Below are 72089 nucleotides of genomic sequence, written 5' to 3' on the forward strand. Positions count from 1 at the left end.
GTGATTGATACAAAGTCCTGGACATTTACTTCAGCATCTGTCTCAGATTCACTTGTTTGAACAAGCTTTCTATTCACTTCAAAATTAACTAGGGCAACTTGCTCATTCTTCATGTGTGTTGGAAACTCAGTCACTAACATATCACACATGTTGCCTGGCACATCCTGGTTGGCATATTCATTACCATCTTTGATGACATCTTTGATCATTTGGTTACTCCACAACAGCTGAGTGCAACTGCTTCTAGCATATATACTTTGGGAATCAAAGGTGTGGTCTTTTATTTGCTTCACTTGAAAATCGTGAAAGTAGGTAACATCTCCTACCATGCTCAACTAAATTTCAGACTGCATTTATTGAACAAAATGCTCTAGCATCTTAACTCACATACTACACAATGCAGTGTCTTCAACATAAATCATATTCCCATTGCCTTCCATATTGACACCCTTCATCTTGTTGGCATCCATATTGACTTCCACATAACCATCCTTCTCAATAACATTATCCATGTCAATGTCAACATATCCTGATTGACTTTCACAATCAAGTACCTATTGAGGAAGACACTTTTCACATTCATCTGATAAAGTGTGAACTTCATAGTACATGAGAGTCTTAGTATCAATCTTATGGCTCCGAGATAGGCAATAGGATCAAAAGTTTCAGCATCATAAAAATTTGGGTAAAATATACAACACCCCCCTGCAATGTAAGCGAGATTCACTTTAGCCCCCTCTAAAAGTTTTTTGTATTCCCCCTTCGTAATATAAGTATTCCCTCTATAACGCCCCCGTGTGCACTATTTCAACCCAAATTCCCTTATTTTTCCAGTGTGGCATATATGTTAATGTCAGGTGGATTAAATTTTCATTTTATTGGTGCACATGGAATTTCATTAGCCAAGTGAATTAAATTTTATTTTTTTCACATTTTGAAAGTGTGTTATTTAATCCCCCTGTAAATGTTAGGGTTTCAGAAAAATCTCAAATCAGGAAACTTGTGTTAGTTGAAGACACAGACAAATACGAAGGTTGATTGAAGGTGAAGACGAAGACGAAACTGGACGGTTGAAGACAAAGACGAACATTGTCTATGGATTATTGAAGACGAGATTGAAGCTTATCATTTTTTAGGTAAGTTTTTTGATATTTCTTCTCTTTTAATGTCTTAGATTCTTTTGGTTGAAGACGATATTGAGCTTTAAATGTTGTTTTGAATCCATTTCATAGGATATGCAACATTTTAATGTGATTTTTCACCATGGGGGTGAATTTATATTGGTTAAGCAGAATGACATCATTTATAGAGGGGGTGTTGACATGCATGTTTCTAGGCAACACATAGGCAAATGGATAATATGAAGCATTCGTAAGTTGGTGAATAGGTGGGGTTATAAAGAAAGAACTTATAGGTTGTGAACAAAAATTCTAGAAGATGAAAATTTCTTTCAGATAGTGAAGAATGGTGATGCATATCATTTTGCTGCATATGCTTGTGCAACTTAAGTTGATGGAGATATAAATGGTAGAGAAATTACATTTGTAAAAAATGAGGGTTATATGGTAAGGGTAGAATGCAAGGCTAAATGTGGTCTTTTAGTCTTATGTTCTAAAGTGGGCCACAAACATACATATGATATTAAAACATTGGTGGATACCCACACCTGTGCTGGGGTTTTTAATAATATATTTGCAAGCTCAAAGTGGGTGTCCAAGGTTGTAGTCAAGAGAATGTAAACATTTGAAACTGTGAGAATCCATGATAATATGCAAGATATCAGACAAAATTTCTCTGTAGGTATCAGTGTTGCTATAACATAGAGGGAAAAGTTGATAGCACAGAAAATTATTTAAGAGGATGCTGACAAGCAATATGCAAATCTATGGAGGCATGTTGTTGAGTTAATAAGGGTTAACAAAAAGGTATGGCATTAACATCATATGTTTTATTCATTTCATCACCTATATTTGTTGGTAAACTCATTTATATGCTAGTAAAGTAATGCTAATATGATGCTCATGTTCTGAATATGTTTTATGGATTAATGGATATTTTTAAAGAGGTGTTTGACAGGAATGAGCATAGATTGTGTCTCAGACACTTGTGTGCAAATTCTAAGAAAAGGATTTGTGGTGGAACCCTTATAAGGGATTTGATGATGGGAGCTGCTAAGGCCACTTACTATCAAGGTTGGATCCAAAAGATGAATGAACTAAAGAAAGTAGATGTCAAGGCTTGTACTTGGTTAATGGCGGTTCCTACCAAATGTTGGTGTAAGCAAGCATTTAGTTTTTACCCTAAATATGATGTTTTAATGAATAATATATCTGATTCATTTAATGTCGTTATTTTAGTTGCTAGGGACAAACCTATTTTAACCATGTGTGAGTGGATTAGAAAGTACCTTATGAATAGATTAACAACATTGGCCACCGGACTTGATAAGTGGCAACATAAAGTTATGCGATTTTTTTTAAATAACCACCATTTTCAAAATTAATTCCAAAATAACATTTTTTTCAAAACAAATTCCAAAATAACCACCTTTAAAAAAAGATGCGCCAGATGAACTGACGCATCCGTCTTGCATCAAGAGGAGACGCCAAGGCCTTAGGCGCCTGCATTGGAAGCCTCGTGAGGAGGCGCCAATGTATATGGTGCCTGCATTGTACCTCATGAGGAGGCGTCAATCCCTATGGCGCCTACATGTCTTGACATGTTAGGCGCCTACCCTCTTGGCACATGCATTTTATATCTCCTCACTATAAATACCTCGCCCTGTATGCAATATTTTTCATAGAAAATCTTCCCATACAACCATATTTTCTTTCATTCAACTCCACTCTCCTTCAAGTTTTTGAGTTTTAACCATTTCTGAATACATTCACAAGTGAAAATCCGATTTAATATTTTCCACCGTTGCGTCTCTGATAAAGATTCGACTTTGGAATATAGATTCGTTTGAACGTCTTAACCGGACGTTGAACAATTGGTTAGATGGAGAAATTGGAGATGGTGAAAGGATTAGAAGAATCCAATGGCTTGTGTCCACGTTCAACCAAAATGGATAAGTGCATGAATGTTTGGATATCTAGACTGACCGAGACGTTCATAGGATGATGCATTACATGGTCAAAATTGTTTTGATGGTTGTAATCGCATAGTTATTGTATTGTAGTTGTTTTAATTGTTTGCGTTCTTGTTTATGTAATGGTATTTTCCTCACAAACTTATAATATGAAATAAATTTAGTTTTTCATATATTGCAACAGAGGTACATGTGAATTTATTTGGTTGTGCTCGTTCAAACACTAGGACAGTTAGTATGATTGTGACCTAGCTAACGGCATGAACTACATAATTTAACCATTTTGTTTGCCATATCCATTTCGGTTAGAATGCGGGTGTTGTTTGGGCGACCCTTTTTTTTCCTTCGCATAACTTCGTTGTGCCAGATGATGTTCCTTTGATATTATGGCCAGTAATCCTCTTTTGCTACTACGGAAAAACTAATTTTATAAACATTTGATATGCTGGTGACTTTGTAAATGTCAGGCAGCAAGTAGGATGAATTCCTTCAACCCTTTGAACATGCTGCAATGACATGGGATCAGGGCATACGAAAGGTTTGGAACTTTCCACAGTCGCATCAACCTCTATCTAGTTCGACTCTGTATTGTCCCTTCGGTATGCCATCATTGTGATCCATGGACTCGACAACACTATACCGACCTTTAGTGCGATCAAACACCGTGACCACATGTGTATTTGCTTTGGCAGCTTCATGTCTAATGAATTTCATTGAAGCATCACTGAATAACTGCCCATATTGGAACACTGAACTCCATTTGGAACATCTGGTCTCAAACAGCGCCCTTATCCTGGAATATGTTGTCTGCACCAAAGCGGTTATAGGTATGTTACAGATGCCTTTCAAGACAGAGTTCATTGATTCCACAAGATTTGTTGCCCTAGTCCACTTCTCCAATGGAATACTATTGATCCACCGTACTGCATATGTGTTTGACAATCTTATTTCTTTGCGGCAGTGTTTAAAAGAAGGTTCTGATAATGTGTAACCTGCGTTGACAACCTTCTTCCGCAACATCTTGTCTTTGATTTCCCGCATGAAATTTTGAGTAATATGTCTAATACATAAGACATGCATCGAAGTAGGATCTTGTCAGCGATTATCAATGTTATTATATGCACTGATGATTGAAGGGTGTCTGTCGGAGATAAAACATAAGTTAGGCTGTGGTGCAACGTGCAATCAGAGATTTCTTAGGGAAAAACTCCATCCATCAGCTGTCTCCCTTTCAACAAGGGCAAAGGCTATTAGAAAAATGTTGTAGTTGCCATCTTGTGCTACTGCCATCAGTAATGTTCCTTTGTATTTCCCGTATAACCATGTACCATCAATTTGTATAATAGGTTTATAGAAAGAAAAACCTATGATGCATGGTTGATACACTTAGAAGAGACGGTGGAATATTCCATTTCCAATATCACATGTCCCGTCTTTTTTATACGCGGGCAACGTTTCCAACTTGACAATAGTCCCTAGAGCATACTGTTTTAGAGCCAACATGTATTTTGGAAGTTATTTGTAAAACTCCTCCCAATTGCCAAACACTTTTTCAACAACCTTAGTCCTAGCTATCCATGATTTCCTATATGATGGAGTGTACTGGTACTTTGCCCTAATATGCGAGATTATTATACTAACCTTTAACGACGGATTGTCGCCAATGACAAACAATATTTCATTGCATATTAGCTGAGAGCTTAGTTTCCGATGATGTTGTATTGGGTTTGTCAGCATGTATGTGTGAACTGGACCCATGGATCCAATCTCCCAAGAATCGATCCTCTTCTGGTACGAAGTTGACAACCTGAAAAAGCAGTGCTCATTCGAACAATAAATTTTGTATCTTAATGCATTAGTTCTATCAACTCTAAAATCAGCTGATAGTTGCATGTGAAATTTTTTGATGGCTTTTACACAATCTTCTTCTATGTGAAATGTGTCTCCTTGTTTCAAAGATCCTTGCATTTGCACATAAGGATTGTACCATATATCTGATGAAGGTTCATCGAAACCCAAACTCAACCTTGTCATGTGTTGAGGTGGACAGTATACATGACTAGCTGGTAATGGCTCCTCTTCCTCATCAACGTTCACCATTGAATCAACCAAGATCTCAACTTCTTCCTCTTCGTCATCTGCAACATTCACCTCAGCTTGTTCGTCATCAGTGTCATAAAACACTTGTGACTGATCAATGAACTGAGACACTTGTTGTTGTTGTGGTGATATATACAACTTTATATCGTTGTACCCAGATTGTTCGTGGCTGAGAAACATATGTTGAACATCTTCATCATCTCGAATCTTCTTCTAATAAAACTTCACCTGGTTTTCTGCAAACCAAACCGGATTTTTATAGATGATTTGGCCAACAGGACTGCACTGCAATTTCTTTTCTATTATTTGTTTCATATGTGAAAAATATGATTGTCGATTTATTGTAAACCGAGTTACCTCTGTGTTGTGAAAACAAAAATCGAATAGTTGATGCTCAAATATTTCACCTTCGATACGGGCACTGATCATGTAATATTGTGAAGAAGACATTTTTTAAAATCTAACTTTATTTTCTATACTGAAATTGAATGCATTGATATGTTATTCAAATGAACTTAAATAGAGTAAACGTTGAATGTATTGATCACGTTATTCATCTGCACAGACTTGATCATGCAATGACAAGAACACACAATGAATGCATACAGTGACAAGAACACACAATGCATGCGCCCAAGGAATCTCTGCACACAAGGAATCTCACAATAGAATCTATGCACTAATAATCCAAACAGGCACTCATTCCCTAGGCGCATAAAGCAACCTAGGCGCCAAGACCAATGGCGCCCCTTCATGACAAAGGCTCCTAGGCGCCAAGAGCAATGACGCCTCTTCATTGTATGTGAATATTCACATGCAGGCGTCAAGACCATGGACGCCTCTTCCTTGCATGTGAATATCACATTTTTTGTGCCTAAGGCTATGGCTACTTTACTTTTCCATGCATGCAACTAATCACATGATGCATAGGTTGCAAACCTATTAAGACTCTCTCATCTATAAATAGGCTTCAAATCATAACATAAAATCATCTACAACACTCAAGCTCTACAACATCAAATTATGTCTCTGTTGATTATGGGTGATGATCATAGAGGAACGCTCGAGAATATCTCGACATTTGTATGTTATCACTCTCTTTTTACTTATTCCATATTTAATTCGTATACCTTTATTATCTGTGTTTGTATTATATATTACTTCTTCTTATTGTATTTCTTACTTATGTGTTATTAGGACCCAAAGCGTTTCGATGTCGTGTACATGAATATGTACCCCACGATCCTTTGATAGAACCATATACTAGAGGATGAGAATTTTAAGCCTAAGTCATTTCCCATGCATTAGGAAAGGTTATGCAATGAATGTATGGATACTTGAGTATCTAAGACTTTAGTGAAGGTAAATATTCTCATTATACCTTCTTGAAATGAATAATTAACTTCTTGAATCAAGATGCTTTATCATTAAGTAACATTTTTGCCTTCTTGTTACTTGGATCTTTTTCTTCATCAAAATACATTCTTCATAGAGAAGCTTGACTTCACAATTTAAAGACTTAACGAAATTCCACGTCATGAAAAATAAAATGAAAATTTAATCTACCTGGCATTTACATATATGCCACGCTGGAAAAATAAGGGAATTTGTGTTGAAATAGTGTGCATGGGGGCCTTACAGAGGGAATCTTGGTATTACGATGGGGGGATTAAAAGAAATCTTTTAAAGGGGGCTAAAGTGAATCTCGCTTACATTGCAGGGGTGTTGTATATTTAACCCTAAAAAATTTCATCTTCTTCAGTAAACATCACAATATTTCCTGTTTTGTCAGCAACACACATGCTTCATATCAAGATCAATGAGATCAAAATCTTCACATTCATGGGGAGCTATTTTAGTTTGAACTTTATATATAGGTTGTGTGCTATTATTAAATAATCTATATACCTTTCTATTAATAACACACCCTAAAATATGCTTTCATCATTATTCACCATATTTTCACATAATGTCTCAACATCTTTCTCCACATCTTTTACTGCATGATCCTTCTTTTCTTTAATGCAAATTTTATTTTCTCATTATGGTTATTAGAAACACCATCATGATTGTATTCAAGTGTAAGAGAAGATAAACATTGTTATACTTTGGAATTAAAGACAAGTTATAAAGATTATTCAAACTTGTATTCATAATTTGTATTGGTCACAAAGTGTGTGGTCACATTTGTTTGTAATAGAAAGTGGCATGCTTTCTAAGTATTGTAAATAAAAAGTGGAGTGCTTTCTTGTTTTATGATAATCATCATAGTGTTGGTGATTATTGGAGAAAGGTCATTTTAATTAGGTTGATTCAAAGTCCACCATATGTTTGATGCTTGTGAAACCAAGAAAGTGATGTGCTTCTTTGTTATGTTAGAAGATTGTAGGATAGGTCTTGGTGTAAGGCTCGTACAAATATCTAACATATTGGAAAATATCCCATAAGGTGTGAGGAGACTAGATAAATGTACCCTTGGTTGGAAAGGGGAACTATAATATATCATCATGTTCTTTACATTTTTGCATTTATATTTATGCATTTTACTTCACATAAGTTCATGGAAATATTTTCAGAAAAATAAGAATATAAGAACCATTACTTAAAAACGATAAAAAGTCTCAAAACCTAACTTACCCCCCCCCCCCCCCCCCCCCCTCCACCACCACCTATCATCCCACCCACTCTTAGGTTGCACACTCATTTTTACAATTGGCATCAGAGCAAGTTAAGGTAACTTGGTCTCGATCCTAAAAGATGTCTTCTGCTAATCCGACTTTTAGAGATGGTGTCAGTAACAATAAACCTCCATGTTTTGTTTGTGAATACTATGATTTTTGGAAGATTTGCATGCAAGAGTGTCTAGAAGCACAAGGAGATGAAATACGAAATGTTGTTGAAAATGGTTCATGCGTTCCTAAGATGGTCATCAATAATGTAGAACAATAAAAAGTAAAAGGCTCTTGGAATTAAGATGACAAAAAGAAAATGATATATGACAAAAAGGCAAAGAACATTCTTCAGTCAACACTAGGTATGGATGACTTATTTTGTATATCTCATTATAAAACAACAAAATATATTTGGGATGCATTAGAAGTCATGCATAAAGGCTCGATAGAGGTGAAAAGATATAAACTAAATATTTTATCATAAGAATATAAAATGTTTATAATGCAGCCTCGTGAATCAATTATTGATTTGCAAAAAAGATTCGCTCACTTAACAAATCACTTGATGGCTCTTGGAAAATCTTTTACTAATGATGAATTGAATTTCAAGGTCCTTAGATATTTACCAAAGGCATGGAAACCTAAGGTGATAACAATATCAGAAAAAAAGAGTCTTTCTAAAATGTCTTTTGCATCATTGTTTGGTAAATTACTAGAACATGAATTAGAACTTGAAAGATTGGAGAAGAACGAGGAGAATGAAAAAAACTCCAAAACGTTTTCCCTAAAGACTAAAATCAAAAGTTATGAGAGTAATCAAGATGATGAATTTCAATCAACTAGTGATGAATATGATTCTCTAGTCAAGAACTTTGAAAAGCTCTTAAAGAATGAAGGATAAAAGAAATGATTAAAAAAGAAGCACCGAAAAGGAAGGTTACTTGTTTTGAATGTGGAAAAGATGGCATGTCAAGCATGAACGCCCCACACTTCTAAAGAAGAATATAGTCAATATAAAGAAGGAAAAAAAGGTCAAAGAAAGAATATGTGGCATGGGATGATAATGAGATAAGTTCATTTTCAAATGAAGAAGCAAACATGGCATTAATGACATCACACCATTATGATGATGAAGAAAATGAAGTTAGTGATTATGAAATTAATGATATACCTTCATAGGATAAATTGCACGAGGTTTTTTTTTAACTTTATAGAAAATGTTCAAAATAAAATAAAACTATTTTAAACCTAGAAAGTGAGGCTAATAATATAAAAGTGGAGTTAAGCTTAATCAAAAATTCAGCATGCAATAATTGTTCATCTCTTGAGTCAAAAATTATGGAATTAAACAAATTCATGACCAAATATGAAAAGGGAAAAAATGGGCTTCGATATTCAGATTGTATCAAACCAAGTACAAGCCAAACCATTTTGGTTAAAGTAAACAACAAATTCTACAATGTTGAACCTAAGAGATGAGTACTTCAAATTCATGTTTCTATTGTAAAAATCCTTACATTCATAAAGATGAGAATTTATTTAAGCTTGCATATTTCTATTGTAATTGAAACGACAATACTCCAAGTGCTTTAAACATACAAAAATATGATGTTCCTTAGGGTGAGTATGTATAGGTAAGGAAGAGAACTAGCCCAAGAGGACCCAAATAAAAATGGACACTTAGAAAGTACTATTAATTGTTTTGTAGGTACTAGAAGACCATGTACAAATTTTTTCAAATTAATATTTAATTTTCAAGATACAAGATCGTATGATATTATAGGGTTAAACTTTCATTTGATTAAAAATGATTTGAAGAAAATAAACATTAATATCATCATTTACATCAAATCTCTATGAAGAAGATAAGTATTTTTTATATGTTACATCATTTCCCTTATATTATGATTATTTGGATTTTACTCTTTTTATTTTTGATAATGTCAAAAAGAGGGACAAAAGAGATGTTTTTTTTTTCTTCAGGATACCAACAATGTTAGACGATAGGCCAAGATCTAGAGGGGGTTTTATAGATCACAAGTTAAAATTTGAACCAAAATTGGGTTTGAAAAAGTTTCTAGTGTGGAAGTAAATTTCAAATTTTGCTCGGATTAAAAATTGTCTAATTGAACCTACTATCGGAAAGTTCGGATATGCTTAGAGGTGTCAATGCAATGATAATAATCCACAAGTAAATTAACAACAATTAAACACAACTAGTTAGATACAATACAATAGGAAACGTCTATCTCCAATGAAAAAACACAAAAAACTTAAGTCAAGCAATTTGTCTAACACTTAGTGTGCGATCAACAATGTTTGGAACTCTATGTAGTGTTTGTTGTTCTTAGAAATTCAATCACAACCAAATGATTTATGATCCCCACAATAACAAGAATTTTAAAACTCATTTAAAATTATGATATAAACAACATTGGTCAAAGGTCAATGCGATTGATAATTTGCAAACCAAAAAAATAAAAGAGATAGGGAAAGAGAGAGAGAGAGAGAGAGTACATGAGGATTTGTTTAAGCAGTTCCCCAATTGACCTCGCTATGGGTACGTCTTCCCTCAATTTGAATTCTAATTGAGATATTATAATAAATCTTACTTTGCAAAATATGTGTATACAAGAGATAAAGAAATCGAACTCTACAAACCATAAGTTTGATATTGACTATACCACCTCCAAAACCCTTGATCAAAGATTGATCAAGTAACCAACAATGTCGCTTCAATTTACTTTTATTTCCACTTCCTTGCAAGGCACTCCTTGTACCAAGGTTTTCACCCGGTTGAATTAATCTCAAGCGCACACTTGTTAAAACCCAAAATTTTCCAACACGATCCACTGTTTCACGGTACTCCCTTGCAAGGTACCCCTTGTCCCGAGGATTTCACTCGATTGAATTTGAATTGCATAATCTTGTCCAAAACCTCAAACCCTAAGAGATCTTGAAGGAAAACCCCAATTCAGTTTTTTTATTTGAATCCCTCAAAGTTCTAAACCCAGTATTCTCGGTAAACACAAACCTAATTGGACGTTATTAACCTTAATCTAGATGTAGCCCAATCAAAAAATGATTTTGTGTAGTTTGATTGTGTGTATGCATATATGGAGTTGAAGTTTATGAGAATGCTTTGAAATCCTGGATTCATTTAGGTTTTACTCACTCTAGAAACCTTACTATAGAAAGATGCATGTATGTAGTATTTATATGCATGAGTGATTGAAGGCAAAAAGGAATGCAAATAACTCAGAGAAAATATTAATTTTTGAAAAAAAAATCGCATAGGTCGACCTATGAAAGTCATGTGTCGACATATTCGATGCATAGGTCGACCTGTCTAAGGTCATGTGTCGATATATGACTGTCATGCGCACCCTATATGTCAGCCTGAAAAGTTGGCACATGAAACAGAAGCTACAAGTTTTAATACTGCATCACGGGTGTCGACCTATGGAATGCATGTGTCGACCTATAATCAATAAAATTCCTCTATTGGTCGACCTGTAGACGTATGTGTCGACCTGTACTAAATTTTTTCATAAAAACTTGATTTTTATGCATATTTGATGCATGAGACCTTTTCCAAGTTGTTTTCAAATGCTTATATGCTTCTTAATGCTATGATGCACATAAAGTATCAGAGGATATCGTCCAATATACATTAACACTAAAGTATCATAGCTTTGACATCATACAAATCACATCTAATGAAAGTTGCACTCACAAAAGACAAAGGCATAAATTACAATATAAAGGGGAGATATGGAAGATAGGCGGATATATAATATAGATTGTTCAATCAAGGTTCAATCAAAAACCTCACACCAAAATTTGTTGTCATCATAAAAAAAGGAGATTATGAAAAAGATGTTCATCATCTATCATAGCCTGATTTTGATGAAGACAAAAACTTATCTTAGAAGAAAGATCAAAGAAGAAAAGGATTGAAATCAAATATCAAGGTTGGATAAGCTTTGGAAATCAAAGGATTGTATAAGGAATATTAAGGTATCAATGGAATTTCATTTGTGTATATATGTTAGATGCTCAAACATTTTCATCTAAATCATTCCTAACATATATGCATGCATTATTTCAATGTTGCATTTTAACTTAGGAAACTTTAAAAGTTTTTGGAAAGGTAAATCGATTTACCACCCTATGTAAATCAATTTACATACTCTTTGCCAAAATGAATTGTGAAAAATCATTAAGTAAATTGATTCACACTTCCATGTTAAACGATTCCCCGTTCCAATTTTTGCCTATGTAAATCGATTGACCTCCTCATGTAAATCGATTTACCTAGTATATTTTCTCAATTTTTTTTTACGTTGAAGGCAAGTAAATCGATTGACCCCATAGGTAAATTGATTTACCTATATGTCTTTATGAAAAATTCTGAATCATCTTCATACCTATTCACTGCACATGTTCATCATACCTTTTATAAATCATTGTAAATTGATCGTGAAGGTTTATTTGAGCATTGCCTTTGTTTCTAGAGGTATCTTATAAACTATAAATAGCAAAAAAAATCATTGATAAAATCACCCATTCCCAATTTTTTTCTTGTTTTGTGATAATCATCATAGTGTTTGTGATTATTGGAGAAAGGTTTTGTTAAACTGGGTTTATTCAAAGTTCACCATAGATTTGGTGCTTTTGAATAAAGGAAGTGATATGATTCTTTATTGTGTTAGAATATTGTATGATAAGTCTTGGTCTAAGGCTTGTATATAGATTTAACATATCGGAAAATATCTCACAGTATGTAAGGGAAGTAGATATACCCTTAGTTCAAAAGGGGAACTAGGATATATCCTTATGTTCTTTATATTTTTGCATTTATATTTATGCACTTTACTTCATAAGTTCATAGAAATATTTTTCGGAAAAATAAAAACATAAGTACTATCGCTTAAAAATGAGAAAAAGTCTTAAAACATAATTCACCCCCTCTTAGGTTGCGTTCTCATGCTTACATAAAGGATTCAATGCCTTGAAAAGAGCCTTCACACCACTCCTTCCCGCGAGAATACAATTAAATAAGTTGCTTTAAGAAAGACTCACAGTGCAATCCCGAAACCATCCAGGACAATGGGAAACGAGGTTTCCTTGATCAAAGGATCAGTTCAAAAGTAAACATCAAACCCCCCCTCTGAGTCCCGAAGGAGACTGGTGAAGTTACGCTATAACCCCAATTCAAGCAAAAAATCACCTGGATAAGGTGCAACCAAAGCACCCCCCTTCAGTATAAATCTTTAAAAGGAATTCCCCAAAGTCTATGGAGAATCCACCCAATCTAGCCAATTATGATGGAAATGGATATCCTGACGAACATGTGGAACTAGTAAATGAACAATTGAGTTACTTTAGTGTCGATGATGCTTTAAAATGCATTTTTTTAACACCCTAAAACTATAACTATTTGTTTATAAAATAATTTCATTAAATTTCATAATAACTTTAAAAAAATAACTTTAAAGCATATTACAGAACAAAATATAACTTTAAAGCAACATAATAAACATCAAAATCTCAAGGAAAATAGTTAATTGTCTCAACACCAATATTTAATAAGGTAATTTAAGGCATCTTAGAGAGAAACATAAAATGTAACAAAATAGTTCATCCCCAATGTTACATATCAGAGCGACGCCAAAACTAAACCACTTGAAAACTGTAAAGTAAATGAAGAGGCATCAACGCCATCCTTCAACTCAATAACAACTAATGTTCCTCTACCTGAGTATCTGTACCACGAACACAAACAAAACAACCATGGGTGAAAATATGTTAACAAATGGTAGCGGTGTATAAAGCAGTAAAGGATAGTGTAATTCCTAGACTACTTGCAAGATTACCGACTGACCTCATAAACCAATACGAGTCTTTTCAGCATGCTCTGTGCTCACTCACATGGTTTTCGGGAAACTTCCCAGAAGGTAACCCATGCAAATATTACTCCAAGTTAAGCACGCTTAACTATGGAGTTCTTATATGTTAGGCTACTGAAAATAAGATGAGTTTTGTTGGTATATGTAGTACCAATTAATCCTTATAAGCCTTCCTTCAACCATGCAATCTCATACCTGCATAAACTTCCATTTGGTTCGTCCCCGAACCACATCGTACTAGAATAGGACTGCTCTGATACCATTTGTAACGCCACATACTACTTTCAGGATTACTGACTGACCTCATAAACCAATACGAGTCTTTTCAGCATGCTTGTCCTCATTCACATGGTTTCTGGGAAACTTCCCAAAAGGGCACCCATCCAAATACTACTCCAAGTAAAGCACGCTTAACTATGGAGTTCTTATTTGTTAGGCTACTTAAAGTAATATTCATCTTGTTGGTGTAGATAGTACCAATTAATCCTTATAAGTCTTCCTTCAACCATGCAGTCTCATACCTGCATAACCTCAAGATCCCTCTCATTCCAATGTGAATTCGATTTCCCCCCTAGAAGCTGCTAGAAGTGTCTCATTGTCATGCCTCATGCACCAACAACCACTCCCTTGCCCTTGGGTGTTACATGTAACCACTCTCCGCCCTCTTCGACCTCAGGTGTTACAGATAGCATACACAAACATCAATGTATTCGTATCATTCAGAACCATCACCAATCACTAACATATTTATGTATCATTCAAAACCATCACCAATCATAAGTGCAGATGTATATGCAATGCACTCATCACTTAATCACCACATGCATGTGGTACTAATATACTCACCAATTTGGATGTTAGATTTATGTTACTGGTCAATCTCATCACAAATATTTGGACATCATTATTATGTTAGTAATTTATTCACATCACCAATTACATATCTCTGATATACATGATGCATGACATGTCACAACAATTACCTACCTCTCCATAATGCATCACACTATACAATAATAACTCACCATAATTCAACACAACATGTAAACATAACACACATAATTATATCATTACTCATATCATACTCATCGATAGATAATATTTCACATCACTACTCAACAGAGTAAATTCATGACTCACCAAAGCTCATACATGTCCCTTTCATTTCTATTCGGGAATATTAGAGTCGCCAAGCATACTATAATCTCAACTTAATTAACTTTTGACTCAACTCTAAACATGTTAGATAGCTTAATACCTCACTCATTAATTCACCAAACTCGCCAAAATAACAACAAACAGAAGTAAACAGTCACCAACATCAAAATCTACTAGAAAAATTGAGTCAACCTCTCAGAACCGGTTAACTCCAGGGCTAAAGGTCAACCCGTCACCAGGATGACGATCGTCACCATCCCTCTCTCATAAACCCGTCACTTTACTCAAGCATAGGCAAGAAGCCTATCTCGGGGACCATGACGACGACCGTGTCATCATGCTGACGCCCATCAGCTCTCCTAAATGCAAGATGGTCAGTTTATCACGCCGGTGATGCCCGTCATCAGTGTGCATATTTCAAAATTCGCGATTTCACCATTAGAGGACTTCCAAAGCTCCAATTTCAACCCCTAAAAACCCAAATCGAATAGAAAAACATCATTCGTAATATATTGGACATATAACAGACCAAATCAATATTGATTACACATCATTAATTTATCGTGAAATTTATCATTATGTTCATCACCACCAAAACTACATAAACAAGAACAACACAAATCTGAATTTCATATTTAAATTGCATACGAATTCACCATATAATGACAACATAAAACATATTCATAACATCATAATCCATAGAGGTTTGCACAACCATCTCAAGGATTGAAAAACCTCATAAATGGAGGATTTGAGAAAACAAAAAGAAAGAGAGTTAGGATCCCTCTCCATCCTTTATGAAAAACACACACATGGATGAATAATCTTCCCTTATCTGAATTCTGCAGAAAATTTGAAGCTTTTGCCTTGGAATCCTAAGCTTTTGCCCTTGCCTCTCAAAATCCTATTGCTCCATATTCTACATACCGCCTCCTATAATTTTCTTTCCAATTTTCTTTTAAAATAAAAACCTAGTTCTTTTATTTTAGTTATTTCTATCCCCCCTCAACTTTTGGTTTCTCACTCCTCACCACCAATTATATCATTATCCTATTTCCCACTCCAAATCTCAATATCTCTTATTTTAATTAATCCCAAAATAGTGATGAATAATATAAATTTTACCCAATTCTGAATAACCCCGCCAAAAATACATGGAATATTCAAATAAGTCATTTAAGCATGTAAAACTCAATAAAATAAAATAATTTAAAAATTGGGGTATTACAACTATCCCCCACTTAAATAATTTTCGCCTTCAAAAATTACATGAAGGAAACAACTCAGGATACGATTCTCGCATCCGACTCTCCAGCTCCCACGTCACGCTCCCTCGAGGAGGTCCTCCCCACACTATCTTCACTGAAGTGATCTCTTTATCTCTCGAGTGACTCACTTTGAGATTCTAAATCCGTAAGGGTGATGCCTCAACAGTAAAGTTATCTCTCACTTTTCCATCATCTTATTGGATCACATGGGAGGGATCATAAATATACTTCTGAAGTTGAGACATATTGAAGACATCATAAAGATTCGAAAAAGACAGTGGTAAGACAACTCTGCAGTCCACCTCTCATACTCTCTGGAGGATCTGATAAGGACTAATAAAATGAGGCGCGAGCTTTCGAGACATCAATTCACGACTAACATCAGTCACCGAAGTGATTCTCAAGATCACATGATCACCCTCTTTCACCTGATTCATACCAACACAAATGATTCCTAGACCTCATTCCATACAGAGCTTCAAAAGGTGTCATTTAAATACTAGAATGGTAATTATTGTTATATTTAAACTAGATCAAAGGCAAGTAACTATCCAATTACATCATTTCTCTAAAATACAAGCTCTAAACAAATATTCCAAAGATTGGATAATCCTTTATGTCTAACCGTCTATTTGCGGATGATAGGCAGAACTCAAGCTTAACTTAGTTTCCAAGGCTTCCTGCAAACTCTCCTAAAACCTCGACGTGAACCACAGTTCTCTATCTGAAACAACACTCATGGGAATACCATGCAGCTTCACAATCTCAATGATGTACACCTCTGCTAGCTTCTGCAACAGGTACAAAAGATCAGAATAAAATGAGCCGACTTAGTCAGTATATACACCACAACCCAAATCGAATCACTTTCCTTTGATGTCTTTAGAAAACCTACCATGAAATCCATAGAGATGATATCCCACTTCCACACAAGAATACTCAAAGGTTGCATCAACCCATATAGTTTTTGATGCTTTATCTTCGACTTTTGACAAGTTAAACAAAAATATACAAACTTAGCCACATCCTTCATCATACCTGACCACCAAAACATCTTCTTAAGATCTTGATACATCTTCGTAGCATTAGGACGAATATTTAAACCACTTTTGTGACCTTCCTCAAGAATTCTCTTCTTAAGCTCTCACAAATCCAACACACAAACTCTATCTCGGAATCTCATAACTCCATTCTCATCAATTCTGAAATCCACTTCTTTACCTTGATCAATCCTAAATCCGATTTATGACCTTCTCTGATTTCTTCTAAAACACTGCTAGTCAAATTTAGCATACCTAACATCATACTCTATGGCGTCATCTCACACACCAAGCTAAAATCTTTGAACAACTCAATCGATTCCAATTCTTGAAACTAACATATGCAAAGACTTTCTACATAAAGCATATGCTACCATATTAGCTTTACCAAGATGGTAACTTAACTTAAAGTTGCAGTCCTTTAAAAACTCTAGCTACCCCTGCCTCATACTCAAGTCCTTCTGATCAAACAAATACTTCAAACTTTTATGATCATTAAAAACCTCAAACCACAAACCATACAAATAATTCATCCAAACTTTAAGTAGAAAAACTATTGTTGTCAACTCCAAATCATGGGATGGATAATTCCTCTCACGAGTCTTCAGTTATCTAGAAGCATTCGCTACAACTTGATAATTTTGCATAAGCACATTGCATAATTTCATCTTAGAAGCATCACAATACATAATAAAAGATTCCCTCACATCAGGTAAGATAAAAAATGGCATCATCGTCAACCTCTTCTTCAACTCTTAGAAACTATCCCCACACTGAGCATCTCACACATAAGCTTGCCTTTTCCGAGTCAACTAAGTCAAAGGTAAATCCAATTTCGAAAAGCCTTATATAAACCTTTTGTAGTAACCGGTCTGTCATACCCCAATTTTCCCCCGATCAATAAATCAATGCATTCACATGACATCTGCATCATCTACTCATCACAACATGCATTTTATTCTGCATAATGCTTAAAATGTTAACCAGAATAAAATTTCGAATCTACAGACATACCAGTTGAATCAATTTTTAATGCACGTAGAATTAGCGAGCAATTTTTTTTAAAAAAAACTTGTAAACATCAATGTTATTAATCTACGGTTCATGTAGGTTAACTTGACATGGTCGATTTATTTTTTTTTGCTCCTTTTTCGATGGCGTTTTGGTCAGCCTGAGCCTTTTTAACCGGTCATTTTTTACTTCAAAATTGATAAAAAATGTATGTTTTCCATAAGTTTATTTTGTGCTTATCATTTTGGTGCATTTAGTTTGATTTTTCGAGTATTTTTATGCCCCATTTTTATTTATTTTAAGTCCTTTTATTTTTATTTCTTTGTCAAAATGTTCTAATTAATTAATTAAAATTTTCTATGTTTTCATTTAGATTTAATTTTGATTATTTAGAATTGTTTAATATTATTTTGATTTGGTTTTTGAAACTCATTTTGAACTCTAAAATCACTAAATAAGGGCATTTTTAGTGTTTTATGTGAGTAAACCCTAAATTGATTGCATATACATATATTAATTGTTGTGGAAATAGAGATAGGAGTGACCACTCCCCATTTGACATTAGGCATGGCAACGGGGCGGGTCGGGGACGGTTTTTACCTCCCCCAAATCCAAACCCGAATCCCCAAACAATCCCCGTTCCCCGCCCCAAACCCAAACAGGGATGGAGAATCAAAACCAAAACCCGTCCCAAACGGGTTTGGGTTGGGTTCGGGTATCCCCGCCCCGCCACCATTCATTTAGTGAAATTAATTTTTTTAATACAAATATTTATTTTCCAAAATAAAATTAAATTACAAATAATAAAATAAAATAATCTAAAAAAATTCCATACATACATTTTAAATATTTTAAATAATAAATTCAAATTAAAATATCAAAACATTAACCACATATTTAATATTCTAAATTATCAAAAATAAATAATAATGTACACAATGAAATTAACGGGGCGGGTTCGGGGTGGGTACTAGTGTCCCCATTACCCGACCCGTCCCCATATTTTAAAATTGGGGAAAACCCAAACCCAAACCCAGTCAAAACGAGGTTTCCCCGTCAACTTCGGGGCGGGTTCGGGTTGGTACCCGTGGGTACGAGTTATGTTGCCATGCCTATTTGACATGTACGCGGCGCATGAGAGAGAGGGGGTGTGTGGTTTTAAAAAGCAGACCAATTGAAAAATAAAAGGGTGCGTCATTTACTGAAAGAAGAGAGGACAAAGTGACCAACATAAATAAATTTGTTAGAAAAAAGAGCCATAATTTGTTAGAAAAAAGAGCCATTTTTTAATTATTGGTTTTTCTTCATTTTTTTGGTTCAGTTTTTTTCTTCTCCTCTTCATACTTTGATTCAACCAAATACTTCCTCAACACTCACAGTAAACTCTCTATTTTCCAAACTTTCCTACAACCACACCAACACCCATAGTTTTCTTCTTCTTTCCCTCAACTCAACTATCTCTTTTTACTTCTTCCATTCTAAAATAACTTCACACCATAAACCTTTCTGTCTCTCTTAAACAACACACAAAAAATACTTTACTAACCTCATGTAAACGAACACAACTTCATAACCTCCTCATACTCACCTTTTCAAGAAGCTTTCCACCTTTATTCTCATGACAACTCTCTCTCACCTTTTGTTTCACACTCACATTCAACAACATCTTCACCACCGAATCACCATCAACCAACAATTTCACCTTCTTCCTAATAATCACCACCAAACCATAACAACAACCTACATACAACATCAAACAACCATAAAACCCAAGCCACCTCTCAACCGGCCGAAGCGGCACCACGCGCTCTGACGTCATCACTGTTTATACCGCCACCATCTTTGAAATCGATCATTGGTTTTTTCTCGCTTTCCACTTTTGAATTTGAGTTGGTTTTGATTTGTTTTGTTTATTTGTTTTGATTTGAAACTTGAGAGAGAGAGAGAGAGTTGAGTCATGAGTGAATGAGAAAGGAAAAGTATTTAAGTTTGTTAAAAAAAAGAGTTTGATTGTGGTTGTTGTTGTTGCAGTGAAAGGTAAAACATGAGAGAGATGAGGAAGAAAGACTTTTGTTGATTTTCGACTTCTTCTTTCCCCCTGCCACGTGTTGGAACACGGTTGAAGACTTATTTTCTTTTGAAATTTTTAGATACTCTCTCCGTCTGCCGGTTGCATCCGCCGACCACTTTTTATTTTTTTTATATTTTTTTTATTTTATGTTAATATTTATTGTTTTGTTAATATTAATTAGGTTTAGTTATGGGTCATGGGCCCTTTGTCATTTGATCCCTTGCACACTCCATATCATTTGCACCTCCCTTGTGTTATTATTATTATTTTTTTATTTATTATTTTTCTTTGATTAATTTAATTTAGTGTTCGACTAATTAATTTAATTTAATTAGTCAATTATATCTTATTTAATTATTTTTTTTAATCACTGAGTGATTGTTGGATTTTTATCGCGTTGTGTAACACCCTTCTACCCAAACGACATATTTAAATAGTTTATCAGAGTACAACATGTAGAAGAGTTTACATTTCTTATAACATAACACTTATTGCATCACAATATAAAACATATATTTATTTTATTTAAAACTTCGCAGCGGACAACAACACGAATATTATCATTCATCATATAACAATTCATAATAATGTGTCAACAGTGTCTCAACAAAGCATCTCAACATATTAGTCATCATGAACAACGTAAATAATAACCAATATCTATCGAATCCCATAACCCCGGTGTCACATGACCAGAGCATTTGACTCGACTCTGTAGAATAACTCTACACTTATTCTTCAAACCTCGACAATAGCTACTCTTCTTTATCTGCACATTGCTCATCATAGATGAACATAAACACATGCAGAAGGGGTGAGAATTACATTATTAAATAATAATATAACGATAGAAATATAAACATAAATATGCCAACTTAGCTCATCCTAATCATCATTATCAACATACTCATGAACATCAACAAACAACATATCAAATGCAATGCACACACCCATGCATGACTCAACACGACTCGGTATACCCATTTTGTGACCAACTACAGGATCACCACTCCCGGATTCATCACCATAGAATCCGAGTTCCCCACAAGGAACCAAGCCTCTCAACAAGCCCGGAGTCAACAACATCATTGGAACTCAGTCCGTTCATCACTAGGCATCGGCCTTTCATGAATGCATGCACACCAAGCATGCATCATAATCAACATAGCAACAACAACATCATATAGTCATATTATCATCATCATTAACACATTCTATCACAAAAGCATATCACATCGTGTCACATAATCAAACACAGTATTAGCACACTCTACTAATATCTATACCACTCAAAGCAACAGGAAATGATCCCTCGTATACCTTGCATCAGCTAAGTTACCTCGCTCAGCCTAAACAACAAAAACTGCACAACAACAGTCCAGGAAAGACCACAAGTCTGCCCATACGCGTATTGCCTATGCCCATACGCGTATTGCCCACGCCTGACCAAATCCATACGCGTATTGCCCATGTCCATACGCGTATGCTACGCGTATCACATTCCCATACGCGTACCACCAGAGACCAAAACACGTTCAAAACATCATCTTCCTCATCCATACGCGTATTGCCTAGCGCCATACGCGTACCAGCCATCTCATACGCGTATTGCCTAGTGCCATACGCGTATGACCAGAAACCAATTTTCCAGATCTGCAATGGCTCCCTCTGCTACGAGATCTATCCAAATTCATCCCTCCACAGTCCAAATTTCACACAAAATCACTCATATCATCTAATACAATAGTCCCCTATTCGATTTCACAAATCCTAACATCATTGCATATAATTTCTACGAATTCCTTCGATTAAAATCCTAATTTCGTTCATCCAATATTTCACCATTTTCAGCATATTATTGTTTAATAAGGTTCAGACCCCTTACCTCTTTGGATTGAAGGAAGTTCTGAGCAATCTTTGGCCTTTTTCCTCTTTCTTCTCTTTCTCTTCAGCGTTTCCCCTTTCTCTGACTCTGAGGCAAAATACGTGAAAAAAACACTCTGAGTTCTCCCTTTGGCCTCTTATCAAAATTTTCACTTTTACCCTTCCACTCTTCATATTCCATTTATTTATTATTTAATTATTATTAAAATAAATAACACCTATAATAATAATAATAATAATTCCCAATATTATTTAATAATTCCTTTTACCTTCCAATAATCATATTAAATAATATTTAAATTACTCTAACAATATTTGGGGTGTTACAACTCTCCCCCACTTTAGAAGTTTTCGTCCTCGAAAACATACCTCAAGCAAATAGAGCCGGATACGACTCCTTCATCTGATCTTCACGCTCCCAAGTCAAGCTCTCACCAGCTGGACCTCCCCAAACAACTTTCACTAGAGCAATCTTCTTACCTCTCAGGGTCTTCTCTTCTCGGTCATCTATCCGAATTGGCAACACCTCAACGGTCAAATTATCCCTGACCTGGATATCATCCAACTGAACAACATGCGAAGGATCCGCAATATACTTTCTTAACTGAGATACATGAAACACATCATGCAGATTAGAAAGCGACGGCGGTAAAGCTATCCGATACGCCACTTCCCCAACCCTCTTCAAAATCTGATACGGACCCACAAACCTCGGAGTAAGCTTTTTAGACTTTAAAGCTCTACCCACACCTGTCGTCGGAGTAACTCTCAAGAACACATGATCTCCCTCTTGGAACTCAAGTGCCTTTCTCCTGTTATCATGATAACTCTTCTGACGACTCTGAGAAATCTTCATTTTCTCCTGAATCATCTTAACCTTTTCAGTCGTCTGCTGCACAATCTCAGGTCCGAGTACAACACTCTCACCTGATTCATACCAACACAATGGAGTTCTACACCTCCTACCATACAATGCTTCATATGGAGCCATACCGATACTAGCATGAAAACTATTATTATAAGTAAACTCCACCAACGACAAATAACTATCCCAAGAACCACTCTGCTCCAACACACAAGCTCTCAACAAATCCTCCAAGGATTGGATAGTTCTTTCGGTCTGACCATCAGTCTGAGGATGATAAGCTGAACTCAACCTCAACTTAGTTCCCAACGCTTTCTGCAAACTTTCCCAAAATCTAGAAGTAAATCTGGGATCTCTATCAGACACAATACTGGATGGAATACCATGCAGCCTCACTATCTCCTCAATATACAACTCTGCCAACTTCTCTAAAGAGTGATTAATCTTCATCGGCAAGAAATGCGCCGACTTAGTCAATCGATCCACAATCACCCAAATAGAATCATTACCTTTCGTCGTCCTCGGCAATCCCGTCACAAAATCCATGGAAATGCTATCCCACTTCCATTCAGGAATCTTCAAAGGTTGCATCATACCTGCCGGTTTCTGATGTTCAATCTTTGACTTCTGACAAGTCAAACAGGCATACACAAACTTAGCAACATCTCTTTTCATACCAGCCCACCAAAACAACTTCTTCAAATCTTGATACATTTTAGTTGCACCTGGATGGATACTCAATCCACTCCTATGGCCCTCTTCAAGAATACTCTTTTTCAATTCAGACACCTCAGGAACACAAACCCTACCTTTAAATCGCAGGATGCCATTCTCATCAATCTCAAAATTACCACCATTACCCTGGTTAACCATAGTAATATGATCAACTAGAGCGACATCAACTTGCTGACCATTCCGAATATCTTCCAGAATTCCACTAGTCAACTTCAGCATACCCAACTTTACACTATCAGCGGAAACTTCACAACCCAAACTCATATCACGGAACTGTTCAATTAACTCAAGCTCCCGAACCATCATCATAGACATATGTAGAGACTTTCTACTCAGCGCATCTGCAACTACATTAGCCTTACCGGGATGATAACTCAATTCAAAGTCAAAATCCTTCAGTAATTCTAACCACCTTCTCTGCCTCATATTTAACTCTTTCTGATCAAACAGATACTTCAGACTCTTGTGATCACTGAACACTTCGAATCTGGAACCATACAGATAATGCCTCCACATTTTCAACACAAATACAACAGCTGCAAGTTCTAGATCATGCGTAGGATAATTCCTCTCATGAACTTTCAACTGTCTAGAAGCATAAGCTACAACTTTACCATTCTGCATCAAAACACCACCAAGACCCATCAAGGAAGCATCACAATAAACAACGAAAGACTCACCAGGATTAGGCAAGATCAACACTGGAGCACTGGTCAACCGCCTCTTCAACTCAACAAAACTCGCTTCACAAGCTGCATCCCACACATACACTTGACCCTTCTTAGTCAACTGCGTCAACGGCAATGCCAACCTAGAGAAGCCCTCAATAAATCTGCGATAATAACCAGCTAACCCCAGAAAACTGCGTATCTCAGTAGCAGACTTCGGAGTCTCCCACTGTAATACGGCATCAACTTTAGCCGGATCAACAGAAATCCCACCACTCGAAATCACATGGCCAAGGAAACTCACTTCCTTCAACCAGAACTCACATTTAGATAACTTTGCATATAATTTCTTTTCTCTTAACACCTGCAAAACAATTCTCAGATGTCCTGCATGCTCTTCTTCCGTCTTAGAATATATCAATATATCATCTATGAACACTACAACAAAATTATCAAGGTACGGATGAAATATACGATTCATATATTCCATAAACACACCTGGAGCATTAGACACCCCGAACGGCATCACAGTGTATTCATAATGACCATACCTCGTACGGAAAGCAGTCTTTGCAATATCATCTGACTTCACTCGAATCTGATGATAACCCGACCGCAAATCAATCTTACTGAAAACATGAGCTCCAACCAACTGGTCCATCAAATCATCGATCCTCGGCAATGGATACCGATTCTTGATAGTCACCTTATTCAACTGCCGATAATCTACACACAACCTCATCGTACCTTCTTTCTTCTTCACTAACAATACTGGTGCACCCCAAGGAGAAACACTTGGACGCACAAACTTCTTCTCAAGCAATTCTTCAAGTTGCTTCTTCAATTCAACTAGTTCAGTTGCCGACATTCTATAAGGAGACATCGACACTGGACTCGTACCTGGTACTAAGTCAATGGCAAATTCGACTTCACGTTCTGGAGGTAGATCACTTACATCCTCCGGAAACACATCCTGAAATTCACAGACGACCGGCAATTCTACACTCATTACTTTCTTATCCGCTTGCAGAGACGCAAATAAAGCGAATATCTGAGCTTCATCTTTCACAAAATCCCCCACCTGCTTAGCAGATAGAAATCTTGCCTCATCATTCTCACCAACTTTAGAAAATCGCACCGTCTTCCTATAGCAGTTGATAAACACGCCATAGAATTCTAGCCAATTCATTCCCAGAATAATATCAATTTGGTGCAAGGGTAAGCACACCAAATCAACCACGAACTCTCTCTCAAAGATCGTCAAATGACAACCTCGACAGACAACAGAAGTCTTCACAGATCCATTAGCAGGAGTATCTATCACCATACTTCCGCCTAGGGACGACATAATCACACCAATCCTGGTCGCACACTCATACGAAATAAACGAATGGGTAGCACCAGTGTCAACAATAGCAAGCAATTCAACATTATTAATCAAGCAAGTACCTTTAATCAGATTATCTTCTTTAGGAGCTTCAGCCCCACTCAGAGCAAACACCCTACCAGTAGTATGAGCTGCAGTAGCCGCCTTCTTCAGTTTCGAGCACTGCGAACTGATATGGCCTTTCTCGCCACAATTAAAACATGTCGGACCAGCATCCTTACATTCCGTAACTCTATGACCAGCCTGACCGCATCGGAAACATCTCAGCACTTTCTTGGCACAGCTATCAGCACGGTGGCCTGGCTCGCCACACTTGAAACATTTACCAGCTATGGGAGATCCTCCCCCACTTGGCTTCTTCTCATCTACCACTTTCTGCTTACCTTTACCATTCGGAGATGCATAAGGACTACCACGATCTTTATTCTTCTTCTCACTAAGACTCTTGTAGTGAGCAGTCCTAGCCTTGCTATCTTCATCAAATATCCTGCACTTGTTAACCAGTGTAGGAAACCTACGAATCTCCTGGTAACCAATGCCTTGTTTGATCTCGGGACGCAACCCGTTCTCAAACTTGACACACTTGGATTCCTCAGCATCAGCACCATTATAATGAGGGTAATACTGCACCAGCTCCTCAAACTTCGAAGCGTAATCAGCAACAGACATGTTACCCTGCTTCAGTTCTAGAAATTCCATCTCCTTCTTACATCGCACATCAGCAGGAAAATATTTCTCCAGAAAGGCCGTCTTGAACCTTTCCCAAGTCATCTCAGCACCTGGTACTTCAATCCTCTGTCGAGTGTTATCCCACCAGTTTTCAGCCTCTTCAGATAACATATGCGTACCAAACTGCACCTTCTGTGCTTCAGTACACGTCATCACCCGGAAAATCTTCTCAATTTCCTTCAGCCAAATCTGAGCACCATCTGGATCATAGCGCCCCTTGAATGTAGGAGGGTTATTCTTCAGAAACCTTCCCAAATTCCTAAACTCGTCGACCGGCGGATTCTGCTGCGCCTGCATAGCCTGCGCCATAGCAGCCAAAGCCTCAGCAATCGCACGGTCATTTTCTCCAGCCATACTCTGCACGACACAACTACAACCGTTAAATATCGACAGTGTCATTTACACTAATCGACCAACAGGGAAAACATCACATTATGACTCGACTGGACTGACCATGCTCTGATACCACTAATGTAACACCCTTCTACCCAAACGACATATTTAAATAGTTTATCAGAGTACAACATGTAGAAGAGTTTACATTTCTTATAACATAACACTTATTGCATCACAATATAAAACATATATTTATTTTATTTAAAACTTCGCAGCGGACAACAACACGAATATTATCATTCATCATATAACAATTCATAATAATGTGTCAACAGTGTCTCAACAAAGCATCTCAACATATTAGTCATCATGAACAACGTAAATAATAACCAATATCTATCGAATCCCATAACCCCGGTGTCACATGACCAGAGCATTTGACTCGACTCTGTAGAATAACTCTACACTTATTCTTCAAACCTCGACAATAGCTACTCTTCTTTATCTGCACATTGCTCATCATAGATGAACATAAACACATGCAGAAGGGGTGAGAATTACATTATTAAATAATAATATAACGATAGAAATATAAACATAAATATGCCAACTTAGCTCATCCTAATCATCATTATCAACATACTCATGAACATCAACAAACAACATATCAAATGCAATGCACACACCCATGCATGACTCAACACGACTCGGTATACCCATTTTGTGACCAACTACAGGATCACCACTCCCGGATTCATCACCATAGAATCCGAGTTCCCCACAAGGAACCAAGCCTCTCAACAAGCCCGGAGTCAACAACATCATTGGAACTCAGTCCGTTCATCACTAGGCATCGGCCTTTCATGAATGCATGCACACCAAGCATGCATCATAATCAACATAGCAACAACAGCATCATATAGTCATATTATCATCATCATTAACACATTCTATCACAAAAGCATATCACATCGTGTCACATAATCAAACACAGTATTAACACACTCTACTAATATCTATACCACTCAAAGCAACGGGAAATGATCCCTCGTATACCTTGCATCAGCTAAGTTACCTCGCTCAGCCTAAACAACAAAAACTGCACAACAACAGTCCAGGAAAGACCACAAGTCTGCCCATACGCGTATTGCCTATGCCCATACGCGTATTGCCCACGCCTGACCAAATCCATACGCGTATTGCCCATGTCCATACGCGTATGCTACGCATATCACATTCCCATACGCGTACCACCAGAGACCAAAACACGTTCAAAACATCATCTTCCTCATCCATACGCGTATTGCCTAGCGCCATACGCGTACCAGCCATCTCATACGCGTATTGCCTAGTGCCATACGCGTATGACCAGAAACCAATTTTCCAGATCTGCAATGGCTCCCTCTGCTACGAGATCTATCCAAATTCATCCCTCCACAGTCCAAATTTCACACAAAATCACTCATATCATCTAATACAATAGTCCCCTATTCGATTTCACAAATCCTAACATCATTGCATATAATTTCTACGAATTCCTTCGATTAAAATCCTAATTTCGTTCATCCAATATTTCACCATTTTCAGCATATTATTGTTTAATAAGGTTCAGACCCCTTACCTCTTTGGATTGAAGGAAGTTTTGAGCAATCTTTGGCCTTTTTCCTCTTTCTTCTCTTTCTCTTCAGCGTTTCCCCTTTCTCTGACTCTGAGGCAAAATACGTGAAAAAAACACTCTGAGTTCTCCCTTTGGCCTCTTATCAAAATTTTCACTTTTACCCTTCCACTCTTCATATTCCATTTATTTATTATTTAATTATTATTAAAATAAATAACACCTATAATAATAATAATAATAATTCCCAATATTATTTAATAATTCCTTTTACCTTCCAATAATCATATTAAATAATATTTAAATTACTCTAACAATATTTGGGGTGTTACACGTTGCGATTTCGAAATTTAAAATCCAATTTAAATTTTAGAAATCGCCTTGAACGCGTAGATTTTGTTGTCCGTCTTCTTATAGGGTGATTCCTTCATGAACTCACTTTAAATTAGCTTAACATATAACTAAATTCATTATTTTAAATTCGGTTTATTTTACCTTGATAAGTGTTGTACATAATTCATCGAATTGCCGTTGTGTGGTTCATTGTGTTGCAATTTCGAAGCTTAAATCCAATTTAACTCTTAGAAATCGCTTAGACGTATAGATTTTGTTGACCAACTTCTTATAGAGTGATTCTTACATGAATTCTCTTTAAGTTAGCTTAACATAACACTAAATCTATTATTTTAAATTCAATTTATTTTACCTTTGTAAATGTTGTATATAACTCATAGAATTATTGCTGTGCGGTTCATTGCGTTGCGGTTCATTGCGTTGCGATTTTGAAGCTTAAATCCATTTTAGCATTCAGAAGTTGCTTAGACGCATAATTTTTGTTGACCAGCTTCTTATAGAGTGATTCATACATTAATTCACTTTAAGTTAGATTAACATATCTCTAAATTCATTATTTTAAACTCCGATTTATTTCTGATCTCTTGTCTTTCTCATGTGTATTTTTACATTGAGTTCCTTGTCTGTTTACCGTTTATTTATCGGGTTTGTATTGTTAATCATTTTATTATATTCTTAGTCGCCAAATCGTACCCCCTTTCCCGTGACATGTAATTATTTTACCGCTTTCCTTTATTTTTATTGTGTTAGTTGATTGTTAACTCAAGATTAAAATCAACCACTTTAATAAAAGAGCAAAAATAACACTTGATCCAACGTCGAGCTCTTTTCCCAAATCAAATTCAAAATTAAATGCAACGCGAGTGTTTGATCCAATGTCAAGTGATATTTTCTTCTGATCATTCAAATTATTTTTGTAAATCAACTTTGAACACTTGATCCAACGTCCGGTCCTTCCTTTTTCAAGCTTTTTATAATAAAAATGAAAGAATTTGATTATGTTTAGACTTTTTCTTTCTCGAATGTTTGGATACAATTGTAGAGCTCCATGTTCGAATATTCATCTTCCATATATATATATATATATATATATATATATATAATATATATATATATATATATATTATATATATATATATAATATATATATATATATATATATATAATTTTATTAATTTAATCCTTAACTAAAATTGAAATATTATCATATTATTGTTTATCATCATGAGTTAATTTTTTTAATTTTATATACTTTTTGAGCTATACAATAAAAATTATTACTTATTATATTTTTATAATTTAATAATTATATTAAAAAAACAGGTATTATGTTAGAAATTTAATTTAAAATTATTCACTAAAAATATTATTTTTTATTACAATAATAATAATTTTTTATGATCAAACAAAAGTAAATAAGATATTAAAATTCACATCTTATGATGCATATTTGTTTGTTAAAAAACATATTAATAATTATAAAAATTGATTAAAGGAAAGGAAAAATTGATGACACAAAAAGTGAGATCAATGACACTTAAACTAGAGTCATTTAAGTCTACATGATTTTTACATACAGATAAGTCATTAAACATTGAAGGTACGAACAATGTTTTTGATGTGTATATTTATTAAATAAATGATCTGAAAACCTTTTTATTATCCAAAAAAACTCTAAAACAATACTCATACCCATATCTATTTATTTAAATAATTAATTATTTGAACTCGTATTCATATCTATATATTTTTAAAGTTTTTACACTATCCATTACGAATATTTTTGTAAATATACATTAAATCAAATTATCATCCCTTCCTCCCTCTCTATATATTCTCTTTCTCTATTTTGATGAGTTGATGTGAAGTTACACAACTAGTAACTGATTATAATGACTAGTATTCCCTAATTACCTTTAAAAATCCCGTCCATTCAATAATTCTGATATTTGAAGGGATAGATTTTGACCATTTGGCAACCATAGAAATTTTTTGATCATGTGGCACCACCATAAATGCCACCAGAAAGATAAAGGAAAAAAAGAAAGCTACTTGTAAATTTGGCAAAAGTGGAAAAAATAGAAGACCAGTAAAGAGAAAGAAGGGAGAAGTGGAAAGAGGAAAGTTAGTTATGCCTAGAACTTTGTGAAGACTGAGAGGTCAACAGAAAATTTAAAAGAAAAAAAATGTACGGCGGCGGTCACCGTGAATCCGAATCTGAGAGCACCAGGATGCACAACGATGAAGATGAAGAAGACGAAGAAGGTTCCTTCAAGAGCTGGGCAAAGCAAACACAAGAAAGTTATCAGCTACAGCTCGCACTCGCGCTTCGCATTTCATCTCACTCATCTTCTCCCTCTCAATCCAATTGCTTGTCGGACTCCGAAACCACCTCTTCCCCTTCCGATTCTCCCCAATCACTTTCACACCGTTTTTGGGTATTTCTCTCACGCGTTTCAAAATTACTTTCGAATCATCCATGTAGTACTTTTAATTGCATTTTTAACTTTTATTAGGTCTTCCTTGTGTTTAATTTTTATTAGGTTTTCTTTGATCTTTCTTGACTAGGTAAATGGTTGTTTGCAATATTCTGACAAAATTCTAGATGGCTTTTACCTAATTCACGGAATGGATGCATATACATGGACTATAAGCACCGATATGCAGAATGTTGGTATGATTCCGTCAATTGAATCACTCATGTCTGTTAAACCATGCGATAATTCGTCAATTGTAGTGGTTGCTATTGACAAATCTAGAGACCCTGCCTTGAGAGAACTTCAAACTGGGGTATTGAGTCTTTCGAGTAACTGGATTACGATCAAAGATGCAACTGATCAGCTTGCAAATCTTGTTTATAATAGAATGGGGTAAATTCACTTGCCTTCAATTTTTTTTAAATGAATAAGTAACATCTTTTTAACAAGCTTTAATTGTTGTCAATAGAGGAGGATCCTCCGATGAAGAAAATTTAGGTACACGCTGGAAGGAATGCTCTGAAATTCTTAAAAGCTGTCTGCAGTCTGTCATTCTTCCTATTGGAAGCTTACCTGTTGGCCTTTGTGTCCATCGAGCATTGCTGTTTAAAGTAATTCATTATCCGATTCATTATTTTTGATTCATATTTCTGGCCACGACTTTTTTTTTTAATTCACTATCGCTGAAATGAGCTTTTGCAAAATGATAGTATCTTGGTGATGATTACCAATTATCTTTTATTATCTTCATTTCATAATAATTTTCCTTTTTTTAGCATACTGCTGAAGTTTGGTTACATCTCATGTGAGAATATCCTATAACAAACTTAATCGCAGGTGTTAGCGGATTTAATCAACCTACCGTGTCGAATTGCTAAGGGCTGCAAGTATTGTAGAAAGGACACAGGTGCTTCTTGTATAGTGCAATTTGGTTCTGACAGGTCAGTCGATTAATTATTGAAACTACATGGAAATTCAAATATGAATATTTTTGAGTTATTTGCGAGTTTGTTGGGGGAGGGGGGCTGTTAAGAATCTTAAGATGATCAGATTTTGAAGATGGGGATTTTAGATTATTTCCGTTAGAAATTGGTGCTTTTGAATTTTGAAGTGATATTCAAGTATGGGTGGGTATATATATTGAGCTTTATCTTTTTTTTTTTTCTGTGGAAAGTTATAAATGTGACAGTTGAGAGGCATAAGTAACCCATAACAAAGGGATACATTTTTCCCAGCGATTGACAAATCTAATATGTTCAGGAAGAAAAATGGTTTAATTTTCATGCCTTACAATGAGACTTCTTTAAACAAAACCTTGGTATCTATAAAGGTTTATAAATTTTAAAATAAAATTGATTTTTGTTCCATACTCTAAGAAAAATCATTTTAAAATTGATTTTCCTCAAATAATCTATTTTCCAATTTGCTCAAAAAATTCTTCATCTTTTCTTTTTCCTCTTGATTGAAATGCGCAAGTTCAGCAAATTTATTCCCTTCACTTGTTGTGCCAACAGCAGCAACAAGAGCCTATCCTCCTTGTCTTGGGAAAATCCTTTTGCGTCCCCATTCCCTATCTCGATTTTGAGTTTTCCATGTAGTTTCCAGCATTTCTCTCTAGTATGGCGAGACTTGTTACAGAAGGTACACCAGATTTCATCACCTTTCTTCTCCATATTTGTTGATTCTCCAATCCTTTTGTCAACACTCTTGGCTGCCCCTTCTCCTTTGTTAAGGTCTGTTACTGTTAGCATGGATGAGTTCTCAAATATTGGAGTGTCTAGCATCAGACTCCTTGCTGCATTTGCAGAACACTTGGTTTTTATGAACCTATAATGGTCAAGTTCCATCCATAATGCCTCGAGCTGATTGGCATATTCAGTGACAGTTCTATTACCTTGTTTTGCTGCCATAGTTTTCACCTTTACTTCATTTACTTGGGCAGCATCTTTGGCCTTGGAGTATGTTTCATTCACAACATCCCAAATCTTCTTTGACGTACTGAGAAACATAAACATGCAGGTGTCACTTATCTCTAGAACCATGTAACTCCACAAACATACCATAATCATGGAGTCTTCCTCATCCCATTTGGTGAAGTTAGGATCCTCCTCCTTAGGTGCAGGATCTGCTAGGTGCTTCACATTTTCTTTTCCTTTCAGAATAGTACGAATGAGTTGAGTTGGGACCATTTAAGATAATTTTTCCCATTCAGTCTGTAGGCAGAATGAATATTCTGCAGTTCTCCAGAGTTTTGAGGCCTGACATCTCCTGTAAATGCCTTTGTGGATTTATCAGAGTTGGTATCAGATCCCTACATTGTAGGTAGGGGTGGGAATAGGCCAGACCGCCCGCCAGAGGCCTATGGCCCGACCTACTTAAAGCTCGGTTCAACCTAGCTCTTTTGATAAAAAGGCCAGGCTCAGGCATTTTAAAAAGCCTTTTAATTTAAATAGGCCGGGCTAAGGCTTATAGAAAAGCCTATTAGTCCTATCCTATCGGGTCGGCCTATTTATGTGTAATCTTATATATTATATTTATTTATAAACTAAGTGTACATGATTAATTTTTGTAAAATCTTGAAAGATATATGAAAATTATTAATAATGATATTTAAAAACAATACTATGGAAAAGAAGAAAAAAAGATGAATTTTTTTAACTAAGTGTAGATAATTAATTTTTTTAAAATCTTGAAAGATATATGAAAATGATAGGCTCTAAATTATTTTATTAGCCTCAAAATTGGATTGGATGTAAAGACTCTACAAAATAGGCTTTTAAACAGGCTAATAGGCCAAATAGACTTTCTAAAAGGCCAAGCCAGGTCAAATAAAGCCAGACTTAAGCCTTAATTTTTTTAATTAGGCCTGACCTATTTAAAGTAAAGCTCGGCTCAGCCCGGCCTATTCCTACCCCTTTGTAGGATCAGAAAAAAAGGTTAAAAAATGTGCTATGAATGCACACAAAATCCCATCAGCAAGGAAGACTGGTGTTTAAGTGTTTAGGTTGCGCTGCAATGGAGGCCGGCGTTTTTAGTTTTCACAGCAGACAGAGGCACCCTGAATGGATGCTCTGATACCATATGAGTAAATTATTTCTCTTATTATAAACATTAAAGTTACATGGAATATATATAAAATTCCAATACTAATTAAGAAAATAGTAATTATGTTGTTCTAATTGCATATCTCTAGAATTAAAGAAATTTTCCTAATCATGTCAATATGTGTACATATAAGAAAGATATTACAAATTCCTTAAATCAATTTCTTTAAATACTGTGAGATTTCCCACACTTATAGTAATCCTTATTAAGAGGTCTAATAGAATCTGGTGTACATCTTTTCAGGGAGTATATGATTGATTTAGTAGGAAGGCCTGGGGAAACATACCAACCTGATTCTTCAGTGAATTCTGCATCTTCGATGTTGATCCCTTCGCCATTATGTCATCCAAGGTTCAAGCCAGTTGAAACAGCTGATTATACAAAAGCAATGGCCCAGTTGTATTTCCTGGACAATCAAGCACTGCATCTTGCATTTGATACCACATCAGGTTGTTTCTTTTGCCTTTCTGGGTGCTTTTTAAAAAATAAAGTAATTGTTGGGTGGAGTTAGAGAGTACTGAGAATAGCGAGGTAACCTTTTATTTGGCTTTTTACTGAAAATAACTATCTCTTTTTTTCCTCTCTTTTTTTCATCACCTGGGCTTTTATAATTATATCTCTGAACTTTCAAATATTGACTGCTGCAGTAAATATTTGGTTTCCAATGAAATGTTAAATGTTACCGAAATGCACAAAAGTGGCAAATCATATGTTACATTACATTATTTGGATATTACTCTGTTATTTGCAACCTCTAGTCCTAATTATAAGAGTTTTTTTGGTTTCATTTATAAGAAAAAATTACAACTTTTATTAGGTACTTCTAGTCACAATTATGAGGATTTTTTTTTTCAAATTTAGATCACTTGTAAACAAAAGTAACTACTTTTGACTTATTTAATGCTATTAATCCCACTATACCCGTCATTTAATTAAAAAACATTTAATAGAAATAGGTGATAAACAAGGACAATTTAGTAAGTTTGTCTTGTGTTTTACAGGAATTTTAGAAAATTAATTGCACTTAACCGTATTTTTTTAATCACCAGCAAAGTAGATATACTTGCTTATAATAGTGACCAGAGATAGTATTTATTACTTAAATGACTTTTGTATTGTCATTTAAAATATTAGTCTTATTAATATTAGTGGATGTTTCACATTTTTCCACGAGGGTGTATTTGGAAAAACAATATAAAGAAGCTACAACAATAAATAAGTCGATCAGTTTTGATTTTTCTTATAATTTCTTATAATTGGGAGCAAAGGTAGTATTATAATGTTAAGTGTTATTGAGTTTGACTTGTATTAGTTGTACTTGAGTTACTTCTCCAAAAAAAGTTGTACTTGAGTTATTTTTTCATCTGTCAATGTAACATGAATTCGGTTTTGTTATTTAAATATATTCTACTTTACTGCAGACAGAAGGAGTGCTGTTTTGTGTTTTATTATTAGTTTATCCCTTTTGTTTTAGGTGTTTTTTTGAGTAAATTTCCCAGTAGAATTTTGTTTCCCAGTAGAATTTTGTTTCCCAGTAGAATTTTGTGGATATTGTTTTGGCTTCATTTTCTGTAATTTTTCCTTGGACCGGGTTTGTTTTGTGCTTTCCTACAAACTTTGTATTGTAATCCTTTGACCGCGTCTCTGCGCACGGACTTTGGTCTTTTTGGTATTGTTATTCTGTTGCTTGATATTCTCTGTTATTCTATATTCGTTGCTTCTGCCATATCAATTTAATGCCGTGCGTGATATTATTCATGCAGAGTAATCCTTAATATGTCATTATTATTTTAGGAAGGTTAATGAGGAATATCTAAAGTTTAACATGGTATCTGTCCCCATAGTTATACACCTCTAAAATTGCCGATTTTCATCATGACAGGAGGTACTATTGATTGTGATGGCAAAATGGATCTACAGCAAACTGAAATGTTTGGTGCAAACTATGCTGGGGGCAACCACCATATAGTTGCTTGGAGTAAGAATGAATTTTCTTTTCTGTCAATAAATTCAAATGCCATGTATTCTCTGTTTTCTGTGATAATAGCACTGGATTCTCCTAAACTGATATGCCATCTCATGTAGGTCCCGGCACAGAGGAACAATTGTCTTTCAATGAAGCAAACCAGTCTGGAGTGAATTATTCAAGTCATGAAGTTGACCTTGAGGAGGAGGATCTGGACATTCCGTGGAGTGAACTTATTTTGAAAGAGAACATTGGGACAGGTACTGCATTTGAAATCTTGTGCAAGATATATTGAGTAAAAAATTTCTGATTCTACTCGAGCAGTCTTTGTGACTTAGAGAAAATCTAATATGAAACAGTAAAGTAAGAGCAACAATGGCTGTTTTTCAGGGTCATTTGGAACTGTCCTTCGTGCGGACTGGCGTGGCTCTGTAAGTATTTATAAGCATATCAGCATTCATGATGTTGCTGCCATTCATTATTTTTCGAAAAATTGAAGAATGCGAATGACTAACTGAGTGTTTTTAGTCTTCCTATCTCCATATTTATTTATACTGAAAGATAAAAAACACAATACAGGAGTAAATTTCACATCCTCCCCTTAGAGAAGTTTGAATTACACATCCCTTCCTGCTTATGTTAAAGTACAAAGTTTCCTCTTTGAGAAGTAAATATATAGAGTAAATTATACTATCCTCTCCTAAGAGATGCTTGAATTACACTTTGCTCCCTTGAGAGTTAAATATGTATTACTTACACTCTAATCAATTTTAACACGAATAGATGACTACCATTTAAAAAATCAATTTCCCTCTGAACACGACACGGACACGGACACGGACACGAGGGTCGCGCTAATGTAAAAAACATAAGACACGGACACGGCTATATATATATTTTTTATATATTAATATAATAATGCAATTTATGAGCATAATTTATAAAGAGTTTAAAATGAAAAGAAAAATTTATGTTTATTTAAACTTGGAACTTTCAATCAACGAAAAAAAGACATAAATTCACCAAAACAAAATGATACAAATCATATCAGTCACTCCACATTGAGAATATCATAGTCACTCCACATTAAGAATATCATAGTCACCCCACATTGAGAAAAACTAGCATCTAAGTCTGACTCATCCAAAGACAAGTCAACAACTTCAAGAAATCCACTGTCATCTAATAAGTCAAACTTATTTCCGGAAGCATCTCACATTTTAGTTTCTTCTTGATGATATTGGGGAGTGCTACTTGATAGAAGTGTAAGGTTACTATGCGAATATACTAAAGCTTTCGCTCGATGTGGTGCCATCTTGTTTCTCTTCAAAGAATGGATAGATGAATATGTGCTCTAATTTGTTTCAACAGAAGTAGTGGAGTAGTGGAATATGAAAAAATAAGGAATTCTAATTGTGTTGTTTTTATAGTGGGAAAGTGGAATATGAAAGATAAAAATCCCTTCTATTTTTTTAAAAATTTTTAAAATTTTTGAATTGTTTTTTTATATTATTTTTATTTATTTATTTAAATTCTGAATTTTTTTGAATTGGGCCGTGTCCTTTATTTGAAATAACGTGTCGTATCCGTGTCCGTTGTGATTCAATATTATATTTTGTTGGACACTTCAAAAACGTGTCAGATACGTGCCGTACGCGTATTTGTGTCGGACACGTGTCCGACACGGCGACACACCGTGTGAATGACGTGTCGGAGCTTCATAGATTTTAAGTAACATTTCTTTTATCGACTTTAATAATTTCTCTAAGATTTTTTATTTTATCTTGTATTCCTTCATAAATTCAAATAGTGTTTAAAACTCTATGTTAATGATACTCTGAATAAAAATTAGAGAAAAAATATGCATTAGAAGTTTGATTATATTAAAATGGACTAAAGTGTTTATCAAGGAAGGAGAGTGTAGATTTTAATACAAGAGGAGAATGAAATGTAAATCATCTTTCAAGGAAGGAGAGTGTAGATTTTAATACAAGAGGAGAATGAAATGTAAATCATCTTTCTAGGAAGGAGAGTATAGTTTTCTCTTTCTTACTTTGTATAAGAGGGAGGGGAGTGTATATTTTACCTTCAGAGGGGAGCGGAGTTTATATTTTACCCTCGAGGGGGGGGGGGGGGGGTTTGTAATTTAAGTATCTCTGGAAGAAAGGAGTGTAATTTAGTCTAAATAATGATCAAATTTTGTTGTGGGGGCATTTGCTCCCATTCATCTATAAATAGATTTGCCACTATCTGCACCAATTCAAATGTTACTGTTAAGAGTCCCACATCGGACAATATAAGGTCTGAACATGTGTTTATAAATGAAGGCAGTCCTCACTCTGCCAACCGGTTTTGTAGGATTGAGTTAGGCCGTAGGGTTGAGTTAGGCCAATCACATGTCTTTACATGGTATCAGAGCCTCGTTTAAGATCCGGTGGGCCACCTACTATGGTTTCCGCTATCGGGCCACCCACCATTTATTTCCATGCTCCAGATGTCCATTCCTGGGTGTGAGGGGGTGTGTTAAGAGTCCCACATTGGACAATATATGGCCTGAACATGTGTTTATAAGTGGGGACAGTCCTCACTCTACCAACCAGTTTTGTAGGGTTGAGTTAGGCTAAACCTCACATTCTTTACGGTTACCTTGGCCATTGCTTGATATTTTTAGACTATATCAAGTAACAACACTTTGTCTTCTTACCTCACTGATAATTTGGGCCACTTTCAACAAGAACACGGTGTTTCTCCCAGGGGATCTCAACACAATGAACACCGAGAAGCCCTCTGTACTGAAGTCAACGGTGCAAACTAGGTGAATAGCATCTTTGGCTTTATTGATGGTGAGAATATCCTAAGAAAGTTCACCGGAGAGAATGAGTATTTAACTAATAGATTTGAGAACAGACATTTCTACATAATGCACGGGCATTAAAAAAATATAAGAGGAAGAGAAAACAGGGATTGAGATGGAAAGATGATAAAGTATGGGATTTGACCATCTATAACAAAAGAAGAAAAACAATCAATTTATTAACATGCTGTAGAAACTGCAACAATTTGAAAAGTTTTAGAGACTTTCTTGAGACAAAAGAGCCTGGGCAACTTGAAGTAAGTGTCTGATTTTTCTTTCAGTTTCCATATTTTGTTGAGAAGTGATGATACAAGGTGTTTCATGAATGATGCTGATACGTTTGCATGGATGTGTAAAGCAATGTAGCATGAGAGTAATCTCGACAGTGTATACAAGTGAACAAGTAAAAAAATGAGATGCAAACCCTTTTATTGACTCTAGGTGGTTAAGTTTCTTGATGGTGTTTACTGTTTAGAAAACTAAAAAGAAGCACTATTTTAAACAAAAGAGGTCTCCAAAATGTGATACGACTTCAAGGTATTTAGGGGACGATGTCCAAGATGATCATGTAGATGAAGAAAGCAAAAGTAAAGAAAGCAGAGGAGTGTTCGCTCTTGAACTGTTGACTCCAAAAGCGAAGAAAGGACAACTCACCATTGTGACAATTATTATTCTATTTTAAATGTTTTTATGCTGTCCTTTCTGCATTGGCTGGGGTTATATAGGCTACAATACAATAACCAAATACTAACCGTGTTCCCCATTCAGGACGTTGCTGTGAAGATACTTAAGGTACAAGGTTTTGATTCTGAACGATTTGAAGAGTTTCTAAAGGAGGTATTCATTATGATTTTTATTCGAATTCTTAGTTTTTTTTTTCAGATTAAGTCCAGGGAACGGTTTCATTTTATATTTTCACATATTCATTTTTTTGTCCCCGTTGATTTTACTTCAGTATCCCAGTTTATTTCATAGGTCACACTCATGAAGCGCCTGCGTCATCCAAACATTGTACTTCTAATGGGTGCCGTAATCCAACCTCCGAAGTTATCAATTGTAACAGAATATTTATCAAGGTGCAATAATTTCCCGACACAATCATCCCTTTTTGTGGTTGGAGGTGATTTTAGGCTTAATGTTTTATTCTTAAGCAAATAATCTCCTTGAATTGCAGAGGAAGCTTGTATGAACTTCTGCAGATGCCAAGTGTTGGATCCTCAATAAGTGAGAAGCGCCGTTTAAGTATGGCATATGACGTGGTATGTCTTCATTGATCACTACTGCTAGTCTTACAATTTCCATGACTTTTTTTTTTGTCATCAGACAGAAAATACCACTTTCACCAAGACTTTGAGATTTGATATGTTTGTCTAGGCAAGTGGAATGAATTATCTTCATCAAATGAAACCTCCCATTGTTCATAGAGATTTGAAGTCTCCAAATCTTTTGGTTGATGATTCATATACTGTTAAGGTAACTAATATAAAATTAAAAATGTTGGATAATCTTATGTGTCCATTTTCTGAATATTATTAATTAAACTCATTGTAAAGAGGTCGTTTACACTTATGTAGATTTATGCCTATTTATTATGCTAATAACTACTTGCCTACAGTAGAGCTAGATTCCTGGAAGCAAAATTGTCTTTAAAAAAGGAAATGAGGGAAATAAATTGTGCACATAAATAATTTGTCCTAGAACTAAGTCTTTGAACTGGATCAAGCAATTACATTCTCTATTTCTTGCTCCTCCATGACCGAATTTCCACCTAGGAAACATACAGCAACATGATGTTTCCTTCCTATAAGTATTTGAGCCTACAAAATGAGCATTTGTGTTCAATTCCATGGATAGATCTCCGCCCTTCCTAATTGTAGTCCTCTTCCAAACATGGTTTTAAAAATATTGTGGAACAGGATCTAGGCCTGCAATGGCCTTTGGGTGGTCCATGAAATGGCATACAAAGAATTTACTTAATGAGTACACCTGTATAGCCTTACACCCAAACTTTCCTATTTTGTTGAGAAGGTTCAAGATTTTCAAAATTAATAGGAAAAATAGAATTGTATTATTTCAATAGATTAGAGAGTTCACTTCTTAAATAGGAGAATGGCACTTACTTTTTCCTTAAGAAAAAGAGCTGAATTGGCAATCCCAGGCTTCTTCTCAGTAGTTAAGTACCTCTGGAAAAGTCACACAAATAGAAGGCAAAGGACACGTTTCCTTTGATAAGTGTAGATACCTTGCTTTGAAGGATACATTAATCGCAAGGAAGTATTTTAGGGCCTATTTGGTTTATGTTCTCATTTACTGTTTTGACTTTTCATGATAAAAATACCACATTGTTTTCATTTTATTCCCAGTTTTCAAAATTTGCATAAGAAACCATGAAAGCAACTACTTCCTCTGCCCCTTATTATAAACCCCCCTAAAAATTTCACATGTCTTAAGAAAAATGGTTATTACAATAAATTTGTAAAAAAAGTGTGAATTTTAATAACTACCCCTACAATTAATGATATAATAGGAAAGAGAAGACAATTGTGTTTCCCAATTGTAAAGTGTAGAAATATCTTGTATATTTCCTTATATTTTATGAGAATTACATATGCTGTATTTATAGACTGCATAAGGCAGAATTTGAAAGAAAAATTTGACCTAAGAATCAGGGGAATTAGTTTCCCATGAATGCTAATTCTAATTACAGAAAAGAAAAGAACAGGAAATAATAGCTAATTAATTACATTAATCCTAATCCTAAATGAGCTGTACAAACAGAATCATTTGATTCTGTATTGATTATTCCATACTCCCCCTCAATCTGGGTGGTAGATGTCTATCATACCCAGATTGGATCTGATATTCTCGTATATGTTTCTTGGAAGGGCTTTTGTTAGAATGTCTGCAGTTTGCTGGCATGATGGAATATGATTAACACTTATAATTTCATGATCAATTTTCTCCTTGATGAAGTGTCGGTCTATCTCCACATGCTTTGTTCTATCATGCTGTACCGGGTTCTTAGCAATGCTAATAGCAGCCTTGTTATCACATAATATCTTCATGGGGTGATTGGTAGGAATTTTGATCTCATCTAGCATTCGCTTAAGCCAAATTCCTTCACAAATACCTTGTGACATAGATCTGAATTCTGCTTCTGCGCTACTCCTAGCCACAACAGATTGTTTCTTGCTTCTCCAAGTTACCATATTACCCCATACAAATGTGCAGTAGCCTGTAGTTGATTTCCTGTCAGATAAACATCCGGCCCAATCAGAATCGGTGTAGACTTCAATACCTCTGTTTGAGTTCTTTTGAAAATAAAGTCCTCGGCCTGGCGTACCTTTCAGGTACTGGAGAATTCTGTTCACATTTCTCATGTCAGTTTCAGTTGGATTTGACATATAACGACTAGCCATGCTTACAGCAAAACCAATGTCTGGTCTGGTGTGAGTTAGATAGATTAGTTTTCCGACTAGACTTTGATATCTATCTTTATTAGCTGGTACATTCTCATCTTCACTCCTTTTTACTTGTTCTATGGGAGTATTGGCAGCTTTGCATCCAAGCATACCTGTTTCTTGAAGTAGATCCAGAGTGTACTTCCTTTGAGAAACTGAAATACCATTCTTTGTTCGTGCAATTTCCATCCCCAGAAAATACTTGAGTTGTCCCAAGTCTTTGACTTCAAATTCTTTTGCTAGAAGTTTCTTTAACTGGTTGACTTGTTCATCATCGTCTCCCGTAATTACAATATCATCAACATAGACAATAAACAAAGCTATCTTCCCATCCAAAGAGTGCTTGACAAACATGGTATGGTCTGTTTGACATTGAACAAAACCATCTTGCTTGACAACTTTTGTTAGTCTATCAAACCATGCCCTTGGTGATTGTTTGAGGCCATATAGAGATTTGCGAAGTCGACACACCATGTTGGCGGTTCCAGGTGATTCAAGTCCCGGAGGAATTTGCATATATACCTCTTCTTCTAACTCTCCATTTAGAAATGCATTCTTTATGTCTAGTTGGTGTAGGGGCCAATCTAGATTTGCTGCCAAAGATAGTAGAACCCGGACAGAATTGAGCTTCGCAACAGGTGCAAAAGTCTCCTCATAATCCACCCCATATGATTGTGTGAACCCCTTTGCAACCAACCGAGCTTTGTACCTGTTTATACTCCCATCAGCATTGTGTTTAATTGAAAATATCCACTTGCATCCTACTGCTTTCTTCCCTTCTGGTATAGCAGTGATCTCCCATGTGCCATTTCTTACAAGTGCTTGAACTTCTTCTGTTACAGCTGCTGCCCATTCAGGTTTCTGCAATGCTTCTTGAATATTATTTGGAATTTCTATGTTGTCAACAGCTGCTACAAAGGACCTGTAACTTTGTGATAGTTTTCCATAGGAGATATATTTTTCGATAGGGTGTTTAGTGCAAGTTCTAACCCCTTTTCTCACAACAATAGGAATATCAATATCTATTGTATCAACATGTTCAGAGTTAGGAAGAATATTACCTGTGGGAACTTCATTTTCTAGAGTCTGGTTTGACTCATGGCCTTGCATTGGAGCTTTGCTTGACTCTACCTCCTTCCTTCTATAACAAAAACCCTTCCACTTGCCTGTTTTTGGATCATAATCCTGTTGAGATGTGGTTGAAACTATAATTGGTTCTGTTTCCGTCACAACTTTTGTTGTCCTTTCACTCGGCTGAATGTTTGAGGTCTGGTCTGGTAATTTTCCAGCTGGTTTAGGCATAGGTTCGGCTGATTGAGTGTTGCCGGTTTGGTTTGGTAAGATTTTGTCATGTTCGGTTAGTTCAAGAGGCAAAAGTTGGTATTCTGAATTTTCTATATGCTCCCCCTGAATACCAATTTTGGTGTAATAAGGTTGATTTTCAAAGAAGGTTACATCCATAGTGTGGTAAAAATTTTTGGTATGGGGAGAGTAACACCTATATCCCTTTTGGTGAGGAGAGTAGCCAAGAAAAATGCATTTGATGGATTTTGGGTCTAATTTGCTTCGGTGAGGGTTGAGGTTATGGACAAAAGTTGAGCATCCAAATATTTTTAATGGAATAGAGGAAAAGATTTTGCTGGTTGGGAATAGGTTTTGAAGTGTGGAGAGTGGGGTCTTAAAGTTAAGGATACGGGAGGGTGTTCGATTTATAAGGTGAGTTGCTGAAAGGACAGCTTCTCCCCAAAAGTGTTGTGGGACATTTGTGGCTAACATGATTGATCTAGTCACTTCCAAAAGGTGTCTATTCTTCCTTTCCGCAACTCCATTTTGTTGGGGAGTGTCCACACACGAGCTTTGGTGAACAATTCCAACCTTTTGAAGGTAGGAATTTAGAGCAAGATTGTAATACTCACGGCCATTGTCAGTTCTAAGTATCTGAATATTGCTTTGGAATTGTGTTTGTACCATCTTACGATAAATTTCAAATATTCTCCCTACTTCTGATTTTTCCTTCATTAGAAACACCCAGGTAACACGTGTGTGATCATCAATAAAGGTGACAAACCATCTTGAGCCTGTAATGTTGTGGACTCGTGATGGTCCCCATACATCACTATGAATTAATGAAAAAGGTTTTGAGGGTTTATAAGATTGGGGTGAGTAATGGTTTCGGGTATGTTTAGACAATTGGCAAATTTCACACTGAAAATGTTCCTTGTTTTTATTGAATAAAGAGGGAAACATTTTTTTCAAGTATATGACATTTGGGTGGCCTAATCTATAGTGCCACATCATTACAGGATTATTATCACTTGAAACTGCAGCTGCAACATGACAATTATTCTTGAGTTTTTCTTCTGGTTTTTCCACTTGAAGGAGGTAGAGTCCAACACACTCTTCAGCATTGCCAATCGTCTTCCCCGACTCCAAAGTCTGAAATTCACACAAGTTAGAGAAGAATTTAGTAACACATTTCAAATCTCTTGTAATCTTGCTAATAGACAGCAAGTTACAATCCAGTTTAGGCACATACAAAACAGAGTCAAGTGTAATATTTGGTGAAATGATAATTGATCCTTTACCCATGACCTTAGAATGTGTACCATCAGCTATTCGAACATTATAGTTATAGGGACATGGAGAATAACTACTAAACAAAGTAAAATCTCCAGTCATGTGATCTGAAGCCCCTGAGTCAACAATCCATGATTTTATTTTTTCCTTACTAGTGTTTAGAGCATGTAAGTAATTACCTCTTTGAGCCACTACAGCAGTACCACCTTTTTCTGCAGTTAACATGGTTTGGTGAAGGAGTTTTTGAAGAGCCTCCATTTGTTCTTTGCTAAAAAGAGATGAGTTAGAGTATACCTCAGCTTCTTGATTGTTAAATGCCGTGTTACCTCTTCCCTCCTTGCCTTTGAAAAATTTGGTCTCGGAAGGTTTTCCATGTATGATCCAACATGTTTCCTTTGTGTGGCCTGGTCTCTTGCAGTGTTCACACCAGGGGCGGGTTTTCTTTTGTGGTGGCCGAGGCTGATTCCCTCTTGCTGCCATTGCAGAGCTCTCGCTGTACGGAACTGAACTAGGTGTTCCCAACATGATTTTCTTCCTGCTTTCTTCCCTTCTCACTTCTGAAAAGGCTTCTCGAATTTTGAGAAGTGGTTTGGTTCCAAGGATCCTTCCACGAACTTCATCTAGGTCCTTGTTTAGCCCCAATAGGAACTTGTAAATCCTATCTTTTTCCACCAGCTCCTTATATTTCTTTTGATCTTCTGTGCAACACCATGTAACCTCTTCATATATGTCGAGTTGCTGCCAATGTTTGTTAAGTATATTAAAATACTCAGTAACAGAAGATTCTCCCTGTCGAAGGTCATGAAGAATGCTTTTAATCTCAAATATGACAGATGTATTGTCAACATTTGAGTATGTTTCCTTCACTGCATCCCATATCTCTTTTGCAGTGTCATAGAACATGAAATTTTCACCAATTTCGTTTGTCATGGTATTGAGCAGCCATGACATTACTTGGCTGTTCTCAAGTTTCCATTTCTGAAAGTTTTTGTCTCCTTTTTCCGGACATTTAGAATCCCCCGTTGTGTAGCCTTCCCTTCCTTTTCCTTCGAGGAAGATCTTGACTGACCTTACCCATTGGGTATAGTTTTGACCATTTAATTTATGGCCTGTGATGAGGTGAGTGAGCCCTTCGTGTGAACTGGTCGGAAATGATCCAGTCTCCACTTTGAGCGATTCATCAGATTTGGGATCCTCCATAGTTTGGCGGCGCTAGGTTAGGGATGGTTCAGATCGTGCTCTGATACCATGTAGAAATATCTTGTATATTTCCTTATATTTTATGAGAATTACATATGCTGTATTTATAGACTGCATAAGGCAGAATTTGAAAGAAAAATCTGACCTAAGAATCAGGGGAATTAATTTCCCATGAATGCTAATTCTAATTACAGAAAAGAAAAGAACAGGAAATAATAGCTAATTAATTACATTAATCCTAATCCTAAGTGAGCTGTACAAACAGAATCATTTGATTCTGTATTGATTATTCCATATAAAGTTAATAGGGGTATTGTTGGGAAGTCATTATAATACATGAAAGTTTGTAAATAGTTTTATGAAAAAGACTATATTTATAGAAAGTGGGTCTTATAATTAGGGACAAAGGGAGTATTTAATATTTCAGGTACAAATCTTTAAAAAGGTAACAAAGTGACATTTTTTTTTTGTAATTAAAAGTTAAAACACAAATGAAATAGGTCTTTAACTTTCCAAGATCCTTCAATGCTAACATTGCTACTAACCTATGTAGCACCAACACCTTTGAAAAATGCCGTGTCCGTGTCGGACACCGACACTTGTGATTACCTTTAGTTTATTCATTTTTCAAATTATTACCGCCGTTGCCTTGTCGGTGTCGGTGTCATGTTTGGTGTCGGTGTCATGTTCCAAGATCCTTTATGATTTGCTTCTTCGTCGGTGCTTGATGGTAATGATGCTATCAATATGCACATGGAGTGGAAGTCTAAAGTAGAAAGGATACGTCGCTTCAACTGTATCCTAGGAACATCATTTTCTTTAGTATAAAAAAAGGAACATCATTTTCTTCGTGAATCTTTCAAACTAGGTATATGGAGACTGCTTCAATTTGTATAAAACCTTTTTTATTAACTCAACACACCCCATCACACCAAGGACCTGACATCTAAAGTGTAGACAGACTATTGCGGGTGGAATAACCAAGATCTCAACATGTATATCCATGTGCACCCAATAGCCTTTTATTTCCTAGTCTCTCAATACATGATAGTTAAAATTGTAATCATAATCGTGAGATTGCTTGATTATGACTTTTGCCCCACAGCAATCTTGGCCTTGTCCAAAAACATGATTTGGTGAGGTTGTATTGAGGTCTGGTGTTTACGTTTAGAATTAGTGGAATTGAACTGCTGAGATTCCATGTTGACTAGAGATATTGCTGAAGTAGTCTTTATAAGACTTGAACAATCCTCACCTCTAGAGCTAGTTTTTTTCCGGATTGAATTAGACTTCAAGCCCAAACTCCAAGTGAAACAATCCTATATGAAGCCTAAAACACTTGTCTTTTATAGAGGACAAACTCAACAACTCACAAATTTGATAACCTCTTGGAGCCCTTTTTTGACTTCTGCTTCCAAATGCAATGCCTTTCAACTTGTTCCTTCTTGTTCTACCTGTTGGCTTTGAATAGCTGACACAACTCTACAGTTGCAATGAATTTCTCATTTAATAAACATCACTTCTTCTAGCCAGGGAAAACTCTACAGTAAGCCGTTACTTACATGTTATGAAGCTATCATCAATTTTAGTCTGGGATATGGTTTTCAAGGAACGTCAATACTGAGGTGACTCACCCAAATCAATAACTAAATTTGCTAAATGCAAGGCAACCCCACTAAAATTAGCGTATAAGAAAGACAACCTGAACTGTGATACAAACAAAAAGCTTTTGCCTAGGAGAGCTATTCATTGTACAATCACCTTGCATACATTTATGGATCTATAGATTATGGTGTATCAACATTCATTTGTTTATGATATTTACTCAGGTATGTGACTTTGGCCTTTCACGTACAAAGGCAAATACATATCTTTCATCTAAAACAGCTGCTGGAACTGTAAGTTCTACTCCTCAACTGAAAAACTTTTTTTTGTTATAATTTTTTTCGTTATAATTTTTTTCTTTTTTAAAGTAATCCTGATGGTTTCACATTCTAAACCAGCCTGAATGGATGGCACCAGAAGTCATCCGAGGTGAACAATCAAATGAAAAATGTGATGTATTCAGTTTTGGTGTAATCTTGTGGGAACTGGTGACCCTTCAACAACCATGGAGGCAGTTAAATCCTTCACAGGTTATTTGCCTTGTCATGACACTTTGGGCTGTAAGCTAATCTATAAATACCACGCAGAAGAAAAGATATTGTTCGTCTCTTTGAACTCTGATTTTGGAGAAAGCTCTCTTTATTAGTGTAGGTTGTTGCAGCTGTTGGTTTTATGGACAAAAGGCTAGAAATTCCGAGGCATGTGAATCCTCAAGTGGCTGCCTTGATTGAGCTCTGTTGGTCTGCGTAAGTAAATTAAATAATTAATTTAATTATTTTGGTTTTTAGTAGAAGAAGTTTTAAGCTTTGTTGTGCCTGTCTCATCTTACATTCAAGGTAGGATTAAAATTCCACCACTAGTTAATGCAGTGTGCTCCTACCACTTAAGTCAGCCATTGACCAACTAATTTATAATTTGTTGTCTGCATTTTTTGTAATACCTTGCCATATGGTTGAATCTGAAAGAATAGTTTCTCGCTGTAGGGATCCAAGGAGGCGGCCTTCTTTCTCCTACATTATGAAATGTTTGCTGCAAATAATTGCCGACGCTAAAGTGTGAATTAGTTCCTGCAGATTAACATCTACCACTATACGAATGATAAATAGCAACATTGAACAATATTATACTTGGATTACAGTTTATTCAGGTGCGTTTTAATTTTAATTTATTTAAGTGCAGCATTTTCTATTTTTGCTTGATGCAGTACTCATAATTTCAAAATTAGAATCATTTGTGAGCATAGTTCGCAAACAAAACCCGGTGTAATTATATTCCTAAGCCAACCAATAAATAACTTTCCAAGATGTCAAAAAAGAAAAATTTCCAAATAAGTACCCCAACTAACAATGAAAGTCCCTTACTGATATACTAAAGTTCTACTAAAAAGCACCACCATTTTGCATCAGGTTTTTGGTAAAAATGTGATTCTATACATACCTTCAATTGACGATTAAGCTTTATAGTCTATATATTGTTGATTTTATGTTTGGTTTACAGGATCTCGCTGAACAGCTGAATTATGCTGGTGATTTAGAGAGCGGCTTTTAACGTTATATTACATGATATACAATATCATTACTCACAATTTCATATTCTATCTTTTTATTTGCTTTGGCTGTATATATTAAATTTCATATTTCACTTTGAGATTCTGATGTATGTTGGTAATTTTTTTTATCATTCTTTTTTATAATGCTCAACATTGTCATTACAATGGGAAGATAAATGTGTAGCAAATAGCTCAATAATATTTTGAATATTTATTGTCAATTGTCCCCTCTCCCAATAATCTGCACCCCCTATCATTTCTCAACTCAACTCAATATTTGATTGGTTAAATGATGTATCAACAAGAACCAAATAAGTAATAATAGGCACAAACTGAATAGGTATTTAGAAAATGTTTTATATCATTTTCATATGTTGCCAGGTTTGGAGGGAGGGGGATGTGAGAGAGAAAGAGACAATGGCTTACGAAACAATCAATAATCACTTCAAGACCTTTAACTCATCTGCTCCTCAAGTTCACTACCAAAGCTGCATGTAATAAAACGTATTAGAACAAGACATTTGAGTAGTGAAATTATTGATAATCATCGATAAAGCTTCAATTTCATTAGTGATCAATTAATTACCTCTTTTTATTTAGACCTGTCATGATTTGTCTTGAACAATTACATGATTCCCTCTAGGATCCACATTCAATAGAGTGATCATAAGTCTTTTGATCACTTGATTGAATTGAGACCTTTATACTTGCATCGCATCTGATCTATCAAGTCACATTCAAGTCAAGACTCCACATTCAAGACTCTGAAGACAGAAGGATATCAAGATCACGATCATGTTGAGATTCATCCATTCAAGCACATTGCCTCATCCTTTTCCAAACAAACAAAAAGACTCTTCTCTTTCAAGCACTTGTTAGTTATGATGTGAATTGTGTGCCACGAGCCTTAAGCAATGGAGAAGGAATAAGAGGGAGTATTCATATCCTTATTCTGAATATCTTTGGATACGAGATGCTTGACCCAATTATTTGGAGTATTCACCTTCATTCATAGACTTTAGTGCAATTTAAATCAAATAACTTTTAAACTTTCTCCCCTACAGACAACACTCTATCAATTAAACATCCACAATATCTTCTCCTTGGACCGTACACAATATTCGTTTGATACCTATACACTCTTGAGCTTAATCACCACTCTTGGTTAATCATCTCCTATATGGGTTAACCATCTTCTCATGGTTAAAATACCCGTCTCTAAACCATACCCCTCCTCTCGTTGGGTTAATCACCTTTTTATGGTTAAAACCTTTCTCTTGCATGTTTGCCTTGTCGGACCCAGTGCTTAGACAATTCCCTCATTCTCATGCATGTTTTCCTTGTTAGACCCAGTGCTTAGACAAATCTTATTCATGCATATTGCCTTGTCAGATCCAGTGCTTAGACAAACCTCCATCTCTATCATGCTTGCTTTGTCCGACCCAGTGATTAGGCAAACCATCTCTTGCATATTTGCCTTGTCAGATCCAGTGCTTAGGCGAACACCCCTTTGTAGGTCTTGATCCCCGAATCTAGGCAAAACCCTAAAACTCGGTATTGGCTAATCACCATCTATTGGTTAAACGCCACACTCTTTGGTTCAGATAAATCACTCTTGTTAGAATAATATTTGGTTATGCATCTATACCTTGAGTTTTGATGATAACAATGTTGTATTTGTGTGAGAATAATTTTGATATCCTAATGGTTTGTTATTGTGTAGTTTTAACAACCAATTCTGATTCTGAGTATATGGCGTGCAACGTCATCAGTTTTTGAACATTGTGTTCTAAATTCCGCGTCTACGCTAATCATGAGAAGTTCTGAAAGACGTCAAGTTGGTGCTGCAATGATCTTTCTGCTTATATGCTGATTCACTCCTAAGAAGTTTCTAGAAAGACGTTATGTTGCTGTTGCAATGTTCTTTCCGTTTCTGCTTCTGGACATGAAACCAACTATGTGTTTCTTCTTTTCATGTTTCATCAACTTTCATCAGAAGCCAATGAATTTGAAGATAAGATCAAAATGGATACGTGATCAAATAGTACATGGTACAAATCAAATATTATTTCCACTACCTGATATCGTGGGCAAAGGAAAGTACTATATATCACATATGTCACTGAAATTATGGGTGAAAGAATGTACTATGTATCACTCCTTTCACCAATCCAACAGTGGAAAACCACTCTATTTGGTATCCCCATTTTTCTCTTCAACTGTCTCTTTTCCATGCTATATAAAGAGGACTTGAAGACTTGAAGAAATACTACTGTGACAATTTTATAAGATTGTTTTCTATGTGAAAAAGATCTAGACTTTGTTCATACTTTTCTTTAAGTGTTTGTTTTTCATTTGTGTAAAAATCTGCTTGTGTAGAAGCATCCTGTAAACACAAAACCTTTGATTCAAACTTGTTGTTTGTTATTCCTTAAGGAGACTAAGGTATAGTCGGATCCTTGAGAAGACAAAGAAGGTTATTCTTTGTGATTATTGTAATCAGTTGATTATAGTGGACTAAGTGCTTGTGTATAAGGCAAAATCACCTTGACGGGTGGACTGAAATAACTTTGAGTTTCAAGCGAACCAGGATAAAAATACTTGTGTTTTTATCTCTTTTGTTCTTAGTATTTGTGTGGTGTTCTTGAGTTGGTAAAAAACTTTTGTTTTTAAAACCCAGTTCAAACTCCCATTTCTTGTATTTTTCACACCTTTAATTGACATCAGAGCCCCGATTCTGATTGTGATAAAGTTTTTATCAACACTTCACCGTGTTCAGTATCGTTCTAGTTTATGTGTGAGAAACAATGGCTGCCGCTAACAATGCTAACGTTATTAACAACAACGAGAGAGACCACTATAGTGCTAAACCACCAGTATTTGATGGTGAGAAGTTTGATTACTAGAAAGATAGAATATGAAGTTTCTTTCTTGGTTATGACGTTGATCTCTAGGATCTTGTAGTCGATGGTTGCGTTTACCCAGTTAATACTGAAGGAAACAATATAGCAAGAAGTGATATGACAGATCAACAAAAAAAGGATTTCAAAAATCATTATAAGGCTAGAACTATATTGCTAAATGCTATCTCTTATACTGAGTATGAGAAGATAACAAACAAAGATTCTGCCAAGTCCATTTTTGACTCTCTGAGGATGACTCATGTGGGGAATGCTCAAGTAAAGGAGATAAAGGCTTTGGCCTTAATCCAAAAGTACGAGACATTCATAATGGAAGATGATGAAACCGTTGAGACTATGTTCTCAAGATTTCAAATGCTTGTTGCAGGACTGAAAGTTTTGGGCAAAGGATACTCTACAGCTGATCATGTTAAGAAAATCACCAGAAGTCTCCCCAAAAAATGGAGACCTATGGTAACTGCCTTGAAGTTGGAAAAAGACTTGAACAACATTAGTTTTTAAGAACTTGTTAGTTCTTTAAGAAGCCATGAGATAGAACTCGAAGAAGATGAACCTCAGAAGCGAGGTGAATCTGTTGCTTTAAAGTTTAAGCCTGAGAAGACAATGGCTTATCAAGTTAAGGAAGAATCAGAAGCTTCTGATGAATATTCAGAAGATGATGATGAGCTGTCTTTGATCTCCAAGAAGGTCAGCAGACTCTTGAGACACAGGCAGAATGGGCAAGAGAAGTTCACAAGAACTAGAAGGACTGCTGGTCGTTCTGAGTATTCGTATGGACAGAAGAAGCAAGGTTCTGGTAAAGAGGTTATCTGTTTTGAGTGCAAGGAGTCACACCACTACAAGAATGAGTGTCCTAAGCTGAAAAAGAATAGAAGGCCTAAGAACAAGTTCTCTAAAGGCAAGAAAGGGCTAATGGCTACATGGGACGACTCAGAATAATAAGAAGAAGATTCTGACGAGGAACAAGCCAATGTTGTATTGATGGATACTACAACTGATCCAGAAGGTTCCGAAGAACCAGAGGACAAGATGTTGTCAGAATCAGAATTAGACTCCGATTCCGAAAAGGTATTTTCTGAACTATCTCGTTCCGATTTATAGTCGTGTCTCTCTGAAATACTACAAAAGTACCAGAATCTTCAGAGTAGGTACAAGGACCTTAAACAAGTCCAAATAGTTGTTTCTGAAACTCATAGTGAGCTTGAGAAAGATATTTCTTCCCTAAATGAAAAGTTATTTTGTTTAGAAAGTAACAACTCTGTTTTGAAAAGTAAAATTTCAAAGCTAGAGAAAGAAATAGTCTCAGAAGCTTTTAGTACTGATTGCGTCATTAGATATGACAAAGCATTCCAATACTTTATGGCTAAAAACATAGATAGAAAAAATGGCTTCTTTGATATATGGGGTTAGCAGAAATGGCAAGAAAGGTTTAGGTTGTACGTAAACTGTAAAACCTGACAAAAGTTATAAGATAAAACTGAAACTCTCTATGAGCATTTCGTGCCTGCTTGTACTGAGCTTGATGTTTTTGCACAGACACAGAAACTTACAAAGGATAAGAACCCAATTCTGAAACCTAAGTTTCATGCTCAAATTTTACTTGATTATCTTGTTGCATAAAGACCTAGAGTTATAATAAACTATGGGAAAACTAACAAGAGAGGACCCATAAAGTGGGTATCTAAGGATAAAATAATTTATGTTGCAGACATCCTTAGCAACTCAGTTGAAACACCATTCATGGTACATGGACAGTGGATGCTCGCGACATATGACAGGTATAAGGTCTATGTTCCAAGATTTGGAACTTAAGCCTAAAGGCTTCGTTGGTTTCGGAGGAAACCAGAAAGGGAAGATCATTGGCTCCAAAACTGTTGGTAACGATAGACTTCCTTCTATTACTAATGTTATTTTGATTGATGGTTTGATGCATAACTTATTGTCTATTAGTAAACTTAGTGACAATGGTTATAATATCGTTTTAAATAAAAATTCATGTAAGGTTGTTAGTCAGAAAGGTGGTACAGTCATTTTTAATAGAAAGAGAAAGAACAACATTTACAAAATCAGTCTTTCTGATCTTGAGGATCAAAATGTAAAATGCTTAATGTCTGTTAATGATAAATAATGGATATGACATAGACGTTTGAGCCATGTTAGCATGAGAAGGATTTCTCAGATAAAAAAGCTTGGATTAGTCAGAGGCTTATCCAACCCGAAGTTCGCTTCAGATGCTATTTGTGAAGCATGTCAGAAAAGCAAGTTTTCTAAAACATCTTTCAAAGCGAAAACTGTCATTTCTACCTCTAGACCGTTAGAACTTATGCACATTGATTTTTTTAGGCCAGTGAAAACTGCCTATATCAGTGGTAAGAAGTATGGATTGGTCATCGTTGATGAATATAGTCGTTGGACATGGGTAAAGTTCTTGAAACACAAGGATGAGTCACATTCAGTGTTCTCTACTTTCTGCTCACAAGTGCAAACAAAAATGAATTGCAAAATAGTCAGAGTCAGAAGTGATCATGGTGGTGAGTTTAAAAAATAAACATTTTGAAAATCTTTTTGATACAAGTGGAATTTCCCATGATTTCTCATGTCCTAGAACTCCACAACAAAATGGGGTTGTAGAAAGGAAGAATAAGACTTTGCAAGTAATGACCCACACCATGATCCAAGAAACTGATATGGCTAAGCACTTATGGGCAGAAGTAGTTAAGATAACTTGTTATATTCAAAACAATATTTCTATTAGACTTATTATGGGTAAGACTCCCTATGAATTGTGGAAGAACAGAAAGCCCAACATTTCTTACTTCCATCCTTTTGACTATGAGTGTTTTATGTTAAACACTAAAGAGAATCTTGGCAAGTTTGGTTCTAAGGAACATAAGTGCTTATTGTTAGGATATTCTGAACGCTCAAAAGACTACAAAGTCTTTAGTAATGAGACACGAATTGTCGAAGAATCAATTCATGTTAGATTCAATCATAAGTTTGACCTTAAAAAGTCAAAGCTAGTTGAGAAATTTGCAGATATGAAGATTAACTTCTCAGAATTTGAAGATAAAGACTCAGAAGGTAAAGCAAAGGACGCTGAAGCAAAAGACTCAGAAGCGACTCAACCATAAGCCATTGTTGGTCCAACTCATCAGAAGAAGAGCAGACCAAGAGCTTCTCATTCTGAAGAATTGATTATAGGAGATAATGACGCACTAGTCAGAACTTGATCTTCATTCAAACCTCCTGAAGAAACTCTTATGGGTTTGGTATCTCTGATAGAGCCCACATATATTGATGAAGCTCTTCTGAATAATGAATGGATCCTGGCTATGAAAGAAGAACTGAATTAATTCACCAAGAATGACATCTGGGATCTTGTTCCGAAACCAAAGGGTTTCCATTTCATTGGAACCAGATGGATTTTTAGAAACAAGCTCAATGAGAAGGGCGAAGTTGTCAGAAATAAGGCTCGACCGATATCACAAGGTTATAGACAATAAGAAGGTATAGACTATACATAAACCTTTGCTCCAGTTTCCAGGTTAGAGTCTATTCGGCTTTTAATTTCGTTTGCATTCAATCATAACATCATTCTTTATCAGATGGATGTTAAGAGTGCATTCTTAAATGGATACATTTATGAAGAAGTGTATGTGCACCAACCCCCTGGTTTTGAACGTTCTCAAAACCCTGATTTTGTTTTCATACTAAAAACTTCATTATATGGTCTGAAACAAGCTCCTAGAGCTTGGTATGATAGACTAAGTAACTTCCTTTTGGAAAATGATTTTACCAGAGGCAAAGTGGATACAACTCTCTTTTGCAAAACCTTTAAGAATGATATTCTGGTTGCAAATTTATGTTGATGATACTTTTTTTGTTTTGTTAATGCTTCGTTGTACAAGGATTTTGCTAAGTTAATGCATGCATAATTTGAAATGAGTCTGATGGGGGAACTCAAGTTCTTTCTGGGAATTTAGATTGATCAACGTTAAGAAGGAACGTACATTCATCAGAGTAAGTATACTAGGGAACTTCTGAAGAAGTTTAACTTGTTTGAATGTAAGCCATCAAAGACTCAAATGCATCCTACATGCATTCTGGAGAAAGAAAAAGTAAGCAGTAAGGTAAATTAGAAGCTATTCAGAGGTATGATAGGATCTCTTCTTTATCTAACTGCTTTTAGACCTAATATTTTATTCAGTGTCTACTTATGTGCTCGCTTCCAATCAAATCCTAGGGAGACTCACTTAAATGCTGTTAAGAGAATCTTTAGGTATCTGAAAGGTACTACTAACCTTCGTTTTGAAGGAAAATTGCGATCCAAGACGCAACGAAAATTAAAAGTTTTCCTTTAGTGATCCTTACGAATGTGCATGATTAGTGATAAAAACCGTTACCTCTTGTGGCGATTGAAACCTTTGATGCATATCTAAGGAGTGATATGACAAATCCATTTCTTGTGATAATACTTATGTGTACAATTACCCTTTTTACCCTTATGTCTATATTGAACACTAGGCATAGACAATGTCATCCTTGTCCAGTTCAATATTGGGCCCTTAGACATTTTTCCTGTTACGCAGGATGGGCAAATTCCATCTAGGTCACTCATGTCCCTCACCATGCTTCATGGAGTACCCATCAACTGTCTTTATGGTCATCCAGTTACGAACAACGTTTGATCAGCAAAAAATCACTCGACGCTACATCTAGGGTCCATAGTGGTTTCAGCAAAGTATGATATACACCGCCATCACCATGAGAATAACTTATGACACTTTGCATAACATTCTATGTAGTATTCTCATAGCGGGTCAATCCAGTATAAATATTACTCATAATATTCATACCTATGTTTTAAGACTTGATAACTTCTTATCCATGATCCATGAGATGTGGTCATCAGTCTATATACATAATAGTCTTAATGCTTTAATGTTATCCCACTTCACAACAAAGCTCGACTACGGATACTTTAAGAATAATGTCCTTATGTTTAATGGGATCTCATGATTAAGTCACACTTGATACATTAAACAGACTAGATATTCTAGGGACTTTATTAAACAAACATAATAAATAAAAAGCCTTTTATTATTAATAAATAATTCGATATAAGTACCAAAAGTATTGGCCTCTAGGGCTTACACCAACAATCTCCCACTAGCACTAGAGCCAATCAAGCATACCCCTAATACACATAGATCTAGTATGGCCATCATGCTTCTGTTGCGTAAGAGGCTTTGCCAGTGGGTCAACAATATTGCCAAGTGTAGGTACTCTGCATATTTTTACATCTCCTCTATCTATTATCTTTTGAATGAGGTGATAACGCCTAAGTATGTGTTTGGATCGTTGTTGAGATCTAGGCTCCTTAGCTTGCGCGATAGCACCATTGTTATCACAATAGAGATCAATGGGATCCACAATCCTAGGAACTATGTCAAGTTCACTAATGAACTTTTTGATCCAAACAACTTCCTTTGCTGCACTTGAGGCAACAATATACTCGACCTCAGTTGTAGAATCAACAACTGTATCTTACTTTGAACTTTTCCAGCTTACAATGCCACCGTTTAAGCATAACACATAACCAGATTGCGATCTAAAGTCATCCTTATCTGTCTGGAAGTTAACATCGGTGTATCCAATTACAACAAGCTCTTTCTGACCTCCATATATCAAGAATGAGTCCTTATTCCTTCTCAAATACTTAAGGATATTCTTGACAACTACCCAATGAGCATCACCGGGATCAAATTGGTACATACTCATTGCATTTAAAGCATATGAGACATCTGGTCGAGTCCATAACATGGCATACATGATAGATCCTATTGCAGATGGATATAAAATCTTATTCATGCGATCCCTTTCTTCCTTAGTTGAAGGGGATTGTGTTTTTGATAGACACATGCCATGTTGCATAGGTATGAATCCTTTCTTAATCATGCATATTAAAGCGTCTCAACACTTTGTCTATGTATGTACTCTGACTTAGGCCAAGCAATTTTTGTGATCTATCTCTATAGATCCTGATTCCTAATATACAGGCTGCTTCACCTAGGTCCTTCATAGAAAAACATTTCCCCAACCAAGTCTTTACTTGTTGCAGGGTAGGGACATCGTTTTCAATGAGTAATATGTCATCTATATAGAATACCAGGAAGACACTTATGCTCCCACTAACCTTCTTGTAGACACACGACACATCTTAATTCTTGATGAATCCATATTGTTTTACTATTTCATCAAAACAAAGATTCCAGCTTTTGGAAGCTTGCTTCAATCCATATGATCTTTGTAACTTGCATATCTTTTGGGCTTCTTATGGTATGTCAAATCTTTTAGGCTATGTCATGTACACATCCTCAAGAAGATTCCCGTTAAGGAAAGCAATTTTGATATCCATTTTCCATATTTCATAATCATGATATACAGCGATATCAAGTAAAATCCGAACAGATTTAAGCATTACAACTGGTGAAAGTGTTTCATCATAGTCAACCCCATGAATTTGTTTATATCCTTTTACAACCAGTCTTGCCTTATAAGTATGTACCTTACCATCCATGCCAGTATTCTTTTTGAATACCCACTCGCATCCTATAGGGTTAACTCCTACAGGAGGCTCTACCAAGGCCCAAACCTGGTTTGTGTACATGGAATCCATTTCAGATTTCATGGATTCTAGCCACTTCTCAGACTCAGGACCAGTTATGGCCTCTTGGTAGGCCACAAGCTCATATTGATCCATGAGTAATTCACCACCTTGGTCAATTATGAGATATCCATATCTCTCAGGTAGGTGACATATCCTGCTTGACCTACACTGGTCTTGTTCTACTTGAGCAGGTTGCTCTTCCGCAACTACTTGTGTTTCCTGCTCTAATTCCTCCATAGATGTATCAATTCTTTGTGATTCTTGAATTTCTTCAAGCTCTACTTTCCTCCCACTGATTCCTTTGGAAATAATATCCATTTCTAGGAAGACTCTTGTTCGAGTGACAAACACTTTTCCCTCAGAAGGATTGGAGAAGTAATTACCCTATTGTTTCTTTAGGATACCCTGCGAATAAGCATTTGTTAGGTTTGGGCTCAAGCTTAGTTGAAATTTGTCGTTTCACATAAACTTCGCAACCCCAAATCTTCATGTAATACATATGTGGTTTCTTACCACTCCATATCTCATATGGTGTCTTCTCAACCTTTTTGGATAGAAAACAGTTAAATGTGTAAGCTGTTGTGCATGTCCCCAAAAGGAGTTTGGAAGATGGGCGTGACTCATCATGGATCAGACCATGTCTAACAAGGTTCAATTTCTTCTCTCAGATACACCGTTACATTTGTGCGTTCTAGGAGGAGTAAGTTGGGATAGAATCCCACACTCTTTCAGATGGTCATTAAACTCTAGGCTTAAATATTCACCACCTCGATCTAATTGAAGAGTTTTAATATTCTTACCTAGTTGGTTTTGTACTTCATTCTTGAATTCCTTGAACTTTCCAAAGGACTCCGATTTGTGTTTCATTAAATACACATAACCATATCTACTAAAATCATTAGTAAATGTGATAAAGTACTGAGAACCTCCTCTGGCTGGTATGTTCAGTGGTCCACATACATTGGTATGTATAAGGGCCAAAAGATCATTAGCTCTTTCACCTTTTCCTGTGAATGGAGACTTTGTCATCTTTCCAATTAAACAAGATTTTCATGTCTCATATGATTCATAATCAAAAGAGTCCCAAAATCCATCTTTATGGAGTTTGGAAATGTGTTTCTCATTTATGTGGCCTAATCGACAATGCCAAAGGTAAGTTGGATTTAACTCATTAGGTTTCATCCATTTAGTCATAATGTTATAAATATGCATTTCAAGATCAAGGACATATAGTCCGCTGTTCATTTGTGCATTAGAATAGAATATATCATTCAAATAAATGGAGAAACACTTGTTCTTTATTATGAATGAAAAACCAAACTTGTCCAAACAAGAAACTAAAAATAATATTCATGCTAATTCCAGGTACATAATAACAGTTTTCTAACTGAATTATTAAACCACTAGGTAAAGTCAATACATAAGTTCCTACGGCTAAAGCAACAATCTTTGCTCCTTTGCCAACTCATAGGTCAACTTCACCTTTTGCCAAATCTCTACTCCTTTTTAGCCCCTGCACATTGGTACAAATGTGAGAACCACATCCAGTATCTAATATCCATGATGCATAAGTAGATAGATTAATTTCAATAACAAAAATACCTGAAGTTTAAATCTCCACTTCATTCTTCTTATCTTCCAGGTACTTTGGGCAGTTTCTCTTCCAGTGTCCGGTCTTACCGCAATGGAAGCAAGTGCCATCCTTTGCTATGCCTCCACTAGGATTCAAAGCAGGAGAAGTGGGTTTGGTTATGACAACTTTCTTGCATTTCCCTTTACCACCCTTCTTGGTGGGCCTTTTGTTCTATTTCTTTCCATTTCCGATCATCAGAAAGGACTTCCCTTTTGACTTCAGATTCTGCTCAACAGTTCTAAACATGCCTAGTAGTTTAGGAAGAGTTTTGTCCATATCATTCATGTTGAAATTAAGGACAAATTAACTAAAGCTCTATGGCAACGATTGTAAGATAAAATCAGTCGCAAGTTCTTTTCCGAGGGGAAAACCAAACCTCTCAAGGTTCTCCACATACCCAATCATCTTGAGCACATGGGGACCTACAGGGGATCCCTTAACTAACTTGCCTTGAAAAAGGGCCTTTGAAACTTCAAACCTTTCATGCCTTGCCTGCTCTGGATAAAGCATCTTTACGTTTCCGATCATATCGAACACTGCCATGTTCTCATGTTGCTTTTGCAACTCCGAGTTCATGGTAGCTAGCATGAGGCAAGCAACTTCGTTGGCATCATGAACATGCTTCTTATAAGCATCTCTTTCTGTCTCAGGTGCAGAACTAGGAGGTTCTTCTTCAGGAACATGTTTCTCCAAGACATACAACTTTTTATCATGCTTGAGGAAAATCTTAGATTTAGGTGCCAATTCAGAAAATTTGTCCCAGACAATTTTTCCTTATCAAGGATTAATCGTAAAATGTTGTTAGATGTGTTTGTTGTCATTAAGAGATTAAAAGAGAGACACGACACGTAGGCCGTATTTTAAAATCCCAACAACAAAATAAAGGAAAACTAAGGCCAAAACTGATCACTACAAGACAATAATAATAAACACATTATTATTATTAATTTGAATTCTGTTAATTAAACACAGTTGCTTGAAAGGCTTTACAGCTGGGTTCTTGTGCTTGCAAAAGGTTGACAAAGGTTGGCAAATGATGGAAGCAAGCTCAGAATCACGAGCTCTTTTGAGATTTTTCAAGAAAAGTTCAAATGTGCAAAAATGAGGATTTGAGAGAAAAATGCAATTTGGTCTGTTTGTGAATTGTGTGCTAGGGTTTTCCAACAGAAAATGGAGAATATATATGCTGTTTAATGTTGTATTAGCTGGTTAATGGAAATGGTAATCCAAATTGCTAATGAAGTGTGTTTTTGCTAATTGACCAATTTTCACTCAAATGGCAAGGTGTGTGGTTACAGCTGCGAAAATGGGCCTTAAACATGTCCAAAACATGATTTCTGATCAATTGCAAGTGGTAAAAATGGTTGGAATTGGTTATTTTGAAAACTCATTTTTCCACCTCACTTGAATTAATTCAAACCACCTTAAAAATGCCATTTTGATTGGTGAACTTTTGGTGAATTATGATGACATATTTGGAAAGAGGGCATCAAACATGACTTGTAGCAAAAAACCCCACCCAATTTGGCCAAATGGTTTGGAAGATATGGCCTTTTGAAGTTCAAAAATGTTTGAGAAAGATTTGATCATAACTTGCCAACCATAAATGGGAATTGAGTGTTCTTGGGCTTTTTGAAAATGGGAGAACAAGATCTTCAACTTTCATGTTGGGCAAAAAATCAATTGAAGCTTGTATGATGATGTAATGTTGAGGAGAAGAAGTTTCCATTTTTGGCAAATTCCAATTACAGGTCAACTTTCTATTTTTGGAAATTCTTGTCTGACTTCAAATTCTTCAATGTGGATGTTTGACATGTTATATGAGGCTTATATGGATATGAATGAGGCCTCTCAAACCAACTCCCACCATCAAATCACTGATTAAATGCACAGTTGACCAACAGTTGACTTTCTAGGGTTTTGCTTGACTGAACCATGTTCTGATGAATTCCAAGCCCTAATCCCTTGATATCTTGATCCAAAATGATGTCACAACTCATATGAACCCTTGATGAATGATCATGGTGCCCAAATTCTTCAAGAATGGCCACCATCCATTGCCCAATGACTGATTAGACTGATTGACTGTTGATTGCTTCAGCTGCAAGTAACATGGTTAGATGACAATATTTTTGTACTTTTTGATTAGTAAACAAATGAAAAGAAATGATATACAAATGCAATAGATGCTTGGTGATCAAGAACCACACTCACAAGACAACCCACCCACTAGGAGGGAAGCTAGGGCATGCAATGATCCTTGAGGCCATGATATGATATGATATGGGCCATGAGGGATCTTAGGGCCAAAATTGGGGTCTTACAGATGCCCCTATTTAAGGTCATTCTAGCCGGAGAAGTGAAGTTTAGAAATCTTCGTCTTGACGCGGTAGAATGGGCTTAAATAACAGTAATGAGACAAATTTTGGTCCCTAAGAGACCTCATGATGCAAATGTATGCATGCAAAAGACACAAATTCTGTGGGGAATATGTGATTCGCACAGAAGAAAAGACGATCCATCGGAGTAATACACTCACCAGGAACAGAGACTCTAACAAGACCTTTGTTGGGGATAAACAAAACTGACACAGTGTGAATAAGACACGACTCTGATGAGGGAAACAGAAATCAGACTGGAGGCCTCACTGGGGAGTGAAGGACTCACACTGGGGAAAAGAACTCCAAAGGAAAATAAATCCATTGGAAAGACACAAGCTGACTCATGGGGAGAAGCAACAGGAAAACTTCACTGAGGAAGCACCAAAGAATGAGGTGTTACCGGTATAAGGGTAACAAACTCAGGAAGAATGAATATCTAAGACCGGTATAAGGGTGAGAGATATCAATCAACCAAACATCTGAGAAAGACCTGAAAAAGGTACATAACCTCAGGAAAATCTGACTCCACAAGGGACCGAGGTCATAATAGGGAGCAGAAAAGGAAGGAGCACCAGGGATACCGAGGTATATAATAGGTGACCGACCGAGGCGTGAATTGGTATATATGCCAAAACACTCATCATCCGAAAGGAGGGCTTGAAAAAGCAAATCGACTTACAGGATGGACATTCGAATCCACAACGGGAAAACGAATCTTACTCAACTGGGGACACAAACCCAAAGAGTGCATGAGATACAATATCCATTACCGGCAGACCGTGGATAAGAAAACTCGCATGAGATTTATTATCTATTACCGTCAGAACGTAGATAATAAACTCGCATGGTAAGAATCACCAGAGATACCGAGGCATATAATAGGTGATTTACCGAAAACGTGAGTTGGTATATATGCCAAAACACTCATCATCCAGAACACAAACTGGTTAAAGGATGGACATTCGATTCTACAAAGAATACGAATCTTACTCGACTGGGGAAGATCAACAAAGGACTCCAACCAAAGAGCGCATGAGACATATTATTCATTACCGGCAGACCGTGAATAATATACTCGAAAGGAAAAGACACCAGAGATACCGAAGTATATAATAGGTGACTAACCAAAAAGAGAGACAATCGATACCAAGCATCCGGGTAAACGAAAGACAACTCAAAGGGATAAATTGCAAGCATCCGGCAATTATCCGACAACAAAGAAATATTCGATTCCACCAAGGGAAATAACGAATCTTACTCAACAAAGAAAACACAAAAGGCTTCGACTGAAGAGTGCATGAGATATATTATTCATTACCGGCAGACCGTGAATAATATACTCGCATGGAAGATTATCCACAACCGGTTACTGGGTTAATAAAGGATAAATCAACCGAAAAGAAAGGCATCGGGATACCAAACTAGGTATATAATGATGACCAGTCAAAGGGAGCAACAGACATTACCAACAAAGGGGGTAAATGAAAGAAGACTCGCTGGGATGCATTGATGACAATCAATGATCTGGGGAACACAATCACTGACAAAAGGTGAAAGGACCCGCTGGGGATAAAATTGCTAGCATACGGCAATTATCCACAAAAGACTTGCTGGGGATATAAGTGCTTATATGAGCAACTTATCCAAGCGAAGGAAAAAAAATCAACATCAAACATTAGATGAAGATAAACCACAAAGAGGGGATTACATCTACCAAAAGAAATTGGATAGAAAACCACAGAAGAGTAACTGTCATCGGTTGGGATGAGCAACAAAGTTAACTCTGCAAATGGAGAAAACAGGGTTTATAACTACCGGTTACCGGGTAGAAAACCAACAACTCTGGCTGGGGAATAAAAGGTGTATAACCACAAATTCTGCCAAGAGAGCCAGGAAAAATAGGACTTATAACTACCGGTATGAGGGTAGGGGCCCAAAACTACTCCGCTGGGGAACAACCCACTGGGAAGCACAAGACATTTGACAAATAGCCAATTCGGGAATAATCCGAAAAGACGGACTGAATCAAGACATGTCCTAATGAGGATGTAACTCAAATAGGAAAATCCATCCCAATATATGTGTTGGGAGGAAACGGAAGAAACCGTCATCCACGAGGATATATCTCGGTGGGGAACTGCAGAAGGAAAGACAACAGACATTTTCTGCTTATGGGGCTGACTCTATATGGAGAGATTTATAACACCCGACATCTGCTAAGGGAAGATCTATAAAGAAGATCTGTATCACCCATTGCAGGAGACACGACAAACAAAAGATATATGGCAAGAAATGCAACATGAATATCTGAATGTTTTATGAATGTGCATGAATATGCGTGATTTATGTTTGATGAATGCTGACAAAACAGACAATTCTAACACAACAGGTCCAGGAATCAAACGCCCAGTATTATACTTCCAGGGGAAAAACCAACTGGAGAGCCAATCTGCGGAGATCTATATGATGAGAAGCAAAGATCTGCGAGTACTGCTGAAGAAGCAGAGGATCAGAGATATCAGGAAACACCAAATCTCTGAGTGATGGATCAGTAAACAACCCAACCAGGGTACAGAAAGTCACAACGGGCAAAGCAGCCACCAAGACGAATCTGTCGGAGAACAAGAGAAAACCCAAGATATCTGCAGGGGATCCCAGTGTCAACTGAGAAACAAAAGGTGCATTGCACAAGTACGAACTGCTGTAGAAGCAACTCCACATAACTCCGCTGGGGAACAACCCACTGAGGGAGAATGTACCACACAAGTAGATTCTGCAACAAACCACTCTACTTGGGAGAGAATACACAAAGCAAACTGATCGCAACAAGTAGATTCTGCAATATAAGCCACTCTACTGGGGATCACAAACAGTCAGGAAATCAATCCGTTCTCTGAATGCTAGAGCCATCATCCGACCATACTGGGGATTGAAGGAGTATTCAACAGGCGAAACTGCCACAACAAACGTTCTGCAGACTATGCTGAGGAAAAGATGGTTGAAATACTGGGATGTCAACCCAAATCAACCACTGAGTAGGAAAATAATTCCTGCTCTGCTGAAGAGAAAAACTCTGATGGAGAGATAGCAACAATTCCGCAGACGACTTCGCCGGGGAAAAGGTAAAGTACCGGGTATCAAACCGCTGACTTACCGAGTCTTTAAAAAGAAAGCGATCGTGCTGAGGAAACAGACAATTCCGCTGGCAACTGCACTGGGAAGAGTGACAACAACTCTGCTCGCGACTCCGATGGGGATATCAATAACAGCTCTACTCGTGACTGTGCTGAGGAGACAAATAAAGTCTGGGGCAGGCGACCCACTGGAGAATGTGACGGGGCACCAGGATAACAAACCATCAACCGCCGAAACTCACAAGGAAACACCCATGCTGGGGAAGATTGCTGCTGGAGAAAACGAAGTCTTCAACAACACTCTGCTTGCGACTATACTGGGGAACAACCCCACCAACAACTCTGTTAGGAATCACCCCAACAAAGATTTGAAGAAAGAAGATACAACCAAACCAGGAATATGAACAAATGTCTTACCTGTTGGAGATCACGTCACCCTCGGGAGAGCGCTGAGATATTCTTGAGTATCCCTTCAATCTTGTGAATGTTCACTTTGTTTAAACAATATTTTGAAAAATTTGATTTGTTTAAAACAATGACATTTTATCAATTTAAAACATGCAAAACATTTGTTGAATTGAAACAAATAAGAGTGCAAATAATTGGATAAAAAGCTCAAATTGATTTGATGGAATGGTAGCCTGCAAATGGCAAGACTCCATAGATTTGTACAAGTTTGAAATCAGTGATATATATTGGAAGAGGGCTACATTGAACATAATGATCCTTTCTCTACCAATTTGAATCTCGATGTATCCGAAGCTTCAGTTAACGACGAGTCGAGAATCTTCTGACGAAATGACGACTGGTGAACAGAAAGTCTTGTCAGGATGCAGTCACTTGCCAAATCCCTAATTTTTGCCTAGATTTCCCCAGAGTGAGGTACTCAATCTAGCGGGATGCAAATATTCTTTTTTTTCAAGTCTCTAATTTTTGCCTGGATTACCCTTGCGGGTTTTCCACCGAGACGCTCATTTTTGCCTAAGCCGCCCTTTCGGGTTTTCAACTTAGCGAGCTATTCTGTTTTTTCATTTGCATATACTTTTTTTTTTAGGCAAAGTATCTCTTGACTGCATCTGAATTCACAGGACGAGTGAAATCCTCCCCATCCATTGTTGTAAGCATCAAAGCACCGCCTGAAAAGGCTCTCTTAACAACATATGGACCCTCGTAGTTTGGAGTCCACTTGCCCCTGGAATCGGGCGCGAAAGACAAGACTTTCTTGAGTACGAGGTCACCTTCTCGGAACACACGAGGCTTGACCTTCTTATCGAATGCTTTCTTCATTCTCTGCTGATATAACTGACCATGACACATGGCAGTTAATCGTTTCTCTTCAATCAAATTCAGTTGGTCGTAACGACTCTGAATCCATTCAGCATCAGTCAACTAGGGACTTGAGGGTATCATTTTTCTTTTTTCTTTTGGAAAAATTTTGAAATTTTTTTTCCTGATTTTTTTTTTCTTATTTTTTCACCCTCTTTTTTATTTTTATTTTTTTTATTTTTTATATTACATTTGTAATGCCCCAGTTTGACTGTTTTGCTGATTCTCATGATACAGCTGAATGAGCTTCTCTGGTGCTCAAGAAGACGGGTAATCTCGCCAGGAATCCCTTTCAACATCATCTTCCTCTACTTCGAATACAAAGAATTCAAGATTGGGAGATGGCGTTGGATCATTATGTTCAATGGGTTTAGAAATCCCTGCATAATGATTCTGGATAATGAAACGCTTTTGAATTTAAACAAGCAAATCATTTATGCAGATGAAAAAGATTGCTCTTATTCTTGTTTTTATGGGTTTTTTGTGATCACTGATTTCATGCAAAAAGCAAAAAGTGAAAACAAATGGAAAAACAAATGTTTAACAATGCATTAATTGAATGAAAACATAATTGTATTAAATGCTGCCAACAATGTCATCACTTCTCCTTTTGGCATGGGAGAAGGGTTGTGAACAAAGTGAACAAATCACGCTGTCTTATGAATGACCGTAGGAACATCCACAGCGACCCAATTGTGGCAGACACCACCAGGAATAACGAAGTTGTTCAGATCTTCTGCATCTTCTTCCAGAATAGCAGCAGCTTCCTCTTCAGGTTGATCATCATGGATGAATCCTCCACTTGTGAACAAACCTTGCTCATTGCATGCCCCAGAACAGTAGCCAATGCCAGCCCGGGATTGGTTAACCAAGAATAAATCCATCAACAGTACATAGTCTGGCGAATTCCGCCTCTGAGTCCACAACTCTCTTGCTCAGGATGATCCATCAATCCGGCAGAGTCGGCTCTGGTATAGTACCGGCAAAGTGCGTCTTCAAAATAAATGAAGATCGCAGGGTCAGACCACAGGACGGGAGACCGGAACAAAACACCTGCTTATGCAAATGATGCATGAAGTGTTTATGCATATGCTTGTTTTTTATTTCAAAGGAACTCGAGGGTTTTATTTGCAAACTTTGAAATATTTAAGCATTTTGATCATATATAAGAATATCTCATCAGATATATCAGGTGAAAAAAATTTCCCGGTTTTTCCATGTTTGAAATTTTTTGCAAATAAACTCCTTTGAGTTCCTTGAAAATTTTCTTTTTTCTGATGATATGGATGCGGATGAATGCGTGAATGCATGAATGCAGCAATCACACTCAAGGATCAAGCAAGGCACACCAAACAAAGGTCGTGGGAAAGCTCGTTGTATCCCTAATATCAATCATCCATTTTGGTGGATTTAGGTTTTCACCTTATCGACACCCAAGTTCCATTGATATTAACGGTACATGAACCGGCTCTAACATCCTTAATATCAACCATCCGTTTTGGGGATTTAGGTTTTATACCTGATCAACGCCCGGGTTCCATTGATATTAAGGTTGTCTGAACGACTCAACCACGAATCACGGGTTTGCTGAGAGTCACGAGCATGGAGTCTCGGTTAAGAACCACCCAAAGGGAGTGTACTAGGGTTTAAACCTGCCAGACATGTTCTATCAGAGGTTCCCATAATCATCGTTCCATCTTTCGAATATTATCGGAGGAACGAATACTCGTATTCCAAGAATATTCTCAAGAGAAACTCTTATGAGTGTAGTATCGCGTAACAATCGCATCAGAACTTACATCTGAACGACCTCCGCACTACGTTCCTAAAAATAGGCCAAGATGGGTTTGGTAAACTAAGGTTCTTGGCTTCTGCGGAACATGATTGAAAGAATAATGCCTAACCACAAATAACTTGTGTGACATTATTAATCCAACATGACCTCCACCAAGTGAATGGACTCGCAAGTCAACTGGCTAAGGAATACTCCACACCAGTCAACAAGACTATGCCATTCTCCTATCCTAGAGTGCACTCGAGTTCGGGTATAGAACTCATCTCACAGATCACCAAAGCAAACAGCAATTGTATATCAAGCAATTCAATCATTACAATCAATACAGTTATCCCAAATTGTACAAAAATATGTCATATAACAAATAATAATATATCACACAACAAGGGTGAAAAGTAGGCAATACCACCAAGTTTTGTTGTCCCCAGCAGAGTCGCCACTTTTCTGTAGCGGTGTATTCGTCGCTATATGATCTATCGATTAAATCATAAGCAAAGCATACAATGATTTCGAGTCGCCACCGCACTTTTATTTATCCAAAGGACTGGCTAAAAAGCGAACAAAAGCCCAAGAAGTTTTACACGTAGAAAACTAATAAAAGGATCAGAGAGTCTGGGTAAGGGGTAAATTACGCAATGGGAAGGTGTTAGGCACCCATCACGTCCTAGGTACTCCTAGGGAGCCCTTTTCACACTTGTTGTATAAAATTGTTATTTGTTATGACATAAGTATTGTGCAAACATGATTGGGATGATGAGAAAAGAATGTACAATTTTTATTGTTTTTGTGTTCGAACGGATGAACCCGTTGCCTACGTACCTTCCATCAAAGGTAAGGATCAAAACGCCGTAGTTCGGCTAAAAGATTTCCAAAAGTTAGTGAGTTCAATTTTAAACAATAGCACTGAGGCTCTTCATTATCAATGGGAGAAAACTCGACCAAGACCAACATCCACCATGCGAGGATAGCTTCGACGTACTAGAGGGGTTAACCCTGTTTTCAGTACGGAAGTCTTATAGTCAACTCACTAAGGATAGGGTGAGGTTTACATCAACCACAATGATAATTGAAACCTATGGCTAATGCATGAAAACTTAGCAGGAATGGACAAAGCCAAAACAATTGAATGTGTGAATTTAATTGATTGTGATTATGAAAGTAGGGTCAAAGTATGATTAAGATTGATTCAGAAGAGGTATTATGAAAATGGAGTTTGAAAAAGTCAAGGACTTGGGTCCAGGTTTTTAATTTGAAAATATGAAGATGTTTGCACAATATCTATCTCAAGTTTGAAAGTAATGTGTGAAAAGGTTTAGGACATAATGGGAATGAATGGATGAAGATGGATTGTAAAACTTCTTAGAAGGTTCACCTCTTGAAATCATATAGAAGATGATTCAAGTGTGTCCTTTGGAATAGGCAATGGGTAATAACAAAATAATCAAACAAATGATACCGGATGCCACTCAATGGTCTTACTCCAATCTCACAAACAAAAGCGGATACCGGATACCAATAGATGGATTTACACCAATCTCCTAAACAAAGAAACAAGGATACCGGAAGCCAATAGATGGACTTATTCCAATCTCCTAAAACAAAACGAAACTTGGATACCGGATGCCAATCTGTCTGGACTTATACCAATATCCAACATATGATCATAGGAAAGCAAATGCCAACTTACACGGACTTACAATTGCATCCTCACATACAACCAAACAAATACATCAAGCAAAGATAAGATGAGTGGCCAATGAAATGGTCTTATACTCACTTCCATATCATAGGAACAATGGCCAATGGATGGTCTTACAATCGTCCTCAATGGGCAAACAACAAGGATATGTCACAGAGACAAATGAAATGATCATGCATTAATGAGCAATTAATGATGGTGAATGCACAAAGCATGCAAGCAGACATATGTATATGAGGTAAGCAATCAATCAGTTAAAGTCATTCAGCACACACTATAACCAAACAATCAGGCTCACACAAAGGGTTAGGCATTGAAGCCAACTGGAATAGGGTTAATGGTGCTCTTAACCTTGCCATTGAGGGGCTAAGGTGAAGCAGATGAAAGGATATGAGGGGTGTGCCTCATTGCTCTTATCCCTGGTCAGGGAGAGCATTTGAATATCAGAAGGTGTGGGAGTTCAGAAAGTAGGAACTCTCTCCACAGATTATTGACTCGATAGATCTTGGGTTAGGATCTCAATGCTACAACCATGTAATGGGAGCAAGAAGAAGACTCACAGAATAGTAGAAGATAGGTTGCTTATCTCTTGGGTTCTACCAATTGCCTTATTTGAAGGACTTTTCCTGCTTGGGACAAATGTAAACACACACAAGCATTGCCTCTTAAGGAGGACTTCAGACAGTTGCCTGGCCAAGTAACAGGCCAGGTCTTCCAGACTACATGAAGATAAGGAATTATACCTCAATGCAAATTGCTATTAAGCAAAGCAAAGCAAGTTCTTAAAGAACTAAGCAACTAATGGTACCTGAAACCAGTCAAACAGAATCAGTACACAAC

At 36.4% G+C, this 72089-nt stretch overlaps 1 protein-coding gene across 2 annotated transcripts; it reads left to right on the forward strand.

The window, feature by feature from the left end:
* The first annotated feature begins 30791 nt into the window (after positions 1-30791).
* LOC127098276 (serine/threonine-protein kinase CTR1) lies at positions 30792-49911 on the forward strand. Of its 2 annotated transcripts, XM_051036819.1 has the most exons (17): positions 30796-31334; positions 31465-31766; positions 31843-31984; positions 32211-32314; positions 34722-34927; positions 36361-36456; positions 36564-36704; positions 36835-36875; positions 40067-40135; positions 40274-40374; positions 40473-40557; positions 40673-40771; positions 48366-48434; positions 48540-48671; positions 48793-48887; positions 49125-49288; positions 49639-49911. In XM_051036819.1, the coding sequence occupies exons 1-16, from the start codon at positions 31083-31085 to the stop codon at positions 49198-49200; spliced, it is 2010 nt and encodes a 669-aa protein (XP_050892776.1). In that variant the 5' UTR covers positions 30796-31082; the 3' UTR covers positions 49201-49288; positions 49639-49911. The 2 variants fall into 2 exon arrangements, with proteins under 2 accessions (XP_050892777.1, XP_050892776.1); XM_051036820.1 differs by lacking the exon at positions 49639-49911 and having other exon boundaries at positions 30792-31334; positions 48788-48887; positions 49125-49196.
* The last annotated feature ends 22178 nt before the right edge of the window (positions 49912-72089 follow it).

This window comes from Lathyrus oleraceus, chromosome 6, assembly GCF_024323335.1.
Source record: "Lathyrus oleraceus cultivar Zhongwan6 chromosome 6, CAAS_Psat_ZW6_1.0, whole genome shotgun sequence".
NCBI classification, from domain to species: Eukaryota; Viridiplantae; Streptophyta; class Magnoliopsida; order Fabales; family Fabaceae; genus Lathyrus; species Lathyrus oleraceus.

Coding starts and splice junctions, on each gene's coding strand:
- LOC127098276 (XM_051036819.1), top strand. CDS start 31,083: ATGTACGGCGGCGGTCACCGTGAATCCGAATCTGAGAGCACCAGGATG. Junction 31,985..32,210: donor ATCGAGCATTGCTGTTTAAA/GTAATTCATTAT, acceptor ACTTAATCGCAG/GTGTTAGCGGATTTAATCAA. Junction 40,558..40,672: donor TAAGTATGGCATATGACGTG/GTATGTCTTCAT, acceptor ATGTTTGTCTAG/GCAAGTGGAATGAATTATCT.